The 72089-nt window shown below is 38.8% G+C and overlaps 2 protein-coding genes, 1 long non-coding RNA gene and 1 pseudogene across 4 annotated transcripts; 2 read left to right on the forward strand and 2 right to left on the reverse strand.

Moving 5' to 3' along the window:
* Nucleotides 1-30488: 30488 nt before the first annotated feature.
* On the forward strand, nucleotides 30489-32576 carry LOC110880938. Of its 2 annotated transcripts, none has more exons than XR_002559514.1 (3): nucleotides 30489-30763; nucleotides 31024-31122; nucleotides 31719-32576. It is a non-coding gene; the product is annotated as an uncharacterized LOC110880938 (long non-coding RNA). The 2 variants fall into 2 exon arrangements; XR_002559515.1 differs by having other exon boundaries at nucleotides 32171-32576.
* A 1904-nt stretch (nucleotides 32577-34480) lies between these two features.
* Nucleotides 34481-36718, reverse strand: LOC110880772. Its single transcript, XM_022129227.1, has 4 exons — nucleotides 36066-36718; nucleotides 35678-35927; nucleotides 35348-35597; nucleotides 34481-35280 (listed from the first exon to the last, which is right to left on the reverse strand). Exons 1-4 carry the CDS (start codon nucleotides 36716-36718, stop codon nucleotides 34481-34483), a joined length of 1953 nt encoding a protein of 650 aa, XP_021984919.1.
* A 16644-nt stretch (nucleotides 36719-53362) lies between these two features.
* LOC110880774 lies at nucleotides 53363-55603 on the reverse strand (annotated as a pseudogene).
* Nucleotides 55557-56539, forward strand: LOC110880939 (sister chromatid cohesion protein PDS5-like). Its single transcript, XM_035980129.1, has 3 exons — nucleotides 55557-55871; nucleotides 56164-56367; nucleotides 56456-56539. Exons 1-3 carry the CDS (start codon nucleotides 55869-55871, stop codon nucleotides 56537-56539), a joined length of 291 nt encoding a protein of 96 aa, XP_035836022.1. The 5' UTR covers nucleotides 55557-55868.
* Nucleotides 56540-72089: the final 15550 nt, after the last annotated feature.

Raw genomic sequence — 72089 nt, forward strand, 5'->3', positions numbered from 1 at the left:
TGATGGTCGTTTGCATTATGTATTATATATATGTACATGTATGTATGGTATCATCGAAGATCTAAACTTGCGTCCCCGTTGTTTTCGGTAAAAGAATCAACCATGATACCCAGATGATAAACAACATAAAGACCATGTATCTCAGAACTTTGGCAATCTATCAAACGAAATTTCGGTACAAAAACCATATGCCAATGAGCGGTTCCCACACGGTCTTCAGATGATTTAGTGTATATCACCCTACACACTTTAAAATGATTATGAGCCTACCGATACATCTTACGTAGGGCTGCTTATCATTTTTCATTTTAAGTTCAAAGTGGTTTCGACAGATCACTGATGTACTATCATTTTCTCTTTTGCTCACCATGAAACACATTTTTGTTTTTCTATTGTTTTTGCTTTTTTGAAATTTTTCGATGTTTTTGTATTATTGAAATTTTCAATGTTTTTGTATTTTTCTTTTGAAATTACTCCCCCTAAAATGCAAAAAGTACGATAAATTAAAAACACAAATAGATATTTACAAAAACGATTTTCTGATGTCGATTTTACTCTTGCTTGACCTTAATGCCGTTTACCATAAGTAAAAAGTCAAATTGTGATTTGTCAAAAGCTTTGGTAAAAAGGTCGGCACGTTGGTCATCGGTTTGGAGATTAACAACATCGATAAGTCTTTTATTTAAACAATCACGTATTAAGTGATATTTGATGTCGATGTGTTTGGTCTTTGAATGCTGAACAGGATTTCTAGTGATCTGTAAGGCAGCAGAATTATCAACGAAAATAGGAGTAGATAGGAATTCAAAACCGTAGTCGCAAATTTGTTGTTGGATCCACAAGACTTGGGAGCAACAACTTGAGGCAGCAATGTACTCAGCTTCATAAGTTGATGTAGCGACACAAGTCTGTTTCTTGCACTGCCATGTGACTAGGCGATTTCCTAAAAACTGACATTCAGCTGTTATGGATTTGCCGTCGATTTTGCAGCCACCAAAATCAGAATAACTAAACGCCATCAAGTCAAAGCTATTATCCCTAGTGTACCAGAGATCGGTGTCCGGGAAACCCTTTAAATAGCAGAAAATCCTTTTTACAGCCGCCAGATGTAAGGCCTCGGGTTGGCTTGATATCGGGAGAGCAAGCATGTAGGATACATTATGTCAGGCCTCGAGGCTGTGAGATACATAAGAGATCCGATCATTGGGCGGTAAAGTGAAGAGTTAACACTTTCACCCTTCAAGTCCGGAGTAATCCCGTGATTCTGCGAAAGTGGGGTACTAATGGGTGTCGCGTCGGACATCTGGAACCGGCTCAAGATGTCACCAACATATTTAGTCTGATGGATGAATATCCCAGACTCTGTTTGTTGAACTTGTAGGCCTAAAAAGAAGTTCATTTCCCCCATGGCGCTCAACTCGAATTTCTCCTGCATAACACGCTCGAAGTCCCTACATATCGTTAGTAGAACCAAAAGTAATATCCTCTACGTATACCTGAACCAACAGAAGATCTCCATCCTTTTCTTTGATGAAAAGAGTGCAATCGATAAGACCCCGGTGAAAACCATTCTCTAGTAGATAGTTAGATAAGGTTGCATACCAAGCTCTCGGTGTTTGATGTAATCCGTAGAGAGCTTTGTTGAGCAACCAAACCCGATCTGGATGAATAGGATCTTCAAAACCCAGCGGTTGTTCGACATACACCTCTTCTTCAACCACACCATGTAGGAATGCACTTTTCATGTCCATTTGGTAAACCTTGAATCCTTTGAAGGAAGCATAGGCAAGAAAAATCCGAATGGCTTCAAGACGTGCAACTGGTGCATAAACTTCGTTGTAATCTATCCCTTCTACCTGACGAAACCCTTGAACAACTAATCACGCCTTGTTTCGGACAACTACTCCACGGTCATCCTTTTGCACTTGAATACCCAACGGGTGCCAATCTTCTTGTAATTCTCAGGTTTTTCAACTAGTTTCCAGACACCGAGCTTCTGGAATTAATGCAGTTCCTCCTGTATAGCTTCCACCCAATAATTATCCTTTATCGCTTCTTTCCAAGACCTAGGTTCTTCTTGTGATACATAACACGCGAAGGACCAATCATTCTGCAAACCCGATTCTCTAATCGCTGCGTACAAGCCAGCATTGTTGTTGTTTTTCAACTGATTTCTCGTCTGCACGCCACTTTGAACATTACCAATGATGTTTTGTTGAGGATGGGTATTATGGATTCTCATTTTTGGATTATCCGGAACTGGAATATTTATACCCAGATTGTTGAAGTTGAGATCAACAACCAAATCAATACCCTAAACTGGCGAAGAGGATGATGCAATGGCTTCAGCTGTTTTGGGGCAGTCCACTGGGGGGTGTAGCCTCAGAAGTACCATGCACAACTGTTGTAGGAACTTCTTGGTCTACATCAAAACATTCATCATCCTCTGAAGATTCATTAAGTTTAGCAGCATTGTGAAAATCCTCATTATCGAGAGCATTATTGTTAACTGAAGATGATTCTTGATTGTTGACAATAATTGGACGAACCAATGGTGACTCTGTTGCGTTGTCACTCTCGAATAACATCTGTGCCGCAGCATCCACTACATCTTCTTCAATATTGATCGAATTGAAAAAGTCATCGTATTGAAACATCCACGGCTAACCCGGACATCTGACTAGTAACGTATGTCTCTGTACTCTGACTTCAGACCATTCCTTGATCCTTTTTGTATCGAGATTCCAAACTCTTAAATTTGGGGTGGCAAACCCAAGAAAGTATCCCTCAATTGCTTTTGCCCCAAACTTTCCATCAAGATCGTTCATATTGCAAGGAGCTCCAAACGTTCAAGAAATTGTAAGTCTGGTTTCCGTTTGTGTAGTAGCTCAAAGCAGGTCTTGTTGTTTCTTTTTACTGTAAGGATTAGGTTCATCGTGTAGCAAGCAGAGGCCGCAGCTTCACTCCTGAAAGGAATGGGCATCTATGACTCTACCAACAGCCAAACTCGAAACTTGGTTCAAGTCACCAATTTAAACAATTGCTTGTCATCATCCTAATGACCTGACATAGATTAGCCATGGCATCCATAAACCGTATAGGCTATTATGTTCCGAACATTCCTAATAAATGTTATTTGAATGTATATCCATTAAATTTAGCCTAGGTCTTAAAAGGATCATCAATGTCAATTAAGGTTTGGAATGAGTCCAAAACCTGCTTGACAGGAGATCATAATGTCACAACTGTCTTTGTCACAAGGACGATTATAAATAGCTCGAAGGCTAGCCTTTCATGACTTTTATTATATATATAAATATATATGGCATAAAAGCCTGTCACGAAGGGCGTAAAAAATATATATGGCATAAAGCCTAGTCATGAAGGACATAAATGATTATACGGCACGAAGGCTTCATCGCAAAGGACATTTATTCGGATGAGGTAGACAATAGTCGCGATACTATTATTGCGACAAAAGCTAATAATGCTACAAACATAAACCTCAATATTAATGGAGTTAATCTCCAAGATGTGGCTGACGCAGCAGTTGGAAGGGCCATGGAAAGGTCATGAAACAGATCAAAAAGCTGAGTACTTCTCTCTCTAAATTTCATTCAAAATCACATTCAATTGCTCATGAAAAGAGCTTTGTTCACCGAATGTGGAGGATGAACTAAACGAGGAGGATAACTCCCAGGAATCTAAGAAAAAGAGCAAATACGGGCTTAAAAAGAACCAACATAAGTTCAGTAAGAAGCCTGTATGAAAGACCTGCTATAAAAGACACTGGGGACAGTGTCGAATAGAACAAAGACCAAAGTAGTGCGGTATCTGCAAAGGAACTGGTCATAAGTCCCATGAATGTAGGGACATAAAGAATGCAGTCTGTTACGGCTGTGGTGAGAAGAGCCACATCAGAACCAGATACCATAAGGCTGCCAAAGAAGGTGCAGCTAAGCCTGGAAAGGCTAAGAAAGGAAATACCTGAACTCACCTGATGAATGCCAAGAGGCAAAACATGATGTCATCAAATGCATTCCTTATCATCCACCAATGATAATTTCTGCTAAGTGTCCTGTTTTTAATACAGGCAATAATAAGTCTTCATAGACTGTAAGCTTAGCAAACTTTTATATTATCCACAAGATAGGATCTACCAGTGAAACCTCAGAGGCTGTTTCTTCTCTTTTTCGACGATGAATCCTTCTGTATAATCTAAGAGTACTCTTTCTTTGAATAGAGTACGAAATATATGTCATTTTAATTATTTTCTTCATTGATTTTATCAACTGTGAGTGCCAACTATGTTTGATAAAAGCGTCATATGAGGATTGGCGTAACCTAGTGTGTCCCATAGATTGCTTCCATGCCTGATCAGTATGGAGGTTTAATACATGGAACCACTAAGATATACCAATGATCATATTGTACTAAATTCAGCTAGTGGTATTCAAAGAAGATATTCATAATAAAAGTGCCTAAGTAGGCGTCTCTACTTAAGGCATCCGTGCACTCGTAAAGCAGATGTGTCATTTGCATGGCACAAGCAATGTTAAGTGGACCAAGGTTGAAGATTGAAGCTACCTCTATCATATTTGGATAACTTGATTCCTTCTCAATATAATTACCCTGTTTTACCTCCTGAGAGGCAAGGTGGAATTAGGATTGACATCCTATTAGGAGCTGTATCTGTTACAGAAGCTCTATATCGGTCAACATCAACGGAAATGGAAGAGCTGAGAGCTAACCAGATGAGTTTTTGGAGAAAGGCTTGTGCAGCCTAGCTTATCGTCTTATGAACTCCGAATATTGTTGATAAAAGAAAGCACGATGCAATATGCTTATGAATTGATTATCGCAACCCTAAGTAGGAAACGATTGAGAATCGTTATTAGCTGCCCAGGATCGTCGATTTGTTCGACTAACCATGATGATAGTCAATTCCTTAAAGTTGATTCAGGTAGTAGTTGGAATGACTAACTCACCCTAATTAAGTTCTCCTATAACCAATAACATTATATAAGCGTCAAGGCTGCTCTCTTAGAGACCTTGTATGGGAGAAAGTATCAGCGCCCGTTTGTTGGGCAGGAGTTGGGAAAACCCAATTATCAGAATCTGAAATTTTAAGGATGACGGATAAGATAATACAAATTCGTAATCATCTGAAAACTGCCAGTAATCGGCATATGAGCAATGCAAACAAGAGGCACAAATCTCTTAAAGTTCCAAGTAGGGAACAAGACACTATTGAAATTACCAACATGGGAAGGTGTGATACGTTTCAGTATATTGGGCAAGTCGAGCCCTGGATATATAAGATTATTCGAAAGAATCGAATACGTTGGGTTAGCACCCTGTAAGAGGAGCTTAGTAGAATTAGCGATGAATTCCACATTGAGAATTAAGGAATATCTAGCCAATGTGTTGCTAGCATTGTCACATGAAAATGTGCAGATGATAAAATTTTCGGATAATTAAGAAGCCGGTATCGATTGAGGATCGACATGTTAAGAAGCTCTGAATGGAAGCATGTACCTATTGTATAGGTCAATTGGGATGCCCGTAAAGGCCCCTAAAATACTGTGGAGGTTAAGTCTATTATACGACAGAAAGCACTTCCATCTTTTTGAGCAAATCTCAGGGTCGAGATTTCTTTTAAGGGGGTGAGGATGTAGCACCTCGTAAAATCGTGTCCAATGATGTGTTGACACGTGTAACGAACCCTAATAAAGTCAAACGTTGACTAAGAGGGACTAATTTCGTCAAAAATCGAAAACCTCGATTATAGAAGGACTGAAAGTGTCAACATGCCTAAACTAGGCCTCTGAGTGACCTTATACGGTGTTCGTATTCTCAGATGAGCCACTTGTTGGACGAGAGGAGCCGTTTGTGTAATTATTCGAAAGTTTGCGCAACGAAGGGTTAAAAGTGTCAACATGTTAATTCTTACCTTTGAGTGACCTTTTAACAAACCGAGAGCTTCATTATGTTTCATCATATTCTCGGGAATGCCTAATATTGGCTATTAAAGGCTTGTATGCCAATAAGTGAAGTCACGCGCAAGTTTGTGAGTTAGAGGGGTTAAAAACGTCAACATGTTTAATTATACCTCTGAATGATCTTTTAACGAACCTGAAGCATTTTAATGTGCCATCATACTTTTGAGAATCCTTAATATGGGCTACATAGGGCTTTGATGCCATTAAAAGATGATACGCGCAAGTTCGCGCATTAAAGGGACCAAAAGCGTCAACAAGCGAAACTACGCTTTCGAGTGACCTTTAAGAGAACCAGAGACTCCGTAATGCTCGGTCACGTTCTCGGGAATCCCTATATGGGCTATGCAAGACTTTATCAATAAATGACACTACGCACAACTTTATGCGTTCAAGGGACTAAAAGCGTCAAAACTGTGAAAGTATGCATATTCGCGCATATTCTACATTCTGGCCATACCCGTACATCCATAAATTTTTGTAATCATTAAAATATTATATTTTAATGATGGGAATGCAAAAAATACCATCCTCGCGAATCTGGATTGTTTTCGCGTCCGTTCGAATGTTCGTCGTAATTAAACGATCTTAAAACATTCTTAGGCTTTCTTAGTTTTTGAGATGTATTCTTATTAAGTTATTGTTGCTTCCATAGGATGATACTACATTTGAAAAGCAGATTTCGTTTTGCTCTTGTTGTCTCAGATATGGTGCTCATAGACATATATGCTTTCTGTTGCCTGATATAAGCCTACAAATATGAGGTTTTTTTTTAATTTTAATTGCTTTACTCAGGGTACCATGATATTGCCAATAACTCATTCAGGCACAACAGAATTGCAGTTTGAATCGGAAGATATGATAGATAATTTTGCTAGAAAACAGTTGCTTTAGTTACTGGCATGGTTATGACGTTATGCCCCTAACTTTGCTATTTTTCCTATCTTGATTTTTAAAGTATGCCGCTGACTTTTTTCTTTCTTAATTTCAAATAGCCATTTTATACAAACTTTTATTTTTGTTTCTTTCATTAAAATATCACATGGAGGCTTGATAATTACTAATTCTTTGAGTAACAACTCCATTGTCAGTGGTGCTTGCAGTTCTAGTGCTACCATTATGTCAGTTTGTAACTTAATTTTAAGAGAGCATCTTTGCTACGCTTGATTTATAATTTAAATAAAAGATACTTATATCATTATGACGTTGAATGACCCCTGATTCATCTATTTAGTGTGCGAAGTCGGATCGGGGTCAGAGATGAAAATTATTTTGAGGGTCGTAACGGATCGCCACTGGTTATATAACGGTCTTTTATGAGATTAAAAGTGGTTGCGTACCATGCGGAAAAGGCTTGGTAACGGACCATTACCGAAGTCGTAATGATCCGTTATGTAGTGGCTAAGGGTGTGGCCAAAAGGTGACAATTGTAGGAACCGTTCGCGTAATAATAAATAAAATAAACAAATTTTATTAAATTTATTACACTAAAGAAAGCTGGAAAATCAAAATACTATTACAATTGAAATAAACAAATACAAGAAAGGAGAAGAAGCAGAAAATTTAGTGACTGGGGCACGTGTTCAACACATTTCCCTTAAAACAAATTCCGAGTCTCCCAATAGTACTCCTTTTGTTTCCCAGGGTACAACAGCCGGAGTACTGCCGGAGTTCGCCTACAACCCGAAGGTTACCTTGAAACTTTGTAGGAAGAAGATGAAAAAGTTGTAGAGAGAATGTCGAGTATGTTGTTGTGTGATGGGGGGGGGGGTGAAACCCGAGCTTTAGAGTGTCTAAATATGATGTTTTATGTATATTTGATGTGTTTATTGCTTAGAATGAAGTTACTATGAGAATTTGTTGATTTTCAGGTTAAACACGTAATTCGATGCATTTATGATGGTTAAAGATGAAGTTAGTGAGCGCAGTGATGAAACGGAACAAGCATGAATGATTATTAAAGAGATATCATATCATTCGGGATTGGTTCGCGACCGAAATATAGCTTGAACATGCAGGAAACATGAAACATTGAAGTCTAGGGGCTAATTGGTCATTATGTGAAAGTTATAAAGTGGTTTTAGGTGAGTTTGAAAGAATGGACGTAGGCTACGGAAGTTTAAATGTGGCCTACGGTGGTAAAAAGTCAGCAATCATCAAAAGAAATAGAAGCTACGAGTCGTAGCTTACGTTTCACTTTCGTAGATTACGGTTGCTAAGAAAAAGGAATTGCACTAAAAAGTCAAGGGGCGGCTATAAGTTGAAAATAGAGTGGACTTGTTGGATTTTTAGTGGGCCGTATATGTGTGAAGAAGGGATTGGATTGGACGGCAGCGATATATGGTGACAACATCAATAATCATCATCATCATCGTCCAACATTAATTTTGGAGGGATCTTTGGCAGCCGCCACTTGGAGAGAAATTAAAATCATCATCTTTCACGCAGACAAGGGAGAGGAGTGAAACATCATCATCATTCTCAATTGAAGATAAAAAGTCAACATCACATCCTCATCATCACATCGAGCAGCCAATATTGGGGGGAAAAGAATTCTTGTCAAGTTGTTATTATTATTATCTTTATTATATTATAATAAGGATGATGATTTTAATTATTATTCAAACCCTTGAAGATTATTCAATCACGATGAGCGGCTAGTTCTTTTAGTGGTTTCCTCCGGATGGAGGGTTTTTGTAAGTTAACAGATTTTATTTGTTTAGTGACAATCGTTTGACTCAGTGATCTAAGCATTCGATGCTTTTCACTTATGATTTAGTTAATTAATTGTAATCGATTGCATTTGCTTAACCTTATTCTTTGATCATTCAGTTCCCGAGAGTTCTAGTAATTGGGATATATTTGCTATGGGATTAGGGTTGGTAATTGTGATTGGTAACCACTAGATAACCTCCCGTTATGTATTGATCGGAGTACTTAGTCTTTGGTTATCACAATTAGTTGATTAGGTTAGTCCACTTAATTCTATGTAAGTGTTCGATTAAACACATAATTGAAGTTAACTGCAAAACCTGAATTCTGGAGGAACCATTGTTCTCTCTATTGATTTAAACCTCACTCTTAGTTCGTAATTTTTAGATAATTAATCAAATCCAACAACTGAGTTTTACTTTTTCAATAGTAGTTAATCAAAACTGAGCATTACACACTTTCCACAATCCTCCTCTGGTTCGATATCCGACTTATCCTATCTACATAGTTTAGTTGGTTTTTGCATGTCCATAACGACAGACATCAAAATGGCGCCGTTGCCGGGGAGGCGTGCGCAAAGTGCTTAGTGTTAAGTTCTAGTTAAAAAAAAAAATTCCAAAAACAGTGTCTTTTTAGTTTGTTATGTTTTGTTCGGATTTACGCGAGGTTTTCTTGTTTTTGTTTGTGCAGGTGATCTAGTAAGTGTATGCATCATACTCGAAATTCCGGGAAGTCATCACCATTAGTGTTCGACCCAGAGATCGAGAGAACAGTAAAGCATACAAAACGAGTACTACATCGTGAGAACAAGATTCTACAATCACCTATACCAACATCTAAAGCAATGGAGAACTTAGCAACACCGGAGAAACAACCCGCAACTTCACAAACGCAACAATTCTCGCCAACACCTACCCAACCTTCACCAAACACTACCATACCACCACCACCACCACAGTCTACACAGCCTACTTCTACATCTCCAGTACCATCATTCTCAACCTTTTTCCCAAACTTTGATAACAATCAACCAACTTCCACCCAAACAACATCTCTTCAACACCCAACTACAACCCAGACTGTCAATTTACAGCAGTCGTCTCCTTACGTTAGAATCATTCCTGATGACACTCCATCACCGATTCAAACTCAAGCACCTAATGCAACATCAATTCCACAAGCCACTCGACCGGTTATTTCACAGCAAAGTCAGCCAATGCCCAATCATTATAGATCAACCATATATGATCAAGGAATTAACTCAGGTGATTTTGATGATGGCTATGAGGAATATGATAACTACATGGGTCAGAACGAGAGACAAGTGGTCAACACGGGTAGCTATGAGAGGCAAACAGTCGAATTGGGTGCGGCCGAGAGAGTCAATCAAGGGAACGTAGGGTATCAACAATATGTGCAACCAACGCCTATACAACAGATTCCACAACAATATCATCAACCTGACCTACTCAATCAGCAGCCTGCCCCGAGAAGGCCGGTAGTAGACATTCCATTACCACCGCCGGCACCTCAGATGCAGGGTCAGGCAAGACCGCTGCCACGAAACTTACACCGACCAGTGATTTTACCGGAAGGAATTCCACGTCGAAATAATCAAGGTCCAGTTCGGGGCATAGAGAGCCACTTCAGGCCTGCTATAGTTAACAACCCATCACCGGTTGTGATCCCGCAATTACAAGGAGGGCGGTCATTCGAAGTTCGAACGCAATCAATATCCAGTCTGCCTAAGTTTCATGGTCACGCACATGAAGAACCATATCTACACATTGCTGCATATGATGCACGTTGCAACACAATCAGAAGCCAAGGTTTCTCAGTTGATGATGTGAAATTGGTCCTTTTCCAATTCACACTTGAAGACAAAGCACAGCAATGGTTTCATTCGCTACCGTCAGCTTCGATATTCACCTGGGGCGAAATGCAGCAGCAATTTTTAGATGAGTTCTATACTCATTTGCGTACTAACAATGCAAGGAAAGATATTCGAGCGTTTCGACAACAGCCCGGTGAGTTATTTCACGAAGCGTTCAATCGTTTCAAAATGATGCTCAAGAACTGTCCACATCATGAGATATATTTATGGGAGCTGATTAATACATTCCACGAAGGCCTAACCGATGAAGATTCCAGGGATGTAAATTCAATATCCAATGGCACTTTTGGAATGAATTACGAAGAAGATGATTGGGAATATTTGGAGAGAAACGCAAGGGCGTCAAAACGCAAGGCTCAATCCTCTAGAAGTGCACGACATTCGACAGTGAGAGCAGTAGAGAATCCACCGGAGGTAAATGGCCAGTTTCCATTGTGTGGACATTGTGGAGATCTAGGGCATATAGCGGATCAATGCCCAGGCATAATTGGTGAAAATGAAGATGTGAACTATGTGCAAGGTGGGGGTGGTGGAAGAAATTTCAACATGCAATCCAACACATATCACCCGGGCCTTAAAAATCACCCGAATTTTAGCTATGGGAATGCGAATAATCAGCAAAATCCGGGATTTCAAGGCAACAATCAGTCTGGTAGTCAAAGAAACTTCAATCAGAACAGATTTCAGGGTAACTTTCAAGGTGGCTACCAAAATGATCAAAAAGGACAAGCTGGGTCGTCTAACACTTCGGGGGGTAACGATATGATGGAGATGTTGAAATCAATTCAGCTCGACTTACAGAGTCAAAGACTTGAGTTGAAAAATCTTGCTCAGAAGGAGGAGATGCGAGAGAAAGCCGTTCAATCATTAACCACACAAATGGCCCAACTTGCAACCGATGCGAAGGAGCTGAAACAGGATAGTGGGAAACTACCAAGTGATACAACACCAAATCCCGCTCATCAAAAGAAGGGCAGTCCAGTTGGCCAGGTAAGTACTTTACGTAGTGGTAGGAATTATCACAAGGTCGACACTCCACCACAGCTCGTGGATGGTGTGGTGTAGGATTTAGGTGAAAATGGTGAGAGTGACGATGAGTCGGAGCCGAACATTGTTAAAAGTAATGGTAAAAACACCCGACCTACAACTTCTGAACCAATCAAGGCTAAGGAAGGGGAATCTATTCTACCTCCCTTTCCTGAAGCCTTGAAGGATCCGGGTAACACGAAAATAATCAATAAAAGGGGACCTCAACCAGAGGAAATCTTAGAGGTATTTAAACAAGTAAAAATCAACTTACCCTTAATTGATGCCATTAAACAGATTCCGGCTTATGCTAAGTATCTAAAGGATTTGTGTACTCAAAAACGGCAGCACAAAGTCCCTAAAAAAGTGGATCTCACTGATGCAGTTAGTGCCGTATTGAATGGGGTCCTTCCACCTAAGCTACGAGATCCCGGAACGCCTTTAATTTCTATACAAGTAGGTGATTTTAAAATGAGTAGGGCGTTGTTGGATCTCGGAGCTAGCGTGAGTATCCTTCCGGGAAGCTTGTACGACCAATATGATTTTGGTCCACTGCGTCGTGCTGACACAACTGTTGTGTTGGCAGATTTGACCCCTAAGCTTCCTCGAGGGATAGTTCGCGATGTGATAGTTAAGGTGGAAGAGTTCTTTTTCCCTGTTGACTTTTTGGTGCTAGATTATGTTTCTGCTGATAAAAACAATCAACCAAATGTTATCTTGGGCCGACCTTTCTTAGCCACTGCACATGCTCAGATCGATTGTCGCACCGGTACAGTCGACATGACATTCGGCAATAGAAAGGTCCGATTGAATGTGTTTTCTAATGTTTCTGACATGTTTCAAAGTGATGAATGTTTCATGGCAGATATTATAGATGGATGCGATCCTCATGTCGAGGATGAGATGCCCGAGTGTTGTTTGTTTTGTGACAGGGTAGAAGAAAATCACATGTGTGATTTGGAAGAGGAAGTTCATAAGTTGGAGGCGCAAGCAGTTCAAGAGAGAAGGCCTCCATGGTCCCACCAAGTGGAGAGCCTTCCGGTTGAGATTTCATCAGGATTGAAACCGTCACTAGTCAGCCCACCAAAGGTAGAGTTGAAGGAGCTACCCGTGCATCTAAAGTATGCATTCTTAGGAGCGGATCAGACTCTCCCGGTAATTATTGCAGCTAATCTGGAGAAGGAACAAGAAGAAGCACTACTGAAGGTGCTGAAGACCCATCGAGCTGCGATCGGGTGGACTCTCGCTGATTTGAAAGGTATAAGTCCTTCTGTTTGTATGCATAAAATTATTACTGATGCAGATGCGAAGCCTGCACGGGATACACAAAGGAGGCTTAATCCTAACATGCGAGAAGTGGTGAAGAAAGAGGTAATCAAGTGGTTGGACCATGGGATCATATATCCCATTTCAGATAGTGCGTGGGTGAGTCCAACCCAAACGGTGCCGAAGAAAGCAGGCATTCAAATTGTTAAGGGTGATAATGGCGAGCATATAGCCACCCGACCGGTAACCGAGTGGCGGGTATGTATTGACTACCGGAAGCTGAACGCTGCCACATCAAAGGATCACTTTCCTTTGCCCTTTATTGACCAGATTATCGAGAAATTATCAGGTCAGAAATTTTACTGCTTTCTTGATGGTTATTCAGGGTACAATCAGATAGCTATCCACCCTGATGACCAAGAAAAGACCACCTTCACTTGCCCCTATGGCACATTCGCATTTAGGCGAATGCCATTTGGGCTGTGCAATGCCCCGGCCACCTTTCAAAGGTGTATGATGAGCATATTCTCAGATATGGTCGGGGACACTCTAGAGATATTTATGGATGACTTTTCAGTCTTTGGGTCATCATTTGATACATGTTTAAATGAACTATCTAGGGTGTTAGAAAGATGTGTCCAAACTAATCTAGTGCTCAGTTGGGAAAAGAGCCATTTTATGGTTCAAGAAGGTATAGTGTTAGGACATGTCGTGTCAAGTAAGGGGATAGAAGTCGATAGAGCAAAAGTGAGAGTCATTTCTACTTTACCTCCCCCTACTAATGTGAAGGGCGTTCGTTCCTTTTTAGGACACGCCGGATTTTACCGTAGATTTATTAAGGGCTTTAGTGTCATAACGAAACCTTTATGTAATCTATTGTTAAAAGATGTTCCGTTCGAATTTGATGATAAATGTTTAAATGCTTTTAATGTATTAAAGGAACAATTGGTACAAGCCCCAATCTTGCAATCACCCGATTGGACAAAGCCGTTTGAAATAATGTGTGATTAAAGCGATTTCGCTATTGGGGCTGTACTTGGCCAACGAGTAGATAAGAAGCCGGTAGTTATCTCCTACGCAAGCAAAACCCTCTCCGACGCTCAGTTGAATTATACCACAACGGAGAAGGAGTTGCTTGCTGTTGTTTATGCTTTGGACAAATTCCGGTCTTATATTTGTGGAAGCAAGGTAATTGTTTACTCTGATCATAGTGCAGTTAGGTACCTAGTGGAGAAAAAGGACGCCAAACCGAGACTGATTCGGTGGGTTCTACTGTTGCAAGAGTTTGATCTCGAAATCAGAGACAAGAAGGGGTGTGAAAATGTAGTTGCCGACCATCTGTCACGACTACCGGTTGAAGTAGAGGAGTTCACACCCGAGATTAATGAGCATTTTCCGGATGAGTTTATAATGGCTGCAAGTTCCGGACCTTGGTATGCTAACTTTGCAAATTATCTTGTTTCAGGTACGATACCGGATGCGTGGAATAAGCGTAGGAAGCAACAATTCCTGTCGCAGGTGAAGAATTATATTTGGGATGAACCGGACTTGTTCCGAATTGGTGTGGATCAGATTATTAGAAGATGTGTGCCCGAGACAGAGTTCTTGGAAGTATTACAGCATGCTCACTCATCTGCATGTGGCGGTCACTTTAGCGGACAAAAGACAAGCCATAAAGTTCTTGAAGCTGGTCTTTATTGGCCAACCATGTTTAAAGACGCATTTGAGTTTGTTAAACATTGTCCGAATTGTCAAAAGATGGGTGGGATTTCAAAAAGGGATGAAATGCCAATGCAACCAATCTTGGTTGTTGATATTTTTGATGTTTGGGGAATTGATTTTATGGGACCGTTTCCCAATTCGAATGGTAACCTATACATCTTAGTGGCGGTTGATTATGTTTCAAAGTGGATTGAGGCAATTGCCACTAAGACAAATGATTATACCGTTGTTTGCAAGTTTGTCCATTCAAACATCATTTCCAGGTTCGGGGTTCCTCGGGTGATAATTAGTGATGGAGGATCCCACTTTAAAAACTTTAATTTTGGCAAACTCTTAAAACGGTATGGCGTTGACCATCGAATTGCTACACCATATCATCCACAAACGAGTGGGCAAGTTGAAGTGTCGAATAGGCAAATTAAAGAAATTTTGCAAAAGACGGTGCGAACTGATCGTAAGGATTGGTCATCTAAACTGAATGACGCTTTATGGGCATATCGCACCGCTTATAAAACTCCTATCGGCACTACACCCTATCGTTTGGTGTATGGAAAGGGTTGTCATTTACCCTTAGAGATTGCACATCGTGCTTTGTGGGCTGTTAAACAAGTGAATACTGATTATTCTGATGCAGGTGCCCACAGGTTATTGAAATTGAGTGAATTAGAGGAATTACGCAACGAGGCGTATGATACCGCAGCCGCATACAAAGATAAGATGAAGGCGGTGCACGATGCAAAGCTGAGGCGCTTGGCGTTTTCGGTAGGTCAAAGAGTCTCGTTATTTAACTCTCGGCTTAAACTATTTCCAGGTAAATTAAGGAGTAAATGGACCGGACCGTTCGTCATTACACGAGTCGGACAATACGGAGATGTGGAAATCGAGGATCCGAAGGATCAACGAAGACAAGTAGTTAATGGTCATCGGTTGAAACCGTATCTAGACGGTGATGATTTGAATCCGTTACCCGAAGAGGTGAGCTTTCTTGAAGGCGCACCGGAATACACGACCGACTGAGGGTCTACAGAGGTCTGGCTGAAGACCTTTTAAACTTAGCGCTCTCGGGAGGCAGCCCGAGGATGTAGAGTATTGTACTTTGGTTTGGTTTGTTCGGTATGTTGTGTTTTGACAGGTTTCTGCGATTTAATCATCACTGATGCAATAATTCAAGTGTGGGGATGTTTTGCAACATCCCCGGTGAGATATCAAAGAATCTATGGAATGCATCTATTCTGGTTAAAGCACAACAGCCACATCACTACAGACACATGATCAGGTGCATGTGTTTATCTATCTTTCTTTGTTTTTGGTGTGTTTTGTTTTTTTTTGGTGGTGTGAACCTTTGTTTTGTTTAGGGGATGCGTTTGGTTTGTTTTGTGATGAGTCAGCCGCTCATTTAGGATTGTTGGTTTGTTTTCCCGGGCTATATTTTAAAAGCACCATACATTAGGGACAATGTATCCCAAGTGTGGGGATGTGGGAGCCCGGGAAGGGATTTGTGGATAAAGCTTTGAAGCGATTGAAAGTGGTTGAAATCGATGAAAAAAAAAAGAAAGAAAATTGAAAATTTTAAAATTTTTCATCGCCTTATGTAACGCCCTGCTATTTTGTACCTTCTATATTTGGAAACCTTTGTTTATAATCCTATTCTTGGAAAATTTGCGTTCTTCTAATCGTTGCTTCGATGTAACCTTGTAGAATCCGAGACCTGAATCACAATGAAATTCTCGTTTGAACGATATATTATTCAAGGATTCTTTATTTATCGACACTTGATACTCGTTAAACTAGTTAAAACTCTTAAAATAATGAGCTTCGGAAGCTTCGTGAAATAAATAATCATTCTAAGGTTTTTATCCTAATTTAAATTCGTTGTTTATCGATTCTAATTTATTTAAATTAATTAAATTTATTAAAATTATTATATAAAAAAAAAGTTTATTTTATTAATAATCTAGTTAGTCTCATTAATTTTTTAAAGTTAGTATATACAAACTAACCTAGTTAGTTTAAACTAAGAAGTTAGTTCCTTTAAAAATAACATAACTTGAGTTTTAATTAAAGTCAAGGGGTGTTAGAGTTATTTTCTGAAACTTTAAACTTACAGGGACTGTTTGGGTAATTGCTGAAAGTATAAGGTATAAAAGAAAGGAAAAGAAAAATAAATAAACAAAAACTGCTGACCACGGGACTCGAACCCGGGTCACCAGTTTTAGCAACTGCACGCACAACCAACTGAGCTGGGTCATCACATTGAACAAAACTCGACCCTAATTTCATTTAAGCACTCCTTAAAATGGCCTGATCAGCGCAAATAAACCTTTCAGCTCGCTGTTTGAGCGGGTTTTTGATTTTTTTTGAGTTTTAAACTTGTTTAAGCATTAATTACTCACCCAAAACCAACCCTAATCACTTCATTATAAATACCCAAGGCCTCCCAAGTCTTTTGCACTTTAGAAACACTCTCACATCTCTCTCAATCACTCAAAATCGTTGCTGAAAAGTTCAGGTTCGAGCAGATTCATCAAGCTTTACGAAAATGGGCATAACTTCTTCATTTCTTATCCGTTTTGGTCCATTCTTTTTCCAGAACGCTTGGCTTGACCTTGGCCTTGATTCTAGGGGTGTTTCACAGCAAACAAGTCCCTGGAACTCCGGCAAAAAGGCTTCAAAGTCCACTGTTTAAGTTTGTTTTCATTAATCTTTGGTTAGACATGAGTTTAACTCACTCAAACCTATGTCCTTATGCTTATAACCACTCCTATGGTTAGTTAGGCTTAAAAACAAGGTTGAGACATACAAAATCAGAGGATAATCCTCAAATACTTTCTGTTTTGTTTAGGGTTTTTGACCCACAAGTCATGTTCAAGCTTCAAGCTTGATGAAGGAGTGATTATGGATCAACTTGGGTTATCCAACATAGAATCCTCACATGATTTGATGATTTCTCATAGTATAGTTGTTCTTATTATTGTCATAATATTGTTCAAAACCCTCCTTGTTTGTTTTTACATCAAGTGTAGTGGTGAACACATAAGAGGTGCCTAAATGGGAGCTTGTTCTTCCTACCTCCTACATGACTTCTATGACACATTTGAGGTACCTAAATGAAGATTAAATCTTCTACCTCATGCTTGAAATACTTGTAGTAAGGACTTATTAATATATACTTCATAACCTAAATAATACTTATGTACATTCGAACCTTTGATGTTGAATTTATGTTCATTTGTCAAAGTAGTAGGACATCATCTAGGACCTAAACCTTGTTATGATTCTTATGAGTGTTCAACTCATGAAAACATTATTATAACCCTCGTGGTTACCAAGTGTCATACAAGTGTTATGTGTGAAGATGATTATGTTGATATAATACTTTCATGTTGTTTTATTCCGAATCTCGACTCTAAGCATACTTGAACTTTAACCCTTATACATTCGGACTCTAAATCTCTACTCGTCAACAATTGGATAATCGGAAAACATATGCAAACTTTGTGAGTATACTCGTACTTTTCCCCCTTTTACTTTTACCACTTTTGGGGCGTAACATGTTTACCTATTGAAACTTACACATGAACTTTTGTCTAAACACATGAACATTCCTATAACATGCTTGTATATGTGATGGCTTGATACTTTAAATTTGGGTGATTCTTATGTGTTGAACTTATCATTAACTTCGTACGAGCCAAACCTTGACATATGTAGCGCTATAGGATTAACGACCCGCCTCTACTGAAACTTTGGTTATGTCATGAGCAAGTTGCGTTTTCTTGGTTTGATTTGTTAGACACATGCCATATTTAATGTTTATCTTGAATCGCATGCTTGCTATGAGGAATTGTTCACACTTTTATCTTATGCTATGTATGTACCAAACTTGTATACTCGCCTTTGCTTTTGCATTGAACTTTATTTTAAACATGTTACAGGTTGAGGATGATGATGCTATGAAAAGAAGTAGCGTTGATGCCTAGATACACATATAGACGTTTAGGTTTAATATGTTGTATCAATTTTGATTATGTTGTTATGTATTTCCTTTGAACTTGTTGTTATTTGTATTTCTTGTATTGTTGACAATTTACTTATGAAATGAAACCGGTTTATTAAATATTGTCACAAATAGCGTTATGAAGTCTCTTGCAATCTTCACACTTCGTCTCATCCCGATGTTTCCGCCATTGGTTGGGGTGTGACAGATTGGTATCAGAGCCATAACTATAGGGAATTAGGAAAAGTAGGAATGCTTTTACCTAGTCTATAGTTTTAGAGCCTTATTCGTATGTTTTGCTTGAACTACTACATGATACTTTATTTGTTTCTTATTTATGCTCTATTAAACATGTATGTCACTCGTGGGTAATATTCGACATGTTATTCTTATGGATTAATGCTTGTCTTTTTATGTGTTAATACTTGTTTCGTTGTTCGATCCTTTACGTATTATTCTTGACCTATTTCTCTATTGTGTTAATACTTGTTTTATTGTTTCATTCTTTATTCTTTATGTACCATTGTTGATATGCTTTCTTATATGTTTATACTTGTTTATGTATTCTTTTGACATACACTTTTCCTCATGCATCTTACTTGACTATTCTAAATCCGTAAACCCTCACATTATACAAATGGGACGAATTCACCAAAATAGGCGTGAAACCCACAATTTGGTGAACGACGCTCAATCTATATATTCTTCTTTTTACACGAGATATCGCCATTAAGCTAGGAGTGAAATCCACATCTTAATGGTAAATCTCAAATTTTAAATTCTAGTGGACCCTTGTCAACATGTCGAAACTAAATTTCGACCCGACAAGTACCAACCACACTTAGGATACGAAACCGTCAAGATAGGGGTGAAACCCGCACCTTGGCGACTAGTTCCACTCCTTGATATTTTTTTTAATCCCGCCAAGTCTCGAAATTTCGATTGATTTGGGACATGTAGTAACCGGAAGGGTAAATACCGTTAACCGACTTGTCGGCGAGAGTATGTTACCTATTAGGCCAAAGCATGCTCCTCAAAATCAAAAGATTCTTCGACCACTTTGGTTAGTCAAAGTTCCGTTTTGGAACACTCCAAACTTTGGTTAAACATGCGTTTCTATTATTCATTTTATACGATACGATCTTTCAAATTTGAATTTACTTTCGATATTCTCTTTTTACACACACAACATATTGAATCTCTTCCATACATTTATACATATGCATGATTTCATATAATTTAAATTCATAATCCTTGTAACGACAAGTGGAGACATATCATCGAGATAGGAGTGATCTCCTTACCTTGACGATTAACTCCACTCCCCTTTTTTTTAAAAAAAAAAAAACGACCTCACCAACGAGTTAGGGGTGATTCCTTTACCTAGGTGATCGTTTCCAAAACGTCTCTTCAAAATATCTTATTATGCAAACTCGATCATATTTTATACCTAAATTGTTTATCATTAACCAAATCCCTACTCATGCGATTTTCAAAATTTATTATTTCATCAAACTTATTCTTTATTCCATTATACATTTCACATAGATCATATACACGAGATACTTAATCACGTCTTAAACGTTTTACTACACGAATTTCCAAACCTTACGAAATGCTACCTATCTATTTAATCGGTCTAGTGAATCTCTTGCCCAAGAACTTCACATCCGATTTATTAACTAAAACACGTTCATGTTATATCATCATACTAGAGACTTCCACTCTTAATCGAAATCAAACTAACCTTTCTCAAATTACTAATAAGATGTTATATGATCGTTTTACCAAATACTCTTTTCAACATCAACAAATCATTTGTTAAAACTTTTAACAATCACTAAGTCCTTTTGCTAAATTCTTTTCTAAGGATCCTCGTTTTCACAAGAACCTCCTAAATTCATAATTTCTTGTTTGATGAAACGAACTTACTTTTTATCGAAAACCTTTTTCCTACACCAATTTACAAAACACGTGGGCAAGAAGACTTCATGGGAACCGACCATCCTCGAATTACATAAAATCTTTTAAACAAAAGTAGCATTCCGTTCATTACCAAATATATTATGCATAACCAATGAGTACTTTGTATCCTCTTACATATGCAAGCTAGATTCTACCTTTCAAACCAAGCTCAATCTAATTTTGACTCGATAAACTCAACGTTTCGTTTAAACAACTATACATGCATATTATCACACATGTTTTAGTCGTTTCATCGCGACCATTTCATTTATATCATTCGTATTTACATGCTTAACTATTTGAGCACTTTTACATGCTTAATTTGTTATGTTTCAACTAATACCATATACGCAATCATTAGTATTCGTACTCACACTCATACTCATATTCATTACAATACGTTTTATGCTTATACTTACGATAATCGTATTCATACTAATACTCATACGTTTCATGCTTATACGTATACCATACTACTCATACGTTTATGTCTATACATACATTGACATGTGTATTCATACTTACACTTATACTCATGCTTATACTTTCATTCATATTCATGATACATACATTCATTCCCATACACGAGCGGAATCCGAGGAATTCGCTTACGTGGGTCCTATACATACTTAAGCATGGACTTGCTTACATACTACATTCTTACACGTACACATTCTTAATTTTTAAATTATGTATACCCTAATTCATACACAACTAGTACAAGCTATGCGGATCAGGCGACGATCAATATAATCGCGGGTGCACACGGGATTATAGTGATAAGCGCATGAGAACCCTAGAGTGTACTACTGTGTGTGGTAAGATACGGAATGTCACATGACACCAAATATGAAACGGACGTAATGTGGTCAAAACATGGTGGATACGCCGCTGGTACTTCCTATATATAAGTGTTTTCACCATGTTACCAAAATATCGTAAAACGTGCCATGAGAAATTTAGTGTTTTGCAGACCTTTGGACCTAATGCAAAATTTAAACAACTCACAACCGCATTATATCCGATTATCCACGACGAGACTTCATTCTTAACACACTACTTCGTCTAACCAATACTTATGCCACTCTTATACTTGCATTCATTAAGAATCACTCGTTCACTTCCATACTCTCATTATTCTCCATTATTCTTTTCTTCTATACGAACCTCAAGCCTGTTTAAACGATCGAGTCCTAACTTATCACTTTACCTACATACGCACCTACACGTTTTCAATTATGTAGGTACCTCAAATCATTTGAGCCAAACAACTTCTTTTACAAACCCATCTTGTCGTACTTCAAAATTTCATACCTTTTACGTTTCAAAATTTTCAAGTCTCAATTTCAAATAATCACCTTCTTGTCAAAAACCTCTCTCAAGTCTTCCTCTTGAATAAATTTCGGGACGAAATTTCCTAAAGGAGGGGAGACTGTAACGCCCTGCTATTTCGTACCTTCTATATTTGGAAACCTTTGTTTATAATCCTATTCTTGGAAAATTTGCGTTCTTCTAATCGTTGCTTCGATGTAACCTTGTAGAATCCGAGACCTGAATCACAATGAAATTCTCGTTTGAACGATATATTATTCAAGGATTCTTTATTTATCGACACTTGATACTCGTTAAACTAGTTAAAACTCTTAAAATAATGAGCTTCGGAAGCTTCGTGAAATAAATAATCATTCTAAGGTTTTTATCCTAATTTAAATTCGTTGTTTATCGATTCTAATTTATTTAAATTAATTAAATTTATTAAAATTATTATATAAAAAAAAAGTTTATTTTATTAATAATCTAGTTAGTCTCATTAATTTTTTAAAGTTAGTATATACAAACTAACCTAGTTAGTTTAAACTAAGAAGTTAGTTCCTTTAAAAATAACATAACTTGAGTTTTAATTAAAGTCAAGGGGTGTTAGAGTTATTTTCTAAAACTTTAAACTTACAGGGACTGTTTGGGTAATTGCTGAAAGTATAAGGTATAAAAGAAAGGAAAAGAAAAATAAATAAACAAAAACTGCTGACCACGGGACTCGAACCCGGGTCACCAGTTTTAGCAACTGCACGCACAACCAACTGAGCTGGGTCATCACATTGAACAAAACTCGACCCTAATTTCATTTAAGCACTCCTTAAAATGGCCTGATCAGCGCAAATAAACCTTTCAGCTCGCTGTTTGAGCGGGTTTTTGATTTTTTTTGAGTTTTAAACTTGTTTAAGCATTAATTACTCACCCAAAACCAACCCTAATCACTTCATTATAAATACCCAAGGCCTCCCAAGTCTTTTGCACTTTAGAAACACTCTCACATCTCTCTCAATCACTCAAAATCGTTGCTGAAAAGTTCAGGTTCGAGCAGATTCATCAAGCTTTACGAAAATGGGCATAACTTCTTCATTTCTTATCCGTTTTGGTCCATTCTTTTTCCAGAACGCTTGGCTTGACCTTGGCCTTGATTCTAGGGGTGTTTCACAGCAAACAAGTCCCTGGAACTCCGGCAAAAAGGCTTCAAAGTCCACTGTTTAAGTTTGTTTTCATTAATCTTTGGTTAGACATGAGTTTAACTCACTCAAACCTATGTCCTTATGCTTATAACCACTCCTATGGTTAGTTAGGCTTAAAAACAAGGTTGAGACATACAAAATCAGAGGATAATCCTCAAATACTTTCTGTTTTGTTTAGGGTTTTTGACCCACAAGTCATGTTCAAGCTTCAAGCTTGATGAAGGAGTGATTATGGATCAACTTGGGTTATCCAACATAGAATCCTCACATGATTTGATGATTTCTCATAGTATAGTTGTTCTTATTATTGTCATAATATTGTTCAAAACCCTCCTTGTTTGTTTTTACATCAAGTGTAGTGGTGAACACATAAGAGGTGCCTAAATGGGAGCTTGTTCTTCCTACCTCCTACATGACTTCTATGACACATTTGAGGTACCTAAATGAAGATTAAATCTTCTACCTCATGCTTGAAATACTTGTAGTAAGGACTTATTAATATATACTTCATAACCTAAATAATACTTATGTACATTCGAACCTTTGATGTTGAATTTATGTTCATTTGTCAAAGTAGTAGGACATCATCTAGGACCTAAACCTTGTTATGATTCTTATGAGTGTTCAACTCATGAAAACATTATTATAACCCTCGTGGTTACCAAGTGTCATACAAGTGTTATGTGTGAAGATGATTATGTTGATATAATACTTTCATGTTGTTTTATTCCGAATCTCGACTCTAAGCATACTTGAACTTTAACCCTTATACATTCGGACTCTAAATCTCTACTCGTCAACAATTGGATAATCGGAAAACATATGCAAACTTTGTGAGTATACTCGTACTTTTCCCCCTTTTACTTTTACCACTTTTGGGGCGTAACATGTTTACCTATTGAAACTTACACATGAACTTTTGTCTAAACACATGAACATTCCTATAACATGCTTGTATATGTGATGGCTTGATACTTTAAATTTGGGTGATTCTTATGTGTTGAACTTATCATTAACTTCGTACGAGCCAAACCTTGACATATGTAGCGCTATAGGATTAACGACCCGCCTCTACTGAAACTTTGGTTATGTCATGAGCAAGTTGCGTTTTCTTGGTTTGATTTGTTAGACACATGCCATATTTAATGTTTATCTTGAATCGCATGCTTGCTATGAGGAATTGTTCACACTTTTATCTTATGCTATGTATGTACCAAACTTGTATACTCGCCTTTGCTTTTGCATTGAACTTTATTTTAAACATGTTACAGGTTGAGGATGATGATGCTATGAAAAGAAGTAGCGTTGATGCCTAGATACACATATAGACGTTTAGGTTTAATATGTTGTATCAATTTTGATTATGTTGTTATGTATTTCCTTTGAACTTGTTGTTATTTGTATTTCTTGTATTGTTGACAATTTACTTATGAAATGAAACCGGTTTATTAAATATTGTCACAAATAGCGTTATGAAGTCTCTTGCAATCTTCACACTTCGTCTCATCCCGATGTTTCCGCCATTGGTTGGGGTGTGACACCTTAAACAAGCTAATTGGATACGAAAACCTGAAGTTTCAATCACTAATAGGCTTCTTACCACAGTAGACTAGATTAGTCCCTTGTCATGGTTGTCCCTTTAAGTTTCATGAGAGTATGTTTGACAAGTGTTTTATAGGAAACGAGTTGAAAAGAGATGTCTATCTAGGGGTGACATGTTTTAATTGCATATGCTACATGTCGTCAACTTTTTTTACCTTTTCTTGGTGAGATCTTGAGCCTGTAGACGGATAGGATACATTATATGATGAATTCATTTGTTGAGTGCAGGCTACGTGTTATTCTGTGTTAGAACTTGTGTGATTCGATGCATGCTGAGACTGTGGGTTTGACATGTGCACATATATGATAAAGGCATTAGGTTTTCCCATTACACCTTTTGTGTTTATGTTTCTTTTGTGTTATTCACCAATTTCCCTTAGTAGCCCTGTTGAGCCTAATTACCTTTCGTTTGTTCGCCCATTGTCTATTGTGAAAAAAAAAACCGGCCGTAATGATATTGCTTAAAAAAAAAAGAAGAAAAAATGAGAAAAAAAAATAGAAATATTGTGAATGTCGTTTATGTTCTTGGGTAGAAACCAACCCAATAGTATAAGTTGTGTTTGAATAAGTATCACGGTTTGGTTATTGTTTGTGAGCCAATTAGAAAAGAAGAAAAAATTCAAAAATAATTTCCTACCTTTACCCTAAGCCCAAAACCCGAAAAGTCCTTTTGATGTGTGCCATGTTAGATGATACAGTGGAGGTGTGATTGTCATACAAGCATATGATTGCAGGATTTCATGTTTGCTTATTGAGTGTTTATATACTAGCACATTACACGCTAGTCTTGATTAAGCCGAGAGGAGTGATCATTGTGAGAGGTGTGTAGCATGTGTTAATTGTAAACATGTTAGTTTTAGATTGATAAGTCTTGAGTTTTGAAATTGCATCATTTGCTTGTCAGACTGTCAATCTCGAGTGTGTCAGTCTATGGGATGGGTATGACTTGGGACTGGACAGGTTGAATCGGTTAAGAGGTTTAGAGGTGGTGTTGTTATGGTGATTAGTTCTAATTGGTTTGCTTGAGGACAAGCAAAGGCAAGTGTGGGAATGTGATGGGGAGGGTGAAACCCGAGCTTTAGAGTGTCTAAATATGATGTTTTATGTATATTTGATGTGTTTATTGCTTAGAATGAAGTTACTATGAGAATTTGTTGATTTTCAGGTTAAACACGTAATTCGATGCATTTATGATGGTTAAAGATGAAGTTAGTGAGCGCAGTGATGAAACGGAACAAGCATGAATGATTATTAAAGAGATATCATATCATTCGGGATTGGTTCGCGGCCGAAATATAGCTTGAACATGCAGGAAACATGAAACATTGAAGTCTAGGGGCTAATTGGTCATTATGTGAAAGTTATAAAGTGGTTTTAGGTGAGTTTGAAAGAATGGACGTAGGCTACGGAAGTTTAAATGTGGCCTACGGTGGTAAAAAGTCAGCAATCATCAAAAGAAATAGAAGCTACGAGTCGTAGCTTACGTTTCACTTTCGTAGATTACGGTTGCTAAGAAAAAGGAATTGCACTAAAAAGTCAAGGGGCGGCTATAAGTTGAAAATAGAGTGGACTTGTTGGATTTTTAGTGGGCCGTATATGTGTGAAGGAGGGATTGGATTGGACGGCAGCGATATATGGTGACAACATCAATAATCATCATCATCGTCCAACATTAATTTTGGAGGGATCTTTGGCAGCCGCCACTTGGAGAGAAATTAAAATCATCATCTTTCACGCAGACAAGGGAGAGGAGTGAAACATAATCATCATTCTCAATTGAAGATAAAAAGTCAACATCACATCCTCATCATCACATCGAGCAGCCAATATTGGGGGGAAAAGAATTCTTGTCAAGTTGTTATTATTATTATCTTTATTATATTATAATAAGGATGATGATTTTAATTATTATTCAAACCCTTGAAGATTATTCAATCACGATGAGCGGCTAGTTCTTTTAGTGGTTTCCTCCGGATGGAGGGTTTTTGTAAGTTAACAGATTTTATTTGTTTAGTGACAATCGTTTGACTCAGTGATCTAAGCATTCGATGCTTTTCACTTATGATTTAGTTAATTAATTGTAATCGATTTCATTTGCTTAACCTTATTCTTTGATCATTCAGTTCCCGAGAGTTCTAGTAATTGGGATATATTTGCTATGGGATTAGGGTTGGTAATTGTGATTGGTAACCACTAGATAACCTCCCGTTATGTATTGATCGGAGTACTTAGTCTTTGGTTATCACAATTAGTTGATTAGGTTAGTCCACTTATGTCTATGTAAGTGTTCGATTAAACACATAATTGAAGTTAACTGCAAAAAACCTGAATTCTGGAGGAACCATTGTTCTCTCTATTGATTTAAACCTCACTCTTAGTTCGTAATTTTTAGATAATTAATCAAATCCAACAACTGAGTTTTACTTTTTCAATAGTAGTTAATCAAAACTGAGCATTACACACTTTCCACAATCCTCCTCTGCTTCGATATCTGACTTATCCTATCTACATAGTTTAGTTGGTTTTTGCATGTCCATAACGACAGACGGAATTAAAGAGAGGTTTAAATTGCATTAAACGTCTTCAATGCAATTTAATACGTCATTTAATTCTCAGTCAAAGACCATTAACTCGTCAGTTTCGAAGCTGAACTGTAACTGCCGAGTTAGTCAATGCTGGAAGGCTCTGTGCGCGCGCGCGCGCAAGTATCACTGGTGCGCGCGCGCCCAGGTCTGCACGCTCATGCGCGGTGCGTCCTCTTGGCTCACTGCCATGCGCGCACGCGCCACGTCACCTGTGAGCCTTTACGATCACGCCACACAGTCGCACCGTTTTGGCTCACTCTGGTGCGACGCGCACGTCACATCAGGACACATGCACCATGCGCAACCGCGCGCATTCGTGCCACATGTACCCGCGCGCGGACTGCAACGTCACGCGCCTCGAATTTGCACGCTGCTTGGTCCTTGCAGCCCCTGTGATCAACCACGCGCACGTGGTCAAAAATACAAAGGCGGCTCTCGGCGATGCGAGCGAAGTGCAAAGTGCGCCATCAAAGCGCCACATTACGCCTCATCGCCCACGCCACGCGCGCGCGGATGTGTGAGTGCAAGTTAGGGTGCTCCGCACCCTTCGCGAGGACACTAGTGTGTGCTTCCATGAAACAATAAGGATGTAGAGTTCCACCTTAAATACCCATTTAAGTTCCATCTCTCCTCCGATGTGGGACAAGGTGCTACTTTCCCTTTTGTTTCAGCATTGAATGTTCCAAACACCCAACTTTGAGCATCGATATCTCATTCATCTTGGCTCCGTTTTGGACGTGGTTTAGTTCGTTGGGAAGCTCTTCCAACATAGAATACAAACCCACAAATAAATATATAAAACCCTCTCATTTTATTATATTTATTTCTAGTCCAAAATAGGAAAAAATCATTTTCCTATATTTGTGAAAATGTAATTTTCACCTATTTTCCAACAATTTCGTGTCCACAGGTAACTAACTAACTCACAGGTCGCCTTTTGTTTAGACTCGAAGGTATTTTGAGGGTCGTAACGGATCGCCACTGGTTATATAACGGTCTTTTATGAGATTAAAAGTGGTTGCGTACCATGCGGAAAAGGCTTGGTAACGGACCATTACCGAAGTCGTAATGATCCGTTATGTAGTGGCTAAGGGTGTGGCCAAAAGGTGACAATTGTAGGAACCGTTCGCGTAATAATAAATAAAATAAACAAATTTTATTAAATTTATTACACTAAAGAAAGCTGGAAAATCAAAATACTATTACAATTGAAATAAACAAATACAAGAAAGGAGAAGAAGCAGAAAATTTAGTGACTGAGGCACGTGTTCAACACATTTCCCTTAAAACAAATTCCGAGTCTCCCAATAGTACTCCTTTTGTTTCCCAGGGTACAACAGCCGGAGCAGTAGTACTGCCGGAGTTCGCCTACAACCCGAAGGTTACCTTGAAACTTTGTAGGAAGAAGATGAAAAAGTTGTAGAGAGAATGTCGAGTATGTTGTTGTGTTGCTGGTGTACTTCTGCAGTGGGTATGGAGCTGTATTTATACAGCTCCTAAGTCGAAACAGTCAAAACGGAATTAAAGAGAGGTTTGAATTGCATTAAACGTCTTCAATGCAATTTAATACGTCATTTAATTCTCAGTCAAAGACCATTAACTCGTCAGTTTCGAAGCTGAACTGTAACTGCCGAGTTATTCAATGCTAGAAGGCTCTGTGAGCGCGCGCGCGCAAGTATCACTGGTGCGCGCGCGCCCAGGTCTGCACGCTCATGCGCGGTGCGTCCTCTTGGCTCACTGCCATGCGCGCATGCGCCACGTCACCTGTGAGCCTCTACGATCACGCCACACAGTCGCGCCGTTTTGGCTCACTCTGGTGCGACGCGCACGTCACATCAGGACCCATGCACCATGCGCAACCGCGCGCATTCGTGCCACATGTACCCGCGCGCGGACTGCAACGTCACGCGCCTCGAATCTGCACGCTGCTTGGTCCTTGCAGCCCCTGTGATCAACCACGCGCGCGTGGTCAAAAATACAAAGGCGGCTCTCGGCGATGCGAGCGAAGTGCAAAGTGCGCCATCAAAGCGCCACATTGCACCTCATCGCCCACGCCACCGCGCGGGTGTGCGAGTGTGAGTTAGGGTGCACCCTTCGAGAGGACACTGTGTGTGCTTCCATGAAACAATAAGGATGGAGAGTTCCACCTTAAATACCCATTTAAGTTCCATCTCTCCTCCGATGTGGGACAAGGTGCTACTTTCCCTTTAGTTTCAGCATTGAATGTTCCAAACACCCAACTTTGAGCATCGATATCTCATTCATCTTAGCTCCGTTTTGGACGTGGTTTAGTTCGTTGTGAAGCTCTTCCAACATAGAACACAAACCCACAAATAAATATATAAAACCCGCTCATTTTATTATATTTATTTCTAGTCCAAAATAGGAAAAAAATCATTTTCCTATATTTGTGAAAATGTAATTTTCACCTATTTTTCCAACAATTTCGTGTCCACAGGTAACTAACTAACTCACAGGTCGCCTTTTGTTCAGACTCGAAGGTATAATAGGCTATTATTTTGCTTTTTTCTTTATGTTTATTTTCTCGGATTAGGTTCATATTTGATTAACAGTATCATGGATTTTAGTTTTGTTGGATCTAGGGTATGGTTTTGCGAACCAGTGACATTAATTATTTAAAGGAGATGGAGGTCGATGCTTTCAGAAGACTTTTCCTCTTTCGATTTCATGAAAGCATTTGCTCGAGTTCGTACAGCCTGATGCCATGTGACTCGATAAAACTCAGGAAAACTTCATTGGTTATAGGCTAAATGCTTAATACTTCTGAATGTGGAGGGTTGTTGAAGGAAGAGTATGCGCATGAGGGTGTCTGAGCTCAACAGACATTGCATGATTTTGTTGAAAGGAATTTTTTGGTTCAACTCGGCTTTGTTCGAAAATGTAGAACTTAAGGTATTGGCTGTTTATCTTAGCTTTTATGATTTCACTTATCTCTTGGGTGGTAAAAAAAACTAGTGTTTGGAAAAAGTTTAAAGAAATAATGTTTTTTTGTTTACAATTCAAATAAAAAAATATTTATGTTATGATGACCTTTAAAAAAGGTGGACGGGTATAAAACTAGTTAAAATCTAAATTGGCTAAATATAATTAAAATCTAAATTTGCTAATTGGTTTCTAATCATGTGTAAATTGCCAAAGTCTCTAACCTATTCACCCTTCTTCGATGATGTTTATACGAGCGGCAATTTCATATTGAAATATTTAGTTTCCCTCTTTTCATCCTCAAACCCTTTACCTTCAAAATTTTAGTTTCCCTCCTATCATTCTCAAACATCATACCCAATTCATCCTCAAACCGCACAACAAACCTAATTTCCGGTGATTGTTATGTGGTTCGGTCGCCAGAAGGGTTCAATCGGCGTGTAAGAGTGGTTCAATCGCCCTGGTTAATTACTGTTCTTCAATTGATTAAGTAGACAAACAGATGTGGTTCTGAAATGCTTTTTTAAACAAATTATCTATGAAAGGTAAAATTACGTGTCTAGTGATCATTTTATTTGTTCTCCGGTTAATAGTGCATACAAACACATGTTGGCTATATATGTTTTTAGTAGTGTTAATAATTTTAAATAACCAGATGGGGTATCATCTATTGAGTGTTGGTTACTTGTTTCATTTTTTGATTCTTTAACTTTTCAGATTTGTGTTTTTTTTATAGCTTTTTTATGCATTAACTACCATATCTTAACTGTTTTCTTCTAGTTTTACTAAACCTCAGTCTTAACAGGTTGCTGATTACCAAGTACAATAACTACATGAGGCAAATGATTTGGGAAATCTCAAACAAGCTCAAGCCCCTTCGACAACTAATATACAACATATGGAGGTGTGTGTTCTATTTTTTACCCTTTTAGTTTTGATTCTTAACCGTACATTTTCTATTGAGCACAAAAAAAATGCTTTGAGGGACATAGATATACCTGATAAAACAGGTGGGGCGGGGTGATGGGTCAGAATGGGTCGTTTAAAAGAGTGGTCAATTTTGTTCAGGTTAGAATGGTTCGGGTCAGTTTTTTTAATTTCACAGTTTTTTTTTTTAATTTTGGAGTATACATATAATATACTTTTACCTTAAATATGTGACCATAATAATGGTTGGATAGTTTCAAAATAACGCCAATTGAGTGATTATGTATGAACACGTAGCACAAAGGATTACAATAGTTAGATGGAGCTAGACAAAAATTACATGAATGTCTTGCCGAAAATTAGTTAACAAACCTGATCGAACTAGACAACAAGGAGATTCAAGGCTGTTAATGGTCATCCAAGAGTTCCATATCATTGAGAGCCTAGTATATATACGCTGTCATTAATTTTTATCTTTGCTTAGTGATCATTGCATTCAACTTTTATTTGTTCATCACATTAGCACCAACATCTTTTAATTAGCAATGAATATAACAGATTCAATATTTGCAGTTCTAATGGCAAACAAATGCAAGCAAAATCAAAGTGTACAAAGAGAAGTCAATAATTATGAGAAAGTATGCTATTTATACTTCAAGAATACAAAAAAGAGACCAGAATACCTGATCTAGGATAAAAAGGATTGTAAATTCATACTAGACAATTTATTTATGACTAGTATTTTCTTTTTAGAATTTTCTATTAGCTAAGTCGTTTATATTAATGTGTATCCAAAAGCGTTTTTAGCGTGTTAAGGAAATGTGCATGTCTCAAAAAAGTATGCACACAACCGACCCAAAAAATTTTGCTAGAGTTCGCGAAGAAGTGAAGAGATGGTAATACGCCTTTATTTAGCTCGTGGTTTGTGTTTTTTTTTTTTACTCTTCAAGATGCTGATTCTTTTTGTTGATGCACCTTCATGTGGATGTGGCTCGGCTCGGTTCGTCGCGGTTCAATGGCCTTAGTTGACATCCTCCTGTCAACTGTGTTAATCTGTTTAGTGTATGAAGACAACATACATCGAAACAGGAGTTAATCTGGTTTGTTTGGAGAACATCGAAACATGGAGAAGCAAAGGGAATCGAAACAGAAGTATTAATGGACATCGAAATAGGCTATTTCGATGTGGAGATATCCCAAGTTGTTTCGATAATGTGAACATAAATGTATTTCGATAGAAAGTTCCTTTGTTTCAATGTATTTCATTCTTTATGTTATGTTTTGTTGTAAGTGTGATGCTTTGGTAGTATAAAGAGCATCACACACACCCTGTTTCAAAGAGGGAGAACACCATTTTCAGTGAGAGTGCATTTTGTGCAAAACCTTTTGTATTCATACTCTGCTGAAATCAAATACTGAGCTTTAAAGTGATATTCTTGTGTTTGTGTGTGTTCTTGGGCTTGATTTACACATACTCAGGGATTCAGCACTTGATTATTGTGTTAAACAACAAGGATAGGTTGTTCTAGATCCTCCTCTAGGGACCTACAAGTGATATGAGACTTCTCTACGACGTCAAATATAACACCTCCTATTGCGTATGTAAAAGATATACTCACTCGTGAGGTAACTTCTTGTGAGTTATATCTGTGGTGTGTCAATTAATCTTGATCGGTTTGTATAATCACCGGCCCTAAATATTGGACAAACATGTAAATCTGATACAAGATTATTATTAATATAATTGTCCCAAGTTATAAAAGAATTTTTGTGCCTTGTGCATTTAAATCAATTTTCATAAAGATTTTCAAAGTAAAATTTGGTAAAATATTGGTACTATACGGAACTCAAGATACCGAAACCAAAAACGCCAAAGAGTGGGTACCAAAAACAATTTGGTGTGGCTAATTCTGTAGTGCACACATACATATATACATAGACACATATACATGCATATATACAAACACATACACGTATACATATATATAGATATATATATATATAGACACAGATACATACATATACACGTTGCAAATGCATAGCAAGTTGCTAAGCATTTCCGACACAATTATAAATAAGACAAAATTGCAGAAAACAACCTTTATGTATACCTCAAACTGCACTTTATACCTTTCACTATGAAATCCGCCAAAATCAACCTTTACGTTCATGTTTTGTTACAAATCCCAACCTTTACACCTAACCTAGTCAAAAAAGTCAGCTAAGTTGCCCCACGGCACGTGAGGGTATATCTATCTTTTCCTTTGGCCTCTTTTACAATGAACATTATATTTAAAGCTTTTTATTTATTTCCTTCAACTACCCCCAATTACTAACCTAAATATCAGAGATTCCCCCCAATTCGTAAACCCTAGGTTTGCATCAACAACTCTAAAATATCATTCATGCCGACGATCTACTGCAGATGTGGTGGGGAGGGCATAATTCTAACTTTAACAACTCGAAAAAATCCAGGCAGAAGATTCTACTCATGCTCTAATTTTAGGTGTCGATCATTTCTTGGATGGGTGGATCGAAGCCAACCTCAAATGAATGCAATGCAAGAGAGGGAAGCTGCAAAACAAGAAACTGAAGCTGTGAAGGTAATCCTGTTGGACAAATTGAAAGCTAAAGAAGATGAATCAGAACGTAGGAAGACTTATCTGGTTTATAGTTGGTTATTTTTTGGTCTTGTTGTAATTTTCAGGTTAGCTTTTGTTAAGGATGTGTAGTGCAACTGATGAAGTCTTTGAATGTTTGTAATTTTTAGGTTGAAATGAATTCAGGTCTTTTGTAATCCAACTGATGTTTGCTGAAATGAAATGAAGTCTTTGAATTTAGGCAGTCATGAATGTAGTGCAAAGATTATGGTTATGTGCAGACTATGTAATGAACAAATTACCAAAGTTTTCACATCCAACAAATGACCAAACGACCAAACATAATGAACAAATTAGCAAAGTTTTGACATCGGACAAATGACCAACAGACCAAATATTTCTGCATTCAACTTCAACAAATGACCACTGTAAACCAAAAGACCAAACATAATGAACAAATTACCAAAGTTTTGACATCGGAAAAATGACCAAAAGACCAAACATAAACTGCATTCAACATAAGACCAAAAGACCAAACATAAACTGCATTCAACATATGACCACTGCATTTAACATAAGACCATAAGTTCAAAACACTACATCATAAACATAAGTTCAAAAGACCAGCATTCAAACATAAGTTTAAAACATTAGATCATCTAAACATAAGTTCAAAAGACCATCTGTTCCAAACCTAACTAGACTCCATTACAAAAGATCAAAACATAGACTCCATCAGGCTTTCTTCTTTCCCCTACCCTGCTTCTTTTGGACATTTTTACCCTCACAACCTTTTTTCATTGTCTTTGTCTTCACACCCTTGTTTTGCTGATCTGGCGGCACACCTGTACAGGTCCTGCTGTTGTGGCCTTTACCTTTACACTTACCACATGATCCTTGAAGGTTTTTCTTCGATAACTTGCATGCCTTCTGCACATCCTCTTTCTCAACCAGAGATCTTTTTCTTTTCTTTTTTGGTCTACCAACTGGCTTGTGATATTTCGGTTCTATGATTGTAGTGGGAACCCTTGATTTGTTCCAAAGAGAAATGCCATTTATGGGAAACACCTTGAAGTTGTAAACTTGTTTCCATGTGTCTAGATGGTATATTGGATGCACCCAGGACTCAGGAATCCCAACCTTCTGACCATAACTTTGCATATTCCATATGGTAGCAACAACATGTGAACATGGAATTCCAGTGATCTCCCATGTCCTGCATGTGCAGGTTTTCTGTCCCATGTCTACCACACATTTCCACTTACCTGGTCCTGCAACACCATACTGATCCCCTCCATTCCAGCTAACCCTGCATCCTGAAGCACTTTTCTTGATCTCTTCAAACAGCTCTGTAGCAAATGGTGTGAGGGGCCTATCAGTTTTGTCAATTACTTGAAGCACATTAACTATTCTCCTCATGCAATATTCTCTGATGTATTCTAAGATGGTGATGATTGGTTTATCTCTACCATCTAGAATCTTAGAGTTAAACACCTCACACATGTTATTTAATAATACGTCTGATTTTCCCCTTCCTACAAATATAACACAAGGATTAAAAAAACATATAAGCACACATATACTAAAAAAATAGGAAATAACCTGTGAAATGTGATCTGGACCAGTGTTTAGGGTCTATCTTAGACAACCACAGATGTGCCTTTGTGTTTATTCTTTTGAGTTCTTCCATTGTCTTCTCAAAGTAGACAACTGTTGTGCTTCTTGCTAGTTTCCATAAGATATCTTTATAAGCTCTCCCTTTGAATGTAAGTTGCATGTTTTCATGGATGTGTCTAACACAGAATCTGTGTTCAGCACATGGAAATAACCTAGACACAGCTTCAAGTATTCCCTATGTCAACCAAACAACATTCATTAACATGTATTAACATTAATTATTAACAACATAATACATTAACAAAAAAAACTAACCTTTTGTCTGTCACTCATGAACACAAAATTGGACATTGGTCCAATGTCCAAATCTTGTCCCAACAATTGCAGGAACCATAACCAGGAGTTGTTATTTTCTGCCTCTACAATGGCATATGCAACAGGGTATATGCCATTGTTATTGTCAACACCCACTGTTGTTAGAACTTGACCAGGAAATGGCCCTTTCATAAAGGCACCATCAACCCCCAAAAGATCTCTACCAATTGCCTTAAACCCTGCTTTTAAACTGCCCAAGCAAACATAAATTCTCTTAAATTGTCTTGTAGTTCAATCTGGATCTGATGTAGGCTCAACTTCCAATCTAATTGTTGAATCTGGGTTAGTTCTATGCAGTTCTTCAATATAATCTCTAAGATGAGCATACTGGGCAGTGAAGTCTCCATGTAACACATTTTGTGCTTTAGATCTGGCCCTATAAGCTTGCATTTTAGAAATCTCAAGCTGATATTTTCTTTGGAACTGTTCTTGGACTGCTTTGACAGGTATGTTTGGATTTTGTTCAATCTGCTCTACAAGCTCCTCAGCAAGATAGGTGGAAGTACAAGCCTTAATCACTCGGCTTTGAAGACATTTATGATGGTGGTTGAAGGTTTTGACCAACCATGTTTTAGTCTCTTTGTCAAGAGATATCAACGCAACCCAAGGGCATGTGTTTTGACTAGGGTTTTTCTTATGCCCCCTGCCCCCTTTATGTTTTTGTTCAATAGTCCTCTCCACTTTACTATTTTCAAATTCTGGCCCCTTGCTTTTTTTCCCTGGACTTTTATCATTTTTCAGTTGTGGCCCCTTGCTTTTTTTCTTCTCACCAGCCAATTTTTTCTCAGCAGCCAATTTCTTCTCACCAGCCACTGTCTTTGCACCTTCTTTTACACCATGTTTCACCTCCTCAGTCCCTAAACCACCTAAACATGCTACCCTGACCCTATCAGCCTCATCCTTAACTATTCTGAATTGTCGTCTGCTTTCGACTGTGTACTTCCTTATGAATTTCTTAACCTCCTCCTTTGTACTAAACATTTGTCCAACATAGAAATCATTTTCTAGCATGCTTCAAACTTTTCTTTCTTATGTTTGCAAGATTCTCATTAGAATCACTGCAACTATCAAAGTCATCATTGTCTAAAACATCCACATCAGATTCAAGGTCTGTTTTGTATCATCTACTACTTCATCAACCATGAACCTAAAATCTCTCATATCTACCTCCTCATCCATATCATTCATTTCATCTTCAAAATAATCACTATCCTCATCACTGTTATCCTCATCCTCTGTTGTATCATCCCTAACTTCTTCTTCCTCATAGTCCTTATCTGAATTATCACTAAGTTCATGATCACTAACTTGTTTAGCCTCATTAGCACTAAGTTCATGATCACTAACTTGTTTAGCCTCATTAGCACTAACCTTCACATCGTTAACATCTAAAGAAGTATTGCTTTGGGTTTGACTAAATCGTTGAACATTAGACATCCCATTTTCCAAATAAACATTAATGTACCTGTGACCATCCCTAACAAAAGCAACCAACTTCTTAATATCTTCATCATTACTTAATAATGTAAGTCCATTATCAAGGTCATTCATTGATGGATCAGAAAAGTGAAAGTAATGAGGCACATCATCGTTATAACCTAGCTTATCCCTAATCGACTCTAATTGTGCAAACCCAAACCTATCACTGTCAAGAAAATCAAAGAAATCTTGGTCATCATTCTTATAGATTCGTCCTGGAGGATCAGTGAAATACCCTACATGATACAAGTGTATAGAGAACAACGTTGGATAATCACCTACAATGCAAGTTACAGAACATGATCAGTGACCAAAAACTCAACTTAATTTTGACCTAATACACATATTTGGAGTGAAGAAGTATTACCGTATATAAGATCTAGTGCAAAATCATCATCAGGACCACGAACTTGAATCGGATCAGGATCCATTTCACCTTTGTTACAATCGATTGTGAAGAAGATGAGGGTTTATGATTTCTTGTGGTGGAATTTGATAGGTTTATAAGAAATGGGGGTAATCTGATATTGATATGTATATATTTGTTTGTTGAAGGAAATAAATAATAAAGGGTTTAATATAATATTCATTGTAAAAGGGGCCAAAGGAAAAGACAGATATGCCCTCACGTGCATCGCACGTGGGGCAACTTAACTGACTTTTTTGACTAGGTTTGGTGTAAAGGCTGTGATGTGTAACAAAACGTGAACGTAAAGGTTGGTTTTGGCGGATTTCATAGTGAAAGGTATAAAGTGCAGTTTGGGGTAAACATAAAGGTTGTTTTCTGCAATTTTGTCTATAAATAATGATATTAATTAAATAATTCAATACAGTAATAAATTTTCCGTCACAAATGCGTAGCAAGTTGCTACGCATTTCCTACCCAATAATTAATAATAAAACTGATTAAACATTAAAATATAATTTTTAAGTATAATAATAAATGTTTCGTCACAAACGCGTAGCAAGTTGCTACACATTTCAGACACAATAATTAATAATAGTATTAGTTAAACATTTAAATATGATCCGAATATAATAATAAATGTTTTGTAAAAAACGCGTAACAAGTTGCTACGCATTTTTGACGCAACAATTTATATTTAAATGAATTCAACATATAAATATAGTTCCAACAAATAAATAATAGTTCCGTCGGAAATGCGTAGCGAGTTACTACACATTTCCGACACAATAGCCAATAACGATAATAATTAAACGTTTAAATATAAATCAAATACAAATATAATTCATCCGTCGTAAGTGCGTAGTAAGTTGCTACGCATTTCCGATGCAATAGTTAGAATTAGTATTTCTGTCGCTATTGCGTCACAAATTGGCCAAAAAAATCAAGGCTTTCTTTCTGTAGAAAATGCGTAGTAAATGTGTTAGAATTTGTGACACATTTTTTTGCGTAGGAAAATTCCGTAGTAAAATGACTACTTTTCTAGCAGTGAGTATAAGATAAATATTTTTATGTATTACGTATTTATCTATATTGATGTATAGATTAATAAATTGGATATACTAATATGATATAATAAAAATATGTATTTATTTGTTGTTGTGCATAAATTAATAAATTGTATATTAATATGATATAATAATAAGAAGAAGAATATTAACAGTAATATTAGGCTACACGGCATGGGGGTCGGCCCGGCCCGTCGCGGGTCGGCGACGGTCCAAACACCGTGCCGCCCCCATCCGTCCCCGTCCTCTCCGGCTGAAGTTAGACGTTGGCGACGATGCAATTGTTGTGCCCCCCCCCCCCCTTAAAATATGACTGTTATATTAAAAAAAAAATAATAAATTTCCAAATTTTGAATAAAGCCAAACGGCTATATTATTAAATTTTATAAATTTTACATCCATTTTCACTATCAAACACCAAATTAACCTCCACAATTCACCACTTTCTCCTATAATTTTTACACTCTCTTCCACTATACTCTCAACCTTCTTCCACATAATTTTCATGGATCCGTTCAACAACCCGGATACTCCCAACACTCCTTCGAACAACCCGAATACTCCCAACAATCCGACCCAACCAAATGTTTTTTCGGTTCCGGGATATTATCCAACGCTAGAACCGAACCAATTCTCCCAATTTTCATCGAACGCGTTTGCTTCATTCCAACATTCGCCCAACCATTCACTCAAATGTCCCAAAATCAAGCTCTTCAACAAATGATGATGCGGGGTGCTTGGAACTTTCCACCCGTTCAACCTCAACCGATCCCCACACCCCCCGTTCAACCCCAACCGATCCCCACACCCCCCGTTCATTCCGAACCCGAAGACGATGTGGAGATTGTGCCCGAAACCCAACCGCCTAAAGGGAAAGGAAAACGAAACAAAGGGAAACAAGTAGCGGGTGATCAAGCGTCGAAACCGAAGGCGATAAAATGGACCCCAATCGAAGAAGAAGCCTTAGCCAAGGCTTTCATTGGCACTTCCGACAACCCGGTAAAAGGTTCGTATTTTTTTAAAGTTTACATCTTTTTAAAGTTTACATTTTTTAAAGTTTAAATTTATAAAGTTTACTTTTTTAAATTTTTTATTTCTTCACAGTAGGTTTATATTTAAGTTTTATAGTTTTCTTTTGGTTTAAATTTAATAGTTTTTAAGTTTAGTTTTTAATTAGGTTAAACAGTTTTAATTTTTTTTCATAACAGTAAGTTTTTTTATTATTTTATATGTTTTAAGGTTTGTTTTGTTTATTTAATTTTATTTGTTTGTTTTTTTATAGGTAATAACCAACCGGGTGACGGGTTTTGGTCCAAGGTATTGACCAAGTTTCTCGCCATGATGGACCAAGGCCCGTATAGAGATATCGACTCGGTTTCCTCGAAGTGGCGAAAATTGAACTCGAGCGTTAATCGGTTTTGCGAAGACGATAAACTTAAATGATGACGCCAACTATGACGAAGACGAGTATAACGTACGTGAACCCGAGCGTCCACCGGGCCGAGACAAAACAAAAAAGGAGCGGGCCAAGGGAAAAGGAAAGGAAACGGTGGACCCGAACATGGTTGAGTTTATGGAACACCTAAAAGTGTACAACGACATCTCGGCCCAAAAGACGAAGGCGAAGGAGCGGGCCGTCGAAAAAAAAAGTCGTGCATCGGACGAAAAGTTAAAAGAGAAGGTCCGATTGTCAAATGAGAAAATCCGAATCTCCGATGAAAAAATTCGGCTTAAGGAATGGGAAATAATGACGATGAATGTCGAGGACGAACCCGAGCCGAAACGTTCGATGTTGAAAAAACTACAACACGACATCATGAAAAAGCATCAAATTATTTAACTTTATGTTTATTTTTATTAAGTCTTTTTTTTTAAGTTTATGTTTTTTTTAATATCTATGTAATGTGGGTTTAATATTAATGAAAATATTTTATTAGTATATTTGTCAAATGTTAAAAAAAATAAAATACTAAAAAAAATAAAAAAAACATAAAAAGTGGTGAAGGACTATGACTAGGATCATCCTACCATGCCTTCTAGTTTTGGAGGATGGACCATCTTAGAGAGGAATGTGACGTGGCGCCTACGTGGCGGATCATCCTCCAATGATGGTCCATCACCATACCATGTAGTCTTAAAGGAGAGCATGCCACATGACTTTTAGATATAATTTTAAGGAGAGAATGTCATGTGACACTAACATGATTCTTTTATTAGTATTAGATTAGAATCCCTGATAAAGAAATTTTGGTTCAGTCACTAGGGTTCCATAGGCTATGGATCAAAAATATAGTTTAGCTGAAAATATGCAACCAAAGAAGATACAGTCTTCTAAATAAAACAATGTTTCCCATAGTATTGTGTAATGTATAGTGTGAAGGGAGAGATTCATACAATATGAGTACTTAATTACACTTTGAATTTCGACTTTGTTTCCCACAATATTGGAATGCTTTTTGTGACTAAATTGTTAGCAGCGGTTTTGTGACGATTGCTATAAAATTCGATTTAAAAAAAAATTACGACTGAATTCCAACGCATATTTAGTTAATACTACCATGTATATAATTTTTTTTGAAACTGTTTTTTGTTTTATCAATTTTTTCTTAGGCATAAATGTATTTAGAACTATGCGTACTCGTCTATGCATCAGTACTAATAAAACCAAAAACTGTCCATATAGTATACCAAAAATTTACCGCATGTCTTTTATTTTTTGAACAAATTACAAAATGTCTAACATCAATAGTTTTTTCATCAGGATTACAGCATGAAACCTAAAGAGCAAAAGCCAAAAAGAGTGAACACCTTAAAATTATACACAAAATTTTTTGGTTATCTTGTTGTATGTTTTCCTGATTTATACTAAGTTTTGATAAGTCTTCTAAACTAATTGCCGTTAAAAATCTAGATAGTGTGTGTAGAAACATTTTAAATCTTAATAGATTTTTTTTGACTGAATATGTTTCTATGTGATTCGCGATCTACAAGACTTTGTGTGTTGGCTTCATATAATCTTGTGAGATTTGCGAAATATATGTTAGATCTTCAAAATGCATGTCCTTCTACGTCGGTGGCGAAGTTTGAGATTTCTGACCGGGGGTAGAAGTCATCGGATCTAAAAATTTCTATACAATCGCGGGGTTGAAAACGTATATACCCAAAAATTTCTATACGAAAACTACATACTCTCCACTACTGATCGAAAAGTTCGGGGGTCGGCCGCCCCCTCCCGCCCTACTTAACTTGCGCCCATGTTCTACGTTAATAAGTAACTGGATTCTTGACTCACTTCAAGGCTTAGATTCTATGTATCAATACTGAAGTGCTTGCTTGAAGCATGTACTAATCAACTTAAAAGGTATCACTTGGTATAATCAAACGTGGTGAGTGTAACATGTTGGAAATTTGTGAAAATAGCATTTTTCACAAATATATGATTTTTTCTTATTTTGGACTAGAAATAAATATAAGAAAATGAGCGAGTTTTATATATTTATTTATGGGTTTGTATTCTGTGCTGGAAGAGCTTCACAACGAACTAAACCACGTCCAAAACGGAGCTAAGATGAATGAGATATTGATGCTCAAACTTTGGTGTTTCAAGCATAGAATGCTGAAAAAGTGGGAAAGTAGAATCTTGTCCCACATGGGATGAGAGATGAAACTTAAAGGGGTATTTAAGTGGGAACTCTCCATCATTATTGTTTCATGGAAGCACACACTAAGTGTACTCGCGAAGGGTGTTCCGTACCCTAACTTGCACACGCGCGCGCGCGTGGAATTGGCGATGAGGCGCAATGTGGCGCTTTGATGGCGCGTGCGCGTGGTAGAGCACAAGGGCTGCTAGGACCTGGTGGTTGGTGACGTGGCAAGTAGGCGCGCGGTTGCGCACATGGAGCATGGGCACTGATGTGACGTGCGCGGCGCACCAAAGTGAGCCAATACGGCGCGCTGTGTGGCGTGCTCGTATAGGCTCACAGGTGACGTGGCGCACGCGCGCATGAGCATGCAGACCTGCGTGCGCACCAATGTGTCTTGCGCGCACAGAAGCTTCCAGCAGTTAATGTCAGTGCAGTTACATTTCAGCATTTGAAACTGACGAGTCAATGCTTTTGACTGAGAATTAAATGACGAGTTAAAGTGCATTGAAGAAGTTTAATGCAGTTTAATTCACCCATTTAACTCATTTTTTTCAGTTTCTTCCAAAGATCTGCAGTATAAATAGGTGGTCACCCCTACTGTAAGAATACACCGAAATTCACCAGCTAATACAATCTTCTTCACTGAATTCTTCTTCATCTTCAAGCAGCAGGGTATACATTCGGGTTGGAGTCAAGACCGGCAGTGCAACTGCTTCGAGCTGTTGTATCCTGGAAACAGACGTGTTCTCCTGGGAGACACGAAATTTGTTTTAAGAGAACGGTGTCTAACACGATCCTCAGCCAAGAACATTTTTATTTTTTCTTGTAATTCTGTCTTGTTTTTATGTTTATTTCACTTGTAACCAGTTCTGTTATCTTTATGCTTTCCTAATTTCTGTTGTAATTCAAGTTAATAAATTTTTATTTATTTTTCATGAACAGATTCCTACATAACATATACTTGGAGAAGATTCATCATGACAATCAAAAGGGTTAATATGACTTACACTTTGAGAAGCTCGAGCTCATCGAATGTAACAAACATAGAAACTTAGAAAATATAAACATAATTTCTTTATATTTCGGATATTATGTATGTATGTTAACTTAGGTTATGTGACTTATAATTATATGTAATTATGAACCGGTATATTAGAGTGGTTATGTTGGTTAGGAGACACCGATTCAAAGGGTAGTTTCCCTCCATCTTTAACCGCTCATAACTGCCATTTATATGTTATATTTATATGTCTCACTACTAGAAAATGCACCTATCTTGACACGCGAACAATGACACACACTCATTTTATAACATTCAAAAGCGTGTGTCAAGAAAAAAATGTCATGGTTTACAAAATTCAATAAATTTATGACACTCTTTTTTCTGTGTCATCTTTTTAGCGTCATAAAGAAAAAACAAGACCATTTTATGACATTTGAAAGTGTGTGTCAAGAAAAAAATTTTAACCGCCAAAATTGTCCCTCAATTCAATCACTGCAAACATAGAACAAATCAAGTTTATTGTCATGAATCCAATCTATCATAATGCTTCCGCTGATTATCAATCCGATGGCCAACAAAGTGGTATCAGAGCGGGTTATGTTAGCGATGATGATCTCAAGCCGTCTTCAACAATGATGCCGTGTAAACACTGCACTGAAGAGAAGCGCTAACGGAGATGGATGCAGAGGCGGTGCTACTGCTGTAATAAGCCTGGCCACAAGATTTCAACATGTGCAATGAAAGAAAATGATGAGGAAACTCAATTGCTCCGTCTGGCAGTAGACACAGGAACGCAGAAACTACATGACAAAGATCCTGAACAACAAAATGGTCAAAGGATGGAATACATAGTGGTTGGCACCGACGGAGGTCTATGGTCGGAAATATGGTATGTTAGTAAAACTCTTAAACATCACTATTCTAGCAATATGGATATGTTCAAACGTATAAAAAACATATCAAGTGTTGAAACGAACACCAGAGAAAATCATTTCTTCTTCATAAGGGGCATAGGGGTCACTGAAATCGTATCAGGGATGGAAAAGATCCGTATTCAGAGTATGTTTTACACTCCGGATATTGATAGAAACGTATTAAGTTTAGACCAACTGATTACACAAGTTTTCACCGTTAAGTTTATCGAAGACAAATGTAAATTGTTTCCCACATTCAGTGTTCCACTGTTTAATAAGAAGAGTGATAAAACTAGAATGACTAAAGAAGAAGAAGTTGGTATGTTAGACAAAGAATTAGTGATAAGCAGAGAAACGGAACATGAAAGATTCAAAACTGAATTCTTAAATGATTACTTTGAAAGTTTGAATGTATCAACGAACGAACCGGACTGGAACGTTCTGATACTTCAAGCAATGTCTTTCAAAGAATTCAATGACTGTAAGGCACTGTTAGACATGTTAGAGGATGAGGATTATGTTATAAAATACAGATATCATCTCGATATCAAGTTCAATGAAATGATAGATTGGTTTCTGAAAGTTAAGTTAGAAATATTCACAAGACCCTTGCCGGCATATGCTTCGGAAAACAGGAAGGTGTGTTTATTAGATTTATACATGAGTGTCAAACGAGAAAGGGGACACCGGATGGTTACTGAAAACAATCTATGGGCAAAGATTGCCAAAGAGATTGGTTTTGACTATAGTGAAGGTGAATACATGAGGTTCCTACATGCCATGTACTTGGATGTGATGATCTACTATTACAAGTACAAATCGATACAAGAAAAAGCACATCCGAAAGAGGAGATCAAGACAGTGACCGATCCAAGGCAAAGCAAAAGTGATGAAGTCAAAATGGAGGGGACAGAATCTGTGCAAGCAGACGGAAACTCAAGAACCAAAGAAGTTGTAGAAAATGAAGCTGATCACTACGCATTCTTCACTGGCAACGATTGGGAAGGGATAAGGAGGATGCACACTAGAAGAAGGTTCGATTTTAAAAGGCCAAAAGCTGTTGTGGATGATGCCAATATCAGCGTTTTAACACACTCTCGCAAACGTTATTATGTTTAGGGGGTGTGTTATAAAATATAAACATAATTTCTTTATATTTCGGATATTATGTATGTATGTTAACTTAGGTTATGTGACTTATAATTATATGTAATTATGAACCGGTATATTAGAGTGGTTATGTTGGTTAGGAGACACCGATTCAAAGGGTAGTTTCCCTCCATCTTTAACCGCTCATAACTGCCATTTATATGTTATATTTATATGTCTTGCCGGGAACTATTCTTGGCACCAAGAAAATTTTAACCGCCAAAATTGTGCCTCAATTCAATCACTGCAAACATAGAACAAATCAAGTTTATTGTCATGAATCCAATCTATCATAATGCTTCCGCTGATTATCAATCCGATGGCCAACAAAGTGGTATCAGAGCGGGTTATGTTAGCGATGATGATCTCAAGCCGTCTTCAACAATGATGCCGTGTAAACACTGCACTGAAGAGAAGCGCAAACGGAGATGGATGCAGAGGCGGTGCTACTGCTGTAATAAGCCTAGCCACAAGATTTCATCATGTGCAATGAAAGAAAATGATGAGGAAACTCAATTGCTCCGTCTGGCAGTAAACACAGGAACGCAGAAACTACATGACAAAGATCCTGAACAACAAAATGGTCAAAGGATGGAATACATAGTGGTTGGCACCAACGGAGGTCTCTGGTCGGAAATATGGTATGTTAGTAAAACTCTTAAACATCACTATTCTAGCAATATGGATATGTTCAAACGTATAAAAAACATATCAAGTGTTGAAACGAACACCAGAGAAAATCATTTCTTCTTCATAAGGGGCATAGGGGTCACTGAAATCGTATCAGGGATGGAAAAGATCCGTATTCAGAGTATGTTTTACACTCCGGATATTGATAGAAACGTATTAAGTTTAGACCAATTGATTACACAAGTTTTCACCGTTAAGTTTATCGAAGACAAATGTAAATTGTTTCCCACATTCAGTGTTCCACTGTTTAATAAGAAGAGTGATAAAACTGGAATGACTAAAGAAGAAGAAGTTGGTATGTTAGACAAAGAATTAGTGATAAGCAGAGAAACGGAACATGAAAGATTCAAAACTGAATTCTTAAATGATTACTTTGAAAGTTTGAATGTATCAACGAACGAACCGGACTGGAACGTTCTGATACTTCAAGCAATGTCTTTCAAAGAATTCAATGACTGTAAGGCACTGTTAGACATGTTAGAGGATGAGGATTATGTTATAAAATACAGATATCATCTCGATATCAAGTTCAATGAAATGATAGATTGGTTTCTGAAAGTTAAGTTAGAAATATTCACAAGACCCTTGCCGGCATATGCTTCGGAAAACAGGAAGGTGTGTTTATTAGATTTATACATGAGTGTCAAACGAGAAAGGGGACACCGGATGGTTACTGAAAACAATCTATGGGCAAAGATTGCCAAAGAGATTGGTTTTGACTATAGTGAAGGTGAATACATGAGGTTCCTACATGCCATGTACTTGGATGTGATGATCTACTATTACAAGTACAAATCGATACAAGAAAAAGCACATCCGAAAGAGGAGATCAAGACAGTGACCGATCCAAGGCAAAGCAAAAGTGATGAAGTCAAAATGGAGGGGACAGAATCTGTGCAAGCAGACGGAAACTCAAGAACCAAAGAAGTTGTAGAAAATGAAGCTGATCACTACGCATTCTTCACTGGCAACGATTTGGAAGGGATAAGGAGGATGCACACCAGAAGAAGGTTCGATTTTAAAAGGCCAAAAGCTGTTGTGGATGATGCCAATATCAGCGTTTTAACACACTCTCGCAAACGTTATTATGTTTAGGGGGTGTGTTAGAAAATATAAACATAATTTCTTTATATTTCGGATATTATGTATGTATGTTAACTTAGGTTATGTGACTTATAATTATATGTAATTATGAACCGGTATATTAGAGTGGTTATGTTGGTTAGGAGACACCGATTCAAAGGGTAGTTTCCCTCCATCTTTAACCGCTCATAACTGCCATTTATATGTTATATTTATATGTCTTGCCGGGAACTATTCTTGGCACCAAGAAAATTTTAACCGCCAAAATTGTCCCTCAATTCAATCACTGCAAACATAGAACAAATCAAGTTTATTGTCATGAATCCAATCTATCATAATGCTTTCGCTGATTATCAATCCGATGGCCAACAAAGTGGTATCAGAGCGGGTTATGTTAGCGATGATGATCTCAAGCCGTCTTCAACAATGATGCCGTGTAAACACTGCACTGAAGAGAAGCGCAAACGGAGATGGATGCAGAGGCGGTGCTACTGCTGTAATAAGCCTGGCCACAAGATTTCATCATGTGCAATGAAAGAAAATGATGAGGAAACTCAATTGCTCCGTCTGGCAGTAAACACAGGAACGCAGAAACTACATGACAAAGATCCTGAACAACAAAATGGTCAAAGGATGGAATACATAGTGGTTGGCACCAACGGAGGTCTCTGGTCGGAAATATGGTATGTTAGTAAAACTCTTAAACATCACTATTCTAGCAATATGGATATGTTCAAACGTATAAAAAACATATCAAGTGTTGAAACGAACACCAGAGAAAATCATTTCTTCTTCATAAGGGGCATAGGGGTCACTGAAATCGTATCAGGGATGGAAAAGATCCGTATTCAGAGTATGTTTTACACTCCGGATATTGATAGAAACGTATTAAGTTTAGACCAATTGATTACACAAGTTTTCACCGTTAAGTTTATCGAAGACAAATGTAAATTGTTTCCCACATTCAGTGTTCCACTGTATAATAAGAAGAGTGATAAAACTGGAATGACTAAAGAAGAAGAAGTTGGTATGTTAGACAAAGACTTAGTGATAAGCAGAGAAACGGAACATGAAAGATTCAAAACTGAATTCTTAAATGATTACTTTGAAAGTTTGAATGTATCAACGAACGAACCGGACTGGAACGTTCTGATACTTCAAGCAATGTCTTTCAAAGAATTCAATGACTGTAAGGCACTGTTAGACATGTTAGAGGATGAGGATTATGTTATAAAATACAGATATCATCTCGATATCAAGTTCAATGAAATGATAGATTGGTTTCTGAAAGTTAAGTTAGAAATATTCACAAGACCCTTGCCGGCATATGCTTCGGAAAACAGGAAGGTGTGTTTATTAGATTTATACATGAGTGTCAAACGAGAAGGGGGACACCGGATGGTTACTGAAAACAATCTATGGGCAAAGATTGCCAAAGAGATTGGTTTTGACTATAGTGAAGGTGAATACATGAGGTTCCTACATGCCATGTACTTGGATGTGATGATCTACTATTACAAGTACAAATCGATACAAGAAAAAGCACATCGGAAAGAGGAGATCAAGACAGTGACCGATCCAAGGCAAAGCAAAAGTGATGAAGTCAAAATGGAGGGGACAGAATCTGTGCAAGCAGACGGAAACTCAAGAACCAAAGAAGTTGTAGAAAATGAAGCTGATAACTACGCATTCTTCACTGGCAACGATTTGGAAGGGATAAGGAGGATGCACACTAGAAGAAGGTTCGATTTTAAAAGGCCAAAAGCTGTTGTGGATGATGCCAATATCAGCGTTTTAACACACTCTCGCAAACGTTATTATGTTTAGGGGGTGTGTTAGAAAATATAAACATAATTTCTTTATATTTCGGATATTATGTATGTATGTTAACTTAGGTTATGTGACTTATAATTATATGTAATTATGAACCGGTATATTAGAGTGGTTATGTTGGTTAGGAGACACCGATTCAAAGGGTAGTTTCCCTCCATCTTTAACCGCTCATAACTGCCATTTATATGTTATATTTATATGTCTTGCCGGGAACTATTCTTGGCACCAAGAAAATTTTAACCGCCAAAATTGTCCCTCAATTCAATCACTGCAAACATAGAACAAATCAAGTTTATTGTCATGAATCCAATCTATCATAATGCTTCCGCTGATTATCAATCCGATGGCCAACAAAGTGGTATCAGAGCGGGTTATGTTAGCGATGATGATCTCAAGCCGTCTTCAACAATGATGCCGTGTAAACACTGCACTGAAGAGAAGCGCAAACGGAGATGGATGCAGAGGCGGTGCTACTGCTGTAATAAGCCTAGCCACAAGATTTCATCATGTGCAATGAAAGAAAATGATGAGGAAACTCAATTGCTCCGTCTGGCAGTAAACACAGGAACGCAGAAACTACATGACAAAGATCCTGAACAACAAAATGGTCAAAGGATGGAATACATAGTGGTTGGCACCAACGGAGGTCTCTGGTCGGAAATATGGTATGTTAGTAAAACTCTTAAACATCACTATTCTAGCAATATGGATATGTTTAAACGTATAAAAAACATATCAAGTGTTGAAACGAACACCAGAGAAAATCATTTCTTCTTCATAAGGGGCATAGGGGTCACTGAAATCATATCAGGGATGGAAAAGATCTGTATTCAGAGTATGTTTTACACTCCGGATATTGATAGAAACGTATTAAGTTTAGACCAACTGATTACACAAGTTTTCACCGTTAAGTTTATCGAAGACAAATGTAAATTGTTTCCCACATTCAGTGTTCCACTGTATAATAAGAAGAGTGATAAAACTTGAATGACTAAAGAAGAAGAAGTTGGTATGTTAGACAAAGACTTAGTGATAAGCAGAGAAACGGAACATGAAAGATTCAAAACTGAATTCTTAAATGATTACTTTGAAAGTTTGAATGTATCAACGAACGAACCGGACTGGAACGTTCTGATACTTCAAGCAATGTCTTTCAAAGAATTCAATGACTGTAAGGCACTGTTAGACATGTTAGAGGATGAGGATTATGTTATAAAATACAGATATCATCTCGATATCAAGTTCAATGAAATGATAGATTGGTTTCTGAAAGTTAAGTTAGAAATCTTCACAAGACCCTTGCCGGCATATGCTTTTGAAAACAGGAAGGTGTGTTTATTAGATTTATACATGAGTGTCAAACGAGAAGGGGGACACCGGATGGTTACTGAAAACAATCTATGGGCAAAGATTGCCAAAGAGATTGGTTTTGACTATAGTGAAGGTGAATACATGAGGTTCCTACATGCCATGTACTTGGATGTGATGATCTACTATTACAAGTACAAATCGATACAAGAAAAAGCACATCCGAAAGAGGAGATCAAGGCAGTGACCGATCCAAGGCAAAGCAAAAGTGATGAAGTCAAAATGGAGGGGACAGAATCTGTGCAAGCAGACGGAAACTCAAGAACCAAAGAAGTTGTAGAAAATGAAGCTGATCACTACGCATTCTTCACTGGCAACGATTGGGAAGGGATAAGGAGGCTGCACACTAGAAGAACGTTCGACTTCAAAAGGCCAAAAGCTGTTGTGGATGATGCCAATATCAGCGTTTTAACACACTCTCGCAAACGTTATTATGTTTAGGGGGTGTGTTAGAAAATATAAACCTAATTTCTTTATATTTCGGATATTATGTATCTATGTTAACTTAGGTTATGTGACTTATAGTTATATGTAATTATGAACCGGTATATTAGAGTGGTTATGTTGGTTAGGAGACACCGATTCAAAGGGTAGTTTCCCTCCATATTTAGCCGCTCATAACTGCCATTTATATGTTATATTTATATGTCTTGCCGGGAACTATTCTTGGCACCAAGAAAATTTTAACCGCCAAAATTGTCCCTCAATTCAATCACTGCAAACATAGAACAAATCAAGTTTATTGTCATGAATCCAATCTATCATAATGCTTCCGCTGATTATCAATCCGATGGCCAACAAAGTGGTATCAGAGCGGGTTATGTTAGCGATGATGATCTCAAGCCGTCTTCAACAATGATGCCGTGTAAACACTGCACTGAAGAGAAGCGCGAACGGAGATGGATGCAGAGGCGGTGCTACTGCTGTAATAAGCCTGGCCACAAGATTTCATCATGTGCAATGAAAGAAAATGATGAGGAAACTCAATTGCTCCGTCTGGCAGTAAACACAGGAACGCAGAAACTACATGACAAAGATCCTGAACAACAAAATGATCAAAGGATGGAATACATAGTGGTTGGCACCGACGGAGGTCTCTGGTCGGAAATATGGTATGTTAGTAAAACTCTTAAACATCACTATTCTAGCAATATGGATATGTTCAAACGTATAAAAAACATATCAAGTGTTGAAACGAACACCTCTTCATAGGGGGCATAGGGGTCACTGAAATCGTATCAGGGATGGAAAAGATCCGTATTCAGAGTATGTTTTACACTCCGTATATTGATAGAAACATATTAAGTTTAGACCAACTGATTACACAAGGTTTCACCGTTAAGTTTATCGAAGACAAATGTAAATTGTTTCCCACATTCAGTGTTCCACTGTTTAATAAGAAGAGTGATAAAACTGGAATGACTAAAGAAGAAGAAGTTGGTATGTTAGACAAAAATTAGTGATAAGCAGAGAAACGGAACATGAAAGATTCAAAAACTGAATTCTTAAATGATTACTTTGAAAGTTTGAATGTATCAACGAATGAACCGGACTGGAACGTTCTGATACTTCAAGCAATGTCTTTCAAAGAATTCAATGACTGTAAGGCACTGTTAGACATGTTAGAGGATGAGGATTATGTTATAAAATACAGATATCATCTCGATATCAAGTTCAATGAAATGATAGATTGGTTTCTGAAAGTTAAGTTAGAAATCTTCACAAGACCCTTGCCGGCATATGCTTCGGAAAACAGGAAGGTGTGTTTATTAGATTTATACATGAGTGTCAAACGAGAAGGGGGACACCGGATGGTTACTGAAAACAATCTATGGGCAAAGATTGCCAAAGAGATTGGTTTTGACTATAGTGAAGGTGAATACAAGAGGTTCCTACATGCCATGTACTTGGATGTGATGATCTACTATTACAAGTACAAATCGATACAAGAAAAAGCACATCCGAAAGAGGAGATCAAGGCAGTGACCGATCCAAGGCAAAGCAAAAGTGATGAAGTCAAAATGGAGGGGACAGAATCTGTGCAAGCAGACGGAAACTCAAGAACCAAAGAAGTTGCAGAAAATGAAGCTGATCACTACGCATTCTTCACTGGCAACGATTGGGAAGGGATAAGGAGGTTGCACACTAGAAGAAGGTTCGACTTCAAAAGGCCAAAAGCTGTTGTGGATGATGCCAATATCAGCATTTTAACACACTCTCGCAAACGTTATTATGTTTTGGGGGTGTGTTAGAAAATATAAACATAATTTCTTTATATTTCGGATATTATGTATGTATGTTAACTTAGGTTATGTGACTTATAATTATATGTAATTATGAACCGGTATATTAGAGTGGTTATGTTGGTTAGGAGACACCGATTCAAAGGGTAGTTTCCCTCCATCTTTAACCGCTCATAATTGCCATTTATATGTTGATATTTATATGTCTTGCCGGGAACTATTCTTGGCACCAAGACAATTTTAACCGCCAAAATTGTCCCTCAATTCAATCACTGCAAACATAGAACAAATCAAGTTTATTGTCATTAATCCAATCTATCATAATGCTTCCGCTGAATATCAATCTGATGGCCAACAACAAACACATAAATGATATTTTGCTGACCCTTAGGCCAGTGCGACTTACACTAAGAAATATTCTTGATCACTTGTGGTTAATTAGTGTTAATGTTCCAAATTTTTTCTTAGTGAAAGCTACCTATTTGACGAACATAGGATCAACTATTACAGTTTTCATTATTAAATAGTTAAGACACATCTTTTGATTTTCTCAAAGGACTTCTAATAACTTGTGGTGCTAGAATGAGAAATTAATCATAGAGTTTGTAAAAACTCATCCCTGTTAAAAAGTTAATGACAAGTTTCGATATCACATATCTATTAGGAAATATATACAATACAATCAAGAGTTTTATTTCTTAATTTATTCAATCATTAATGAAGGCAAAAGGTTGCAAATTTTATTATCAAAAGCTTAGTTGATATTTAGGTCTTTGATCAGGAAAGAAAACTCCAAAATGCTTCTCAGTCTCTTTTCCTGGTTTCATGTTTTCATCAAACATTGCAAACAAATACGTCTCTATAGATCTTCCAGGTCTTGCAGGCGTCCCTGACGAACTTTTCACATGTGAAATCAAGTTTCTATAGTAAGTTCCCGCATTTTCAGTTGTTGCTACATCTCCTTCGGTTGATGGCCATCCACTCTCCGACACAACGATCTCAACATTGCTCCCACCAAGATGCGATTGAGCCGCAAAATAAGCATCATACATGGCGTCAAAAAGGTTAAAGTACGGTCGACCTTGATTGCTAGCTATAAGCGGGTGTTGATTTGGTAAATAATGCAAATGAGAGATCAGGCAACATAGGGGGACCAACATGAGCAAAGTAAGGATATATATTAGCAAGCATTGGTGAACCATTTTGGGCTAGAAATGTGATTATTGGTTGGAAAAAACTCACACATTGTCATCAAACACACCTTCACTAGGTGGATATGATTTTTTTAATAGGCCCATAGATCCCAGGAGACCATGAATTCAACCCATCAATCAAGAACAAAATAATAATCGAACAAAGAACAAGAAGAGAGGGATAAACCCTAATACACAATCGTATTAATAAATGAACAATAGAACCTGATTGTTACAAGATGCAAGATGCAAGATTCCAGATTACAATAACAAATGAAAATCCTAAACTATTTATAGACTTCAATGGGTGCGAGTTTAGAGTCGTGTCCTTTCACGAATAGTCACGTCTCTAAAACATGTGGTTGAGAATGACTCTAAAGAGTTGCGTCTCTTGATCCAAAAGTCACATCTCTTCTTGTCTTCCTTCTGGCCGTCGATCTAGAGGTGTGTCTCCAAGAGACACATTGATTCCTTGAGTGGTGGTTACGAACTTCTGAAATGACATAATCACCCCGTGAACTTTATAACCGCCTTGTAACCGACGTCTAAATAACTTTAAACTAGTGCATAATCAACCCTTGCACTTCTCGTCAAACTTTGATCACACAATTAAGGCCAACAGTCAAAAAGGTTAAAGTACGGTCGACCTTGATCGCTAGCTATAAGCGGGTGTTGATTTGGTAAATAATGCAAATGAGAGATCAGGCAACATAGGGGGACCAACATGAGCAAAGTAACGATAGATATTAGCAAGCATTGGTGAACCATTTTGGGCTAGAAATGTGATTATTGGTTGGATAAAACTCACACATTGTCATCAAACACACCTTCACTAGGTGGATATGATTTTTTTAATAGGCCCGTGTAAGTTGCGATCAAGACCTTGATATCTTCATCGAGGCCTACGGCTTGAAGGGCGTTATGAACATTATTCATTGCCGGAAGCACGAAACTGGCGAACCCACGAGTGTTATCGTTATTTGGATCGACTTCATTCCCCACAGCGATGTATCGAAAGTTGACATCACGGTAACTTAAGACGTTGTCTCTAACCCAAGTGGTCGCGACATTTGGATCGGTGAGGGACTCGAGAGAACCATTTGGGATGTCGAGAATGAGTTGTATATCGGTTTCCCTAGCGCGCGAAGGGTGGCTGGATTAGGAGCGTAGATTCGCATCCTAGTTATGCCGTTGGTTGTGTAAAGGTTCACCACATCTTGTTGGGAGGGCAAGTTATTGCCGAATTCCCCATAGCACACACCAACTGATTGTGCATCTGTTTTCAACAACCACATAATTATTCCTAATCAATCATAACAAAAAATTCAGACAATCATATACTAATGCATACGCGTACGCATACGCATATGTTTATAAGTAGGAAAGTTGATGCCATAAGGTTTAATTTTTGGATTTTTTTGCATTAAGATCTAACCATATATATAGTGACGAGCTTGGGTGGTTACGGGATTTAAATAATACAAGTGTAAGATCATATTTTAAAATTGTTTATTTTCTGTAATTATATATATATATATATATATGGAACCCATTAAGTCTAACCAACTTTTAGAATAATCTTAGCCATCTAAACTCATCAACTTTTGATCTTGACCCTTTAAACTCAAATAAAAAACTGTAATATTGGCAGTTCAGGAAGTTACCTCTCCTAAAAGGAAGTTTTGAACGGTTTTCTTGATTTAGTCTCTCCCACGTCGTCTCCTACCCACGTTCCTGTAACTTCCCATGTACACTTCCTTTCAAAGCAATCTCAAACCTACATTTTTGCCCCATTCCCCTCCATCCATCGCTCTCTATCCAATTGCGCTTTGAAAAGTAAAACTGAAGCATCGATTTCTGGCAACACAACATGTCTTTGAAGCACCGATTCCAAGAATCACGGCTTCTTTACCTCCGAAAATGTCAAAAGCATGGCCTTAGTTCTCCGGCGACGTGAAGATATCTCGCTGATCAATGGAATAAATGTCTTCTTTGCTTGTATAAACACACTAATCTTCCACCTTCAACCGTGAATCATCATCCCTAGATCTCAATAAAGATGGTAAGTTCTTTTAATTTTCAACTTCTAATTTCTGGTTTTGAATCGATTAATTCTGTGATTTATTTTGTTAAGATAACGCGGGATGTTTATGTTCCTCCATAATCCAATATAAGCTAAACAACGAGTTGTTATTCTGATTCATGGGTTTTAGAATTTAGAAACAGTGGGATTAGGAATGTGGTTACTGGTTGAGTGTAGACAAGGTGTTTGATAAAATGCCTGAGTGAATGTTTGATGTTTGTTTGCTTGTGTTTGGGTTGTGTGATTGTGTGTAATGGTTTGTGGGTTGCAGAAAGTGGAGAAGCTTTTATCGAAGGTTGACCAGTCGCCGAAAAGGTCGATGATTGATGTGCTTAGGCCGTCGATGAGGGCGTTGATTAAAGATGGTCTTTCAAAACATTCTGATGTTGATGTGAAGGTTGCAGTTGCTTCCTGCATAAGCGAGATAACGAGAATTACAGCTCCTGATGCACCTTACGATGATAACCAAATGAGGGTATACCATGACATGATACACACAACTTGATATTTACATATATGTTTATGTATATTGTATTGTATTCTAAACTTTTTTTTATGCACAGGATGTATTTAAGTTAATTGTTTCTACGTTTGAGAGTTTAGCTGACCAGTCCAGCCGATCTTGCCAAAAGAGCTTCAATTCTTGAAACTGATTCGAAAGTCAGGTCATGTTTCATCATGCTTGATCTTGAATGTGATGCGTTAATTGTGGAAATGTTTGAGCATTTTCTAAAATCAGTAGGGTGTGTTATAGAGTTCTTAGTGCTAAGTTATGCTTCATTTTCGTAACAATATGTAATTATATATTTTTGAATTTCAGGGACTATCATTTAGACTCCGTTTTTCCATCGATGGGAAGTATATTGGTGTTGGTTATAGAAGAAAGTGAAGAAATTCCAGTTGAGATGCTCAAACCACTACTCGCTCATGTTAAAAAGGATAACACGGTACGAGGTTTACGACATCTTTATTGTCACACCCCTAATTTACACGTGTCACCGGTGGGCCCGGTGGGGGATTACGTGACGTAGTTGATATCATCATATGTCAAACAACACAAATTATAATGCACAGCGGAAGCAAATGAAAATAGATTTATTTCAACTATTAATTGTAATATCAAGTATCACAACCAGTCAAAATAGATCCACAGGCGGATCGAAGAAAAAGAAAGAAATTGTTCAACAGATATATGCATCCCAAAAGCTTGCTAGACTCTACGATGCTAAGGAGAAACCAGCCTATTGCGTATAGCACCTGCACTTAATCTTTTTGGGGAAAATACGTCAGTTTGCACTGGTAAATACAATTTAACTGACTCATTTTGAAAATATTTAAAAATTGGTTTTAAATGCACAAGGCACAAAACATTTTATAACTTGGGAATATTTAATCAGAGTTAAACTTGTAAAAGATTTACATGTTTGTTAACCGCTCATTCGCCCGAGTCGTATCGGGTTTAAGGTTAAATGACACACCACATGGTATAAGTCCGCGGCGGGAAGCCAACGTTAATAACTTAAAAATAATGGACATAATACCGGGTGTACGCCTACACCCGGGTGTCAAGGTCGTGGCCAAAAAATGATGCCAAGGATATCCGGGACATGGTCATTAAGCTCCCAAAGGCATAAAAACAAACAACACCAAGTTTTTAAACGGGTCCCATTGATAATACCCAACTACTAATGAGATGGGGTCAATCGCCCGACCAAGCGGTATTTTATATACCGTACCCCCAAGCCCGTATAAGGGAAAATAAGTTAAAAGTATTTACCTGAGCAAGTATAACCACAATTTCAAAAATGCACGTGTCTTTTACTAGGCTCCTATTCTGGAACGAAGGTTATAATAACCTATTAGAATCCTAACGGGTCTTTTAACATAGCCTAAGCTTAGACCGGTTAGTTTCGAAGAATAAATATGGTTTAATCGCGAGGAATGCGAAAACCGGAAAGGAATGTGATTTAGACCCTACAAGCTTGGATACTTGTATTAAACTAAACACATTCTGTATTTTGAGACTTAGATGATATGGTTTGACCCGTTTCGGCTAATATGCGTGAACTAGTCACATAAACCGATCCGAACGCGAAAGTGCGTAACGAGTAATCTCACAAGTCATATGCAAGTTTTCCTGAGATTATATGCACCAAATATATTGTAATATCAGTAAGGTATGTCCAAATATGCCCCAAATGTTTTTATACGCCAATTACGCCTCATAAGGGCATTTTGGTAATTTTACATAGGCTAAAAAGGGTAAAAACGGAAAGTCTGAGTTTCCAACTTTATCTACTGTTATAGTATATATTTTTATAAAATATATCAGTAGGTATTAGACCTTTTATATAAAAACTCGTTCTGACATATACTATGTCGTAAAAATGCCTAAAAAGGCGATTTGGAGCCATTTCCGGGTTTTAAAAGGAAAGCTGATATTTTTATATTTCCAGAAAGTTCAAAATATCATATTTAATATAACAAATCAGTAGGAAAAGGTTTGGGGTCAAAAGGTTATGTAAAACTCATTTTAGGACCAAAAAGGGTAAAACCGGCATAAGCCGAAATAAGCTTAGACCCTATAGTTATGCTCAGCCTAAAAATGAATAAAAATCTTTAAAATTCCCAAAATATTATTATATAACAGTGGGTATAAAGTTTTGGTATAGAATTCGGGTTTAGATAGGTTCTGCGTTAATTACGCTAATTGTTTATTAAGAAAGCTTCTAATTACGCTAACGAGCATAACTCTTAATCTAGACCTCAAACTGATGTCAAATTTTGGGGACAACTTTATATTTCAGTAACTAAGGTGTCTACCCTTTTACATTTTCAAAAATTATAATTTTTGGACATTCGGGCATAATGGTCAACATATGGGCATTTAACGGAAACATGCATATGAACAAGATATCTAATGAACCACATTGTATAATCACAGGAGGATATACTAACATGTTAATAGGTTCAAAAGAAGCTCTAAGGTATTTTTAATCTTAACTAAAACGGGTCAGAACTGAAAGTCAAAGCGAAAGTCAAACTATGCGACTTTCGGTTCCGAACCGGGTCTAAACAGAAAATTGTCGAGTTGAACATGTTGGAACATGTTCTTATACTTATTACCAAGTTATATTAATGTTCAAACAGGTTACATACAACCTACATTGCTTATTATGCGTTAATCCGAAATTAAGCATTCTGTTGACTTTTTATAATTAGCTTTGACTCGACAATTATCATGCTTAGAGTGGGAATCTGGAAACACCCTTTTAAGGGTTTGTTACCCACTTAATTACCTTCCTAAAGGTATCTTTAATTCGTGATTAGACAAAGCACATTATGCTTAATCACGAAGTCAAACCTTAACTACGACGGTTTGACTTTTACTTAATTAACTAAGCTAGAAAGGATTAAAGATGGTTAAGGACACTTACAAGAGTCCTAAGATGGATTAGAGAGCCTAAGAAAATGTGTTGGTGACCAGAGGAGTTCCAGAGAGCTTTTAGCCAAAGTTCCAAATGAGCAAGTTCATATGGTCACACTTCAAGCTCTTTATATAGTGAACTAGAAGCTCCAAGATCTTGACAAGCAAGTCTAGGGTAGTTACAAGATCAACCCAAATATCCCTAAGGGTCTATATACTGCCTAGGAAGCCCATAGAATCAGAATTTTACGTTTTAAGTCGGTTAAAGGGCTGGACAGGCAGCTGTCCAAAACATACTGCCAGCGACGGTCTTACGGACTGTAAGCTTGAGGCCTTACGGTCCGTAAGGACCTCTTGCGGACCGTATGCTACATGATTTGCGGTCCGTAACAGACTTTACTGAAACATGGTTCAGGTGCCCACCTTACGGACCGTAAGCCTAGGGCTTTGCGGTCCGTAACCGATCCATGCGGAACATTCCCAGGTACCCTGCTTACGGACCGTAAGCCAAGGGCCTTGCGGTCCGTAAGCGATGGCCAGAAGACAAAAGTTTGCAAACTTTTAAGTCTTGACCATGCAACCACAATACCCGAAACATGCTATCTCTTTTCAGATGTGGGGCCTTCAAGACCAGCCATTGCATGCCTTACTTCTTCTTACATGTTCCCCATTCATATCAACCTATTAAGGGACTTGTAGTTTGACGGAGATTCAAAGAAGTGAGTCTTGGACTTTCATAGGAGTTGGCCAAGCTTATAACAATTCTTATTCATAAGAATTTTATTTAATTTATGAGTAGTAACAACCTATAATTCCATAGCCCTTAATAAAGATGGAACTTTATTTATTTGAGGGCAACCGGTTATCGAATGAGATGATCATCAATTGATTTAAGGATCTTGGGATTTATGAAAATTTCGGGTCGCTCAGAGGTGATTTAATAACGTGTCGCCCTTGGGTCGTTCAGAGGTATTTTAAATAACATGACGCCCCTTTTTATTAGAAATCCTACCACATATCTCTTTATTAAATCCGGTTTTTCTGACACGTCTGTCACACATGACACGTGCCTTTATTCTAATGGACAGGAATTTTCGAGGTGTTACATCCTCACCCCCTTAAAAGAAATCTCGACCTCGAGATTTACTGAAACAATTGAGGGTATTTCTCCTTCATCGTGGATTCTAATTCCCACGTATAATCAGGACCTCTGCGGCCCTCCCATTTGACCTTGACAATGGGTACATGCTTCCTCCGAAGCTCCTTTACCTGTCGGTCCTCAATCGATACAGGTTTTTCTATAAACTTCAAGCTTTCATCAATATGCACATCTGTATGCGGTATGACTAGCGATTCATCAGCCATACATTTCTTCAAATGGCAGATGTGGAACACATTGTGAATACCACTAAGCTCTTCTGGTAAGTTCAACTTATAAGCCACTGATCCTACACATTCGATGATCTCGAATGGTCCAATGTATCTTGGGCTTAACTTACCTTTCTTGCCAAATCTCATTACCCCTTTCCAAGGTGATACCTTGAGCAAAACCTTATCGCCAACCTCAAACTTGAGGGACTTTCGCTTACCATCGGCATAGCTTCTTTGCCTATCACGGGCAGCTTTTAGGTGCTCAGTGATTTGGGTAACTTTGTCAGTCGTCTCCAGGACTAATTCGGGTCCTGATACTTGAACGTCTCCTACCTCTACCCAACAAATGGGTGTTCTGCACTTCCTACCGTATAGTGCCTCAAAAGGCGCAGCCTTAAGGCTGGTGTGGTAGCTATTATTGTATGAGAACTCGATCAGAGGCAGGTGTCTATCCCAACTTCCTCCTAAGTCTATCACACATGCACGAAGCATGTCCTCCAGGGTTTGAATAGTACGCTCGCTTTGTCCATCCGTCTGAGGATGATAGGCTGTACTAAAATTCAGTTGCGTACGCAGAGACCTTTGGAAACTTTTCCAGAAGTGTGATGTATATCTTGTATCCCTATCAGAGATGATGGATACTGGTATGCCATGCAGGGATACTATCTTATCCATATACAGTTGGGCTAGCATGTCAGAACTGAAAGTTTCTCTAATGGGTAGGAAATGAGCTGACTTAGTCAGTCGATCAACTATCACCCAAATAGTGTCATTTCCCTTCGGTGTTTTAGGCAACTTGGTAATGAAATCCATTGTTACCATTTCCCATTTCCAGGTGGGAATCTCAGGCTGTTGCAGCAAACCTGACGGTTTCTGATGCTCAGCTTTAACTTGAGCGCACGTCAGACATTTAGCCACATGGGTGGCTATAGACTTTTTCAAGCCTATCCACCAGTAATTTGCCTTTACATCCTGATACATCTTGTCCGCTCCAGGATGGACAGAATATTTGGAACTGTGGGCTTCCTTTAGGATGACGTCACGAAGACCTCCAAAAATAGGAACCCATATTCTTCCATTCAACCTCAGGATTCCGTCTTTGCCATAGGATAACTGTTCTTCAGTCACTCCTAGCTTCTCATTAGGGTAGTTAGCTTCTAACACTGCTTCCTTCTGTGCAGCTAACAACCTTTCATGCAGACTATTCCTGACCTCAATGCTTTTGGCATTGATTCTGATTGGCTTTATCCTTTCCTTCCTGCTTAGGGCATCTGCGACTACATTGGCCTTGCCGGGATGGTATCTTATTTCACAATCATAGTCATTTAGAGTTTCCATCCAACGTCGCTGCCTCATGTTTAATTCTTTCTGGTTGAACAGGTGCTAAAGGCTTTTGTGATCAGAATAGATCACACATTTAGTGCCATACAAATAGTGCCTCCACAATTTTAGTGCAAATACAACGGCACCCAATTCCAAATCATGAGTGGTGTAATTCTTCTCGTGCACTTTCAATTGTCGTGAAGCGTAGGCGATGACCTTGCCTTTCTGCATTAACACACAACCCATCCCGGTGTGTGATGCATCACAATAGACTACAAATTCATCAATCCCATCAGGTAACGTCAACACGGGAGCGTTACTTAATTTCTGCTTCAACGTATCGAATGACTCTTACTGCTTAGGTCCCCAATTGAACTTGCTATTCTTGCGAGTCAGCAAAGATAGGGGTGCAGCAATTCTTGAGAAATTTTCGATGAATCTCCTGTAGTATCCAGCTAAACCTAGGAAACTGCGGATTTCCGTAGGCGTCTTTGGCTCCTGCCAATTCATGACAGCTTCAACTTTAGCGGGATCCACTTGAATACCACGCTCACTAACCACATGTCCAAGAAATTGGACTTCTCTCAACCAAAACTCACATTTGGAAAACTTTGCATATAGCCTTTCTTGATGAAGCAGCTTCAGAATACTACGGAGGTGTTTCTCGTGATCAGCTTTACTCTTGGAATAAATGAGAATGTCGTCAATGAAGACGATGACGAATTTATCCAAGTAAGGTTTGCAAACGCGATTCATGAGATCCATGAATGCGGCAGGTGCGTTTGTGAGCCCGAAAGGCATCACTAGGAACTCGTAGTGGCCATAACGAGTCCTAAACGCAGTCTTGTGCACGTCTTCTTCCTTAACCTTCAACTGATGATATCCCGATCTCAGGTCGATCTTGGAGAAGTAGCTTGCCCCTTGAAGTTGATCGAATAGATCGTCGATCCTGGGTAGAGGATACCTATTCTTAATGGTAACGTTGTTGAGCTCTCGGTAATCGATACATAGACGCATCGAACCATCTTTCTTCTTGACAAATAGAATTGGTGCTCCCCAAGGAGACGAACTAGGTCTAATGAAACCTTTAGCTAGCAAATCGTCTAGCTGCGTTCTTAATTCCTTCATCTCCGTTGGCGCTAGCCTATAAGGCGCTCGAGCAATAGGTGCAGCTCCAGGAACGATATCGATTTTGAACTCTACTTGTCTGTCTAGCGGCAAACCAGGCAGTACTTCTGGAAAGACTTCAGGATATTCGGATATAACGGGAATATCTTCAATCTTGGGCTTTTGCTCATCAATGGTTACTTGTGCCATATAGATGACACAACCATTCTTCAAACATTGGGATGCTTTGAGCATAGACATTTGCTTAGGCAATCCATGACGCGTATCTCCTTGAATGGTGAGAGATTCACCAGATGGAGTCTTGATTATTACTTGCCTTCTACTGCATACGATTTGGGCTTGGTTATGCGATAACCAATCCATGCCCAATACTACATCGAAACCGGCTAATTTGAAGGGTAATAGGGATAGAGGAAAAGAGTGGTTCCTAATGGATATAGCACATCCATCTAACACGGTCGAAACTGTTTCTAAGGTACCATCTGCTAACTCTACCTCATACTTAGCATTAAGGGCTTTAACAGGCAATCCTAACAGCTCACAGAATTTACTATCCACAAAAGACTTATCTGCCCCAGAATCAAACAATACTCTTGCGAAAACGTCATTAATGAGAAACGTACCAGTTATGACGTTATCGTTCTCGATGGCCTCTTGAACATTCATTTGAAAGACCCTGGCATTGGTCTTCTTTCCATCCTCCGTCTTCTTGGCATTCTTTGGGCTGTTAGTCTTGATGTGCCCCTTCTCATTGCAACTGAAACAAGTTGCATCCTTTAACTTCTTGCATTCAAGAGTCCGGTGTTCAGAAGACTTGCATATCCCACACATCTTAGACTGGGATTTCTGTTCAAACCTGCACCTCCCAAAATGGTGCTTTTGGCAGGTCTTGCATTTGGGCTTATCGCCCGACCGATGCTCGTTCCTCCTGGCCTTAGAGCCCTTCTTACCGTCATGGTTTCCCCTATGTTTCTTGCTCGATCTACGTGAATTATCATCTTCACGTTTCCTCTTGTCAGACTCTATATTTCTCAAAGCTCTCTGTCTCGCTGCATCCTGAGTGAGAGACAGAGATAAGTCGGTGACAGATCGAAATGTAACAGGTCGCGAGGCCTTCACACTGGCCTTGATTTCAGGGGCCAAACCCCCAATAAAACGCGCGATACTTTTTGGTTCGGGGGTTACCAGATAAGGTACCAATCTGGATAAGGTGTTGAAACTGGTGAGGTATGCTTGGCAATCAAGGTTCTTCATAACCAAGGATAGGAAATCGGATTCAATACGCTCAACCTCATGCTGAGGGCAGTAGTTTTCCTTGATAAGAGCAACAAACTGCTCCCAAGACATACTGTACAGGGTAGCTTTTCCAGAAGCCTGGATCAATGCTCCCCACCAGGCTAGAGCCTCACCTTTGAAAGACTGGGATGCAAACTTAACCATATCCCTCTTAGCACATCCACTGATGTCTACTACTGTCTCAATCTCATCAAGCCATGTCATACAGTCAACTGCCCCTTTCTCCCCTGTAAACTCTCGAGGTTTACATGACACAAAATACTTATACGTGCAACCCTTAGCACGTGGGGCTTCATCAACCACAAGCTTCTTGGGGTGAACACTGTTTTCATTTGAGGAATGACGATCCTCATCTTTCTTGGGTTTGGGAGGAGTAAGTGGCGGCTTGTTGCGAATCTCGGAATGATTCTTTGGTTTCGCATGTGGTGCAGACAGAGTTCTACTGCGGGTTTCACTGTACTCACTGTACTGTCGCGCTAAGGCTTTCTCAACTGCTTCATTCACAATTGCTTTTAATTCGGTACTAGTCACTAGGAACTTTGCATCATCACGGTTCTCAACCGGATGGCTATTGGCTTCCTCTGATCTGGTCATGTAGCTTCAACGCTACATATAATTAATAGACGAAATTTTCACTTAAAGGTTCTTTATAGTATTTTATGTTTTATTAACCAAGGTTTTAAATTGCCATTTTAGGTTAATTTATTAAAACATTAGGATGTTGTTATTATCCTATAATACTTTATTATTAGCACATAAGGCCTAGTCACAAAGACAGTTAAGATATTTAATAACCAAGATTTTACAGTATCTAGGTGTTTTAGGTCGAATCATAATTCTCTACCATTAATTAACAGGGAGTCATGAGCTACCACTGTCCTTAGTCACGGAGGACATTTAATTATTGCCCACGGGCACTTCACTTTCAAAGAAGTGGTTAAATAATTTTAAGGGAATTTAAAATTAACCCAAATATACATGGCCCGTGTGACTTTACTGATTCACAGTTTGCCAAGAGCATTAACATACTAGTTGTTAATGATTGGAATCTATTATGTGGGTTATACCATCTTGGCCAGGTTTGAATAACACAAAGGCTAGGTTTTACCTCTAAGATTTTTTTAGTAATTAACGCAGATTAGTCCTAAATTGAGATGTTAATTATGGATCTTAACCTAATTATGGAACTACCATCTTGGCCTTGTTTTATAAAGCTAGGTCTTGGTTCACTTTAGATTTTACCAATTAATTATAATGGCAGATCCTTTTAAATATTTCATTTATTTTCATAATTTATGCATTCAATTAATAAAATGAAAACTTAACTTAAACATCTCACAAATTGTTTTTAAGGCAGTACAATAATTGCCCAAACGGGACTTCTACTAAAAATAAATAAAAATGCCCACGCAGGGGCGGGAAACAAGAACAAACCCACGCAGGGGTTAACTAACCAAACTTGCTCACGCAGGAGCGGAATACAAACCACATGCTCACGCAGGAGCTGAATACTGGAATAACAAGTCCACGCAGGGACTGAATGACAACATAAATAAAATAATCAGGGTTTTCAATGACCCCTCCTCTTCGACTTCCCCTTAAGCAAGTCTGACAGCCCTTTGAAGAAACCTTGCCGCTCTCTGCGGTCTTCACGAACTTCCTGTTCAACTTGGTTTAGCCTCTCAAGGACTTCCTGCTGAATCTGTGGCTGTGGCGGCTGATACACCGGTGGAGGAGGTGGCTGATGCTGGTACCCATAAGTCGGGTAACCAGTAGTCCATGGCCCTCCATATGGTCCTTCAGGATGAAGGGCATTGTAATCCCGAGCTACTTGATACGGATCTACCTCCGCATAACCATAGTGGTAGTTGTAGTGGGTGTGCGCCGGCTGCTCGAATGGGTTGTATGCCGCTGACCCAGCATACGCAGAAATCGGGTTATCGAAACCCAAAGGTGGTACCACAGGTACTGAGTTGACATCTGGTATAGGGATTGACGGACCACCATTATATGGGTCCTCTTCCTCCTGAAGTGGCGGATAATGGCTGCCACTTGATGGCTGGGGAGTACTAATCCGAACTCCACCTCGCACTGACATCCGTGCGTTCGACCTTCTTCGCCTCGGTGGCTCCGGAGGCGGCTGCTGCTCCACTGGCGGTGGTGGCGGCGGCGTGACTGCCACAAACTGTTGACCCACCGAAGGATCCTGTTGCTGCTGATGATGCGAGTGTTCAGACGGAGTGAAATACCAGTCAATGTTTCGGAACCTCTCCTCGTAGCTGTCTGGACCGCGATAAGGCGATCCGTGGAAAGATGATCCGTCTGATATCTCTATCGGGTGGTTGGGCGTCCCCGTAGCAGGCTCCATAGGGTCAGTATCCTCGTCCATATCGTTATTCCCGGAGAAGTGGTCTTCCGGTCCAAGTGGGTTAAAACCCACGGGTTCTGGCAAAAGGTTAGCCGGGTTAAATCGGCTTTGGAAAACGGGTGTTGGGTCGCCAAAAGAATGGTGAGAATTGGATCTCTGAAGAGGTATGAAAGCTGGCGGCTGGTTGTTGGGCTCGTTTTCAGAATGGGGCCCAAATGAGTGTTGGTACGAAGGAGAGGAGCTAAGGGATACTGATCGCCTTCCTGGTTCGACATAGAGCCTCCATGGCTCCTGCGGGCTGGTGCTCATGGTGATGGAAGGAGTACGTCGATGCGACGGCCCGGCCTCGTGATCATGTCCTGACACGGGTCCTTTGCCTCTACCGCGAAGGAATCTGGGTGGCATGATGACCTGCATACGATAATCAGACAACAACAACAATATAATAAAAGACTCAAAATAAAACAAAACAGAGTTTGTCCTATGTTCGATGTCTAGACTCGGAACTCGAAGAATGTGCAATTTGTGCACTGAGATTAAACACAAAAGGCTAGTGTTTAATTCACTCAGTGTTGGCTCTGATACCAACCTGTCACACCCCTAATTTCCACGTGTCACCGGTGGGCCCGGTGGGGGATTACGTGACGTAGTTGATATCATCATATGTCAAACAACACAAATTATAATGCACAGCGGAAGCAAATGAAAATAGATTTATTTCAACTATTAATTGTAATATCAAGTATCACAACCAGTCAAAATAGATCCACAGGCGGATCGAAGAAAAAGAAAGAAATTGTTCAACAGATATATGCATCCCAAAAGCTTGCGAGACTCTACGATGCTAAGGAGAAACCAGCCTATTGCGTATAGCACCTGCACTTAATCTTTTTGGGGAAAATACGTCAGTTTGCACTGGTAAATACAATTTAACTGACTCATTTTGAAAATATTTAAAAATTGGTTTTAAATGCACAAGGCACAAAACATTTTATAACTTGGGAATATTTAATCAGAGTTAAACTTGTAAAAGATTTACATGTTTGTTAATCGTTCAGTCGCCCGAGTCATATCGGGTTTAAGGTTAAATGACACACCACATGGTATAAGTCCGCGGCGGGAAGCCAACGTTAATACCTTAAAAATAATGGACATAATACCGGGTGTACGCCTACACCCGGGTGTCAAGGTCGTGGCCAAAAAATGATGCCAAGGATATCCGGGACATAGTCATTAAGCTCCCAAAGGCATAAAAACAAACAACACCAAGTTTTTAAACGGGTCCCATTGATAATACCCAACTACTAATGAGATGGGGTCAATCGCCCGACCAAGCGGTATTTTATATACCGTACCCCCAAGCCCCTATAAGGGAAAATAAGTTAAAAGTATTTACCTGAGCAAGTATAACCACAATTTCAAAAATGCACGTGTCTTTTACTGGGCTCCTATTCTGGAACGAAGGTTATAATAACCTATTAGAATCCTAACGGGTCTTTTAACATAGCCTAAGCTTAGACCGGTTAGTTTTGAAGAATAAATATGGTTTAATCGCGAGGAATGCGAAAACCGGAAAGGAATGTGATTTAGACCCTACAACGGCGTGGCCGTTCCAGCAATGGGGGATAGATATGGTTGGTACTTTTTCAGAAGCCCCGGGAGCAGTGAAGTTCATCATAGTCGCGGTAGACTATTTCACAAAATGGGTGGAAGCAAAGGTGCTGGCGTCAACCACATCTACCGTAGTGCGAAGGTTCATCTGGGAGCAAATAATTTTTTGGTTCGAGCTACCCCTAAGAATTATCACCGATAACGGAACAAATTTTGCTGCAGAAGATCTCCAAAGTTGGTTCAAGGATCTGCATATTGAACACACCTTTTCCTCGGTTGCGCACCCGCAGGGAAACGGTCAAGTGGAAGCGGTGAACAAGAGTATCGTGGACAGTATCAAGGCACGGCTGGGGACACAACGAAGAGGCTGGGTTGATGAGCTACCCAGCATACTATGGGCCCATAGGACGATGCCGAAGATAAGTAACGGAGAAACACAGTTCCATTTAGTCTATGGGTCCGAACCTGTGATACCGGCAGAGATTGGCCTGCCATCTCCAAGAATGCTCTCCATGAACATGATCAACAATGAGGAAGAAAGAAGGTTGGACCTAGATCTTCTAGAAGAAAGAAGAGAGATGGCGGCAATAAACGAGGCGAAATATAAGACCAAACTGGAAAATTACTATAACACTAAGGTCTGAATCTGCACGTTCAACCTCGGAGACTACGTCCTAAGGGACAACGAGGCGTCCAACGCCGAGAAACCGGGAAAATTAGCCCTCAAGTGGGAGGGCCCTTAGTTGTGGATAAAGTCCTTGGGAAGGGAGCGTACAAGTACGCACACTTGAGAACAAAGAAGTCCCAAGAACATGGAATGCTCAGCAATTGAGAAAATGTTACATGCAGATAGTCGCAATTTCTATCTGTACTTGTAATGGCTGCGCGCCTACACATTTAACTGTAATACAAAAAGTGTTGGCTATCTTATCTCATGCGAATTTTTGTTACAACTGCATATATTACTTCGGGCATACACGAAAACATCAATGGCTCTGAAATAGGAAACGTTGTAGACCTCCAAGGCTCGTCACAACCAAGTGCACAACCGGGTCAAAAAACACGACTAAAGCCTGTCACGCCTAATAATACTTCGTGCCCACATAAACACAAAAGCATCGAAAGCATGGTAAAACAAACATTGTAAGCCCCCCAAAGCTGAGCACAGCTGGGTCAACACAATAACCTGTAAATCGATCACTTCGTATACACGAATCAAACCTTGCGCTAAACGACAGAACAAACGCTGTAGAGTTTTTCAAGGCATAACACAACACTGTGTAACGCTGAGATAACTAACACAGCACAACCTGTCAGCGCCATCATTCATTCGTGATACCTAATCAAAGTAATGATACATGCACAAATTGTAACGACAACAAAATTCACAACGAATAAAAGGCAAAACCTACAGTTAGCATAAAAACATAATCGATTGTAACAAAATGTTAACAGACATAATAACCAAGAGTAAATCGTTCACGAAGCTTAAGGTAAACTGTTTGATAAATTGTCAGATGATTACAAGGCTATCAAGCCCATAGACGGCACGCAGGCCGGAAACCTTCATTCCTAGTGGCTAGTGTCGGCACCCCCGGCTTCACGCTCTTCATCGCCAGGAGCTTTCCTTAGCAATGCAATACCATTAGGTTTTCGAGATAATTTCCCAGCAGCCTTGATAATACCAAATTCAAGAGATTCGAATTCTTGTTGCTTCTCAGCATAGCGAGCAGCACAGTCAGTTTTGTACAGGTCAAAGCTTTTCAACGGTTCCTTTGCCTCAGCAGCTGACCTACCTTCAACACAACCTTCCTTACGACCATGTGCATATGCAGCTTCACCAAGTTCATACATGTACTTGGCTAGTTCCTCGGACCCTGCTATATGCTCAGAAATATGCAAAGATAATACACACATAAGGGAAGCAGCAACGACCAATTAAAAACGAACAAGCAGAATAAACAAAAGAAACAATACCAAGGGAACTGCGCGTGCGAGCAACCATTTGCAGTCAGCAGAGATTTCCTCAACCAAGATCTCAGAAGCTTTATTTTCAGCAACCTTTTCAGCAGCGAACTTCTCCAACTTGGCTATACATTGGATGTATTCCTGCTCCCTTTTCTGATGCATAACACGTTCCACTTCGGCTTCATCACTTATCTTCTTCTTCTCTCCTGACAACCTGACAATGGCATCGCACTGGGTTTGCAGCTCTTTGTTTGTTCGCTCACAAGCAACTTCCCAGTCCTTTTGCTTGTGCATCGGCAACCCTCCATGCCAAACCCTTCTTCTCTGCATTGAATTTTTCTCTCTCTTCAGCGAACGCCTTCTTCACATTTTCAAATTCAAGAATATCCTCCCCCATCAATTGCCACTCCCGGGCGATCTCTTGAGAGGTGGCAAAAAAGTTGACCCCAGCATGAATATGATCATCCAAGAGATCTAACTGGTCGCGTCTTTTTTGAAACAACCTCTCAGCAGGGGGGAGGGACAGGGAAAATAATTCACGACAGTTAGCGAGCTCAGACATACGGGAACCTTGGGTCAAGTTCCATCGAGGGGCGTGTGGAAGATCAGCACATGCTGGATTGTGGGTATCCCAGGACCCACCCTGAACATGTTCATATTGTGGGCTATGGTGAGTCCCAGAAGCACCGCCTTGGCCAGAACCCCGGACAACCTTGGTGTAAACGGTATGATGGGGAGTGGCCTCACTGGATTCCTCAACAACATCATCACCTCCACCAGTAGCACCAGCTCCAGCAGCACCAGCACCAGCTCCAGCATCGCCACCACCCTCCCCAACCTGTTCAACATTTGCGTCGTCTTCTTTCCTTTTTCCCCGATCAACAGGTGGAGGAGATAAATCAAAAGTCCTAGAAGGTGGAGATGTAGGAGGCGTAATCTGCGAAATATCAATCTTGCGAGTTCCCTTACCCGATTTCGCACCTGTTTCAAAACAAGCATGATAGTTACAAGGAAGAACGAAAGATAAAGAGCAAAAAACACAAATGAAAAATCTTTACCTTGAGAACCAGAAGCATCATATATCTTCTCCAAGAGATTACCATGCTTTGCGCTAAAGACACCCAAGTCAATCTCTGACTCTGAGGGTGCAGGAGGAGTTTCCTTTTGAAGCTTAGACTTTTTGGCGGCAAGCGCAGCAGCAGCTTGTTCATCAAGTTCTTTCTTCTTGTCTTCAAGAACCTTTTTCTTCCTCATGATCTCCGTCAGAGTCTCATCTTCATCGGGATCACGCTCAGTGCGCTTCTCTCCTGTGCCTAAACCAAAGAGCGTATCAGAAACGACAACATGGTCCAAGAAAAGGTGGTTAGAAGGTTACTTACGAGGAGGTTCAGTAACACTTTCCTTAACCTTCTTCTCCTTCCTTTCAGACTTATCCAACTTCTTCTTTTTTCTGGTTTCTAACCGCTCAACAGTTTCAACCGGAGGATCAGCACCATCACCAACAAGCTCATTCACGGGTTCGTTCGTAGACCCTTGCGCCGGACTTGCATGCGGGGAACGAGGGATTAGGCCTTCACGTGATCTATCAGAACTCTCACTCGAGAGGACAATAACCTCCTCTCGAATGGGGTCAGTAGTATCATCAAGCTCATCACCATCATCTTCACCTAAGATAGTATTGGCATAAGCAGCAAAACTATCGCTG

Source organism: Helianthus annuus, chromosome 11 (genome assembly GCF_002127325.2).
Source record: "Helianthus annuus cultivar XRQ/B chromosome 11, HanXRQr2.0-SUNRISE, whole genome shotgun sequence".
NCBI classification, from domain to species: Eukaryota; Viridiplantae; Streptophyta; class Magnoliopsida; order Asterales; family Asteraceae; genus Helianthus; species Helianthus annuus.

Excerpts from the sequence above, each read along its gene's own strand:
- LOC110880772 (XM_022129227.1), bottom strand. The coding sequence starts at position 36,718 with ATGTTTAGTACAAAGGAGGAGGTTAAGAAATTCATAAGGAAGTACACA. Across the intron at positions 35,928-36,065 it reads CATGGAGACTTCACTGCCCA|TTTAAAAGCAGGGTTTAAGG; the intron begins GTATGCTCATCT and ends TTGCTTGGGCAG. Across the intron at positions 35,598-35,677 it reads TCATGAGTGACAGACAAAAG|GGAATACTTGAAGCTGTGTC; the intron begins GTTAGTTTTTTT and ends TGGTTGACATAG.
- LOC110880939 (XM_035980129.1), top strand. Across the intron at positions 56,368-56,455 it reads ACGATGATAACCAAATGAGG|GATGTATTTAAGTTAATTGT; the intron begins GTATACCATGAC and ends TTTTATGCACAG.